Source organism: Halichoerus grypus, chromosome 4 (assembly GCF_964656455.1).
Source record: "Halichoerus grypus chromosome 4, mHalGry1.hap1.1, whole genome shotgun sequence".
Classification (NCBI taxonomy): domain Eukaryota; kingdom Metazoa; phylum Chordata; class Mammalia; order Carnivora; family Phocidae; genus Halichoerus; species Halichoerus grypus.
In genome coordinates, this window is record NC_135715.1 from 121,691,105 (window position 1) to 121,763,193 (window position 72,089).

Genomic DNA, 72,089 nt, shown 5'->3' on the forward strand with positions numbered 1-72,089 from the left:
TAAGAACATGAATCACTATATATTGTACACGGTTATATACAGTATAACAAAGAATATAATTAGTTATTAGGAAAAGGAAGCGTAAAGCCAAAGAAAGCTAAAGGATGGAGAGCTCACATCAAGGAGGACAAATCAAGGGGAAAATTGTGGGTGTATGTATGGGTGTGTGTGCATGTGTGTATTTGCACATCTGTGGGGTGATGGGAAGGGTGGCAACTGAATCAATTTGTAAACAATTCACTGAATTTGAGAAAATTAGAAATGAAGAGAGGGGGACCTATAGACTATGGGAACAGCATCAACAAGATAACAATATCAAGAAAGCTTGGGGTAAAAGGAGGGTGCAAAATACCAGATTTAACCTAAGATAATTTGACATCCATTTGATCAATCTACAAAGTTTGTTAAAGCAGGTGATCATAAAAACCTGAAGATTTCACCTAAAATATACAGGTGTAGATTCATTCACCAACATTTTGGCCTAAAACCAAGTCCTCTCCTTTGAGTATGGACTCGCTAATTGGAATGCCAACAGTATCATTTCGTATAAAGCATTATCCAGAATATCCAGCCCTAATTTCTTTAAAGTGAGAGGAGAATTAAAAGACCCTCATGCAGCAATCTAAGTGCAGAATTTTGGGTTTTTACTGTTTTCTTCCATTTCATCAACAATTTTGGGGAACACAACGAAACCTTGGACAGCGTACACCACCTTAACAAGAGAATGCAGAAGTCACATGAACACACCGAGTGTGAATTAACATGGGCATGGAGAGCTTGTGTTGGTCTGATGAGGCACTTATGCAGAGGTCTGTTTAAAAAGCCTCTACTTCACTCCCGAGGCATGAGATGCATGTATGGAAGCAGGGGAAAATAAAATTGTGACTATGTTGAAGGGGGCATTTAGAGCTCTGCTAAGGTTTTGTGGTTAATCTGATGGACAGTGGAATATTTTACTTGGGAAATGACATGCTCTGCAGTTCACTTTAGCCTTGGAAAGATTAATCTAGCAATTGAGTAGGGCGAGCAGGAGTAGGCAGAGAGTGGAGGAAGAGTGTGGATTGTGTAAGAAGTTTCTTCAACAATCTAGATTTAGGTCAGAAATTGCAAACTGGTTTCCAGGAGGCTGAATATGGCTGACAAATGTATCTTCTTTGGCTTGCACTGCACTGTGTTTTCTAAAATTCAAAATTTAGTGGTCAGTGTTTAGAAACCGGGAGAACATGTATGGCTCAATTAAATACAGAAAACCTGGAAAACAGTTCACTGAAGCTGAGTACCAGCTGGCCATCTAGCCAGAAGCTCTGCGGTCCTCATCTCTTTCTGTTGTCCTGACACTGAGGCTGATTTGTCTTTTCCTTGCCCACATCACTCACTCATGTATTGTATTCTCCCTAATCTTTGTAGTTATAGAAAAGTTTGTCTATTTGATACAGTTGAAAAGATCTCTACGGGAGACAGGGAGTGATGGGGTCAGATGGTTAGATTAAAAGCAAGGAATTTGGGGTGCCTGGGTGGCTCAGTCGGTTAAGCATCTGCCTTTGGCTCAGGTCATGATCCCAGGGTCCTGGGATGGAGCCCTGCATCGGGCTCCCTTCTCCGCGGGAAGCCTGCTTCTCCCTCTCCCACTCCCCCTGTTTGTGTTCCCTCTCTCTCTGTGTCTCTCTCTGTCAAATAAATAAATAAAATCTTAAAAAAAAAAAAATAGAAGCAAGGAGTTCTGGCCTGGGAAAATGGCTGAGGAACCCAAGTGATATTTCACAGGGAACCCCAGGGAAAAGAGCAGAGAGAGGGAAAAGCAGAGGATAAAACTCAAGGAATGACTCCATTTAGGTCTCTGAAAGAGGAATTAGAAAAGGAATAATCAAGAAGGCAGGAGTAGAGTATTTCATAATGGAGAGAGTCTGATTGCGGACAGCAAATGTTACAAAGAGTTTGAGAAAGACCTAGATTAATAAAAAGCCTTAACATTGTTCTTTAGAAGGTGATCAATGACAAGAATGAATGATGGCATTAAGCTAAACAGAAACTAGATCACAGAGGATGAGCCTCTGTAATTGCGTTGGAAAGCTGTGAAGACAGTGAATGGGTGCTACACTTTTCCGAGAAGATGAGTTATGTTAAGAGAAAGAAGATACAGTAACAGATTCAAGGGGAAATCAGCCAAGAGGAGATTCATATATACAGATATATACATATACATGCATTTACGTTTCTGTGTATATACATACAGCTCTAGATATACACACGTATTTAAAACATATAAAATTATGACAGAATTCCCTAAATCTAGGAGTGGAGACAAGTTATCTTAGAGTATGGTTTTGTTATTAAGGGAAGCCACTGTAGTGGCTCTTTAGTTACTAATGTAACCTACTGTCCTAGATGTAAAGAAATGATAGAAACTTTTATCAGCTAACAACAGCTGTCCCTGGTATGCAAAGTTGGATGCTGTTGCAGGTGAGTCAAGAAACCAGGAAAGAAATGCTGATCCCTCTCTTTAGACTCTAAAATTAGTGATTTAAGACCTCTGATGCATTGAGATTGTCCTCAATGAGATCCACTCACAGGAAAAGTATGCAAAGGAGATTTCACACAAGGGAAGGAGTAGTCTCAACAGACGGTCTTTGCTCAATACCAGAACCCTGCTAGACATGCAAAGAGGGTTGCTCCGGTGTGAAAATTAGACCATAAGTCCTTCCAATTTAGCCAACCCAATATGAAAGGGGTCTTGAAGACAAAAGACTAAGCATGCAAATTAAAGCTTAAAAGAACTGTCATCTTGGGAGTTCACATTCTCCTGGCTGAATTAAACACCAGATGACCTAGACTGGCCTCTTTCCAAAAAAATCCCAAGATATTGAAGCCTTGGGACCAGGAACAATATCAGTGCCTTGAACTCTGGAAGGCAGGATGTCAGTAATGACATTTTGTGACACCAACAGAAGCAACAGTAATTGAACCTGCCTACTAACTTTTCACATTCTCCATTTCTCTTTTCAGGAAGTTTGGAAGCACAACCAACTAAGACCCCAACATTCTCATGGAATTTGGGAAGGAAGATGGAATAGGATCCATGAATGATAGTTTCCTCATGCTAAGTTGAGCAAATCAGAGGCTCACAAAATTAATTTCAATGTTGAAGACATATGACCTTCTTTTTATTCTATGCTGATAAAGCAGGCCCAACTGGTTAAATTCAAAGAAAAATGGCAAACATTTATAGGCCTGATGGAAGGAATCTGTGGATAAGTAAAAAAGATGTGAGATGTGGGGAAAACATGGATTCACATCAGTCAGTATCTTTTTTCAGAAACAGGGGCAGAGAGAAAAGGAGACAGAAATCATTGGGGATAAAAGAATTGAGGGCATTCCTTTCAGATGCCTTCCATTTCAGTGAAGTAGGAGTCAGAATCACTCCTTGTTGAAAATTGAGGGAGAAATTGAGGTTAGAAAGAGTAAAGATTTCACACAACCATGATGGGAAATCTAATAGGAAACTACTAGGGAGTAGCTTTCTTCTAAAGACACTTAATTTTTGACATTTTTCATAATTTTTCCTATACTTTTTTTTTCCTTTTTCACTCAGAGTCCAACCCTTTACCAATAACAGAGCTGGCAGAGAATAATGAGTTTCTAGAGCAGTGTTTCTCAAAGCATGGTTCCTTGGCCATCTGTGTAAGAATCTGTTGGGGAGCTTGTTTAACAAGAAGATTCCTGGACGCCACCCAGGCCTATTTGATGGAATTTCTGGGATCGGATGCCTGGGAATCTGCATTTTACAAGTTTCCCAGGTGGTTCTTTTGCAATAAGCCAGCACTTGTCTGAAGACTGTTGTTTTAGAACCACTGTCTTAGCTCATGTCTAGTCCAACAAGTCTTATGCATGACTACTCACCCACATCCTGTTTTTAATCAGTGGCTCTGTCTATAGTTTTAAAACTAAAATAAAAGAGTCACACACTGTGGTGAGGAAATGACAACTGCGTCTTCAAGCTAGTTAGGAGCAGACTCCTACCCATTATCCTCTTCTGTGTTTTACTTATTTATTTAATAAAAACACTTTAAAAATTTGCCTAGACATCATTTATTGATGGTCAAGAATGATAGTTACCATAATTAAGCATAATTATGTAATTTTATAGTATTAAACTGCATTGTCTAGTCAATTAGTTTATCTTTCTCCACTCTTTAGTTGAGGTAGTGATGAGGTTGAAAGATACTGTTACTCAATTCTGGACATTTGAGGAAAAAGCAATTAGAAAATTTCTACTCTCCAGTGTAAATACTGTTCCTCTCATTTCCTTGCTGGCACTCTGGGTTCATTAGCATTTGGAGATTCAGGTTATAAACAGCTGTGGCAAGAATGGAAGACACTGCCCTCAAACATCCATGGAGAAGGCAAGTGGGTACCAGGCGGTATTTTGTACAGTCATCATTTTGAGCATGGACATCAGTGATGAATTTGTAATCTGCCCAGAATGCTCTCAGGTTATAATCACTAAATTGACACTATTGTAAAGTAAAGGGAAAGCTTACTTCAAATCCAGATTATTTGCTTGGATGAATAATTTTGTAATTTCCCTTATCATACATCTGACTTGATGTCATAGCTTAAGTGAAGTTCTTTGCACTCCTTCCCTGAAGGTTTTATGTACAAAAATGATCACATTTCTAACTTCAAACTGAATTAGGTGGCCCTTGAATAAGCTCTTAAAATATATTAGGTATCTTCTTTATTTTAGAATTTATCATACTCTAATATGTGTCTTCTGACACAACTCTAAGTATTGAAGTGAGGGACTTTTATTTGTTTTGAGTTTCTAACACAGTTCCCACTAATTAAAATTGGGCAATTGTTCATTGACTTCTTGAGTGATTGAAGAAACAAATGAAAATTGAACATAAGCACTTTTGTTAATCAAAATTCTTGTCCCTTTAATAAATAGCTTCTTCAGCTAGTGGCTATAGAATTGTAAGAAGGAAAATTGCACATGTCACCAAAGGTAAATTAAGTTGTGTACCTACAAAAGGCTAGCAGCAGACAGTCTGACAAAAGATATCACAAAGTGGCATTCTTTATCATGGAGGATTCAGTTAGTGGTGGGTGTCCTCACTGGTGTGTATTTAGAAACTTGATTCTGCCGGCATCATTATTGTTCCTTGTAATCTATCTTTTCTCTTTAGTTGCTTTTAAGATTTTCTCATTGACTTAAGTGCTCAATGGTTCCACCATAATGTGTGACTGTGGGTTAATTTTATTTACCCTGTTCATCATAATGTAGTCTTTCTCACTCTCATAATTCAAAGTTTGTTTTTTTTTTATGGATTCTGTTAAATTCTCATTCATCAGCATTTCAAATATAGCATCTGTCTCATTTTCTGTTTCACTCGATGTGTAATGGATGTTTTCATTATCTCCCCCCATCTGTAACCTGTTTTTAAGGTTTGCTCTTTTTTTCCTTCTCTCTCTACATCAAGGTAATTTTCTAGATCTTTTAGTTCACAGATTCTCTGTATCTATGTTGGATGTGCTGCCCCTCCCATCTAGAGGACTTAATTTCAATGACAATGTTTTCAGAATAAAAATGTGTTTGTATTTATTTAAATCTTCCCAGTTAATCTTGATATTTTAAAAATTCCACTATTGTTTCTATTCCTTCTTTTTATTCTCTTTAATCAATGTCCATGTACTTTTTTTTAAAGATTTATTTATTTATTTTAGAGAGAGAAAGAGCAGGGGCATGCGGGTGAGCAGGGGGAGGGGCAGAGAGATCTTGAGCAGACTCCCCACTCAGCATCAAGCCTGAGGCAGGGCTCATTCCCACAACCCTGAGATCAAAACCTGAGCTGAAACCAAAGAGTCAGAAGCTCAACTACCTGAGCCACCCAGGTGCCACCCCCCCATGTACTTATTTTTAATAAACTTCATTTTTTGAACAACTTTTGATTTATAGAGAAACTCTGGAGATACTTCAGAGTTCCCATACACCCGCATCCAGTTTCCCCCATTACTGTCATCACCATACATTTGCTACAATTAATGAATCAATATGGATAAATTCTTACTAACTACTCTATTCAGAATTTCTTTTTACTTAGTGTCCTTTTCTTGTTCCAGGGTGCCATCCAAGATACCACATTACATTTAGTCATCATGTCCACTTTGGCTTCTCTTGGCTATGACAGCGTCTCAGACTTTAGTTGTTTTTAAGGACCTTGACCATATTGAGAAGTACCAGTTGGTATTTTGTAAAATGTCTCTTAACTAGGATTTGTCTGTTTTTCTCATAATAAGCTATGGGTTTGAGGAGGAAGACCACAAATATGTAGCCCTTCTCGCTACATCATATAAGCATACATAAAATCAACATGACCTGACACTATTGATATTGATCTTGATCACCTGACTGAATAGTGCTTGTCAGGTATCTCTGCTATAGTTACTTTTTTTCTCCCCTTTCTATGCAGTACTCTTTGCAAGGAAGTAACCATGTTTAAGGAGTGAGATATTATGCTCCATCTCCTTGAGAGTGGAATATCTTACATAAGTTACTTGGAATTCTTCTGCACAGATTTGTCTCCTCACTCCATTTATTATTTATTTTATAATAAATATTATAGAATAAACAAATATAATAAATATTCATCTTTTTATATCAGTGTGAACCATCCATGGTTATTTATTTTATATCTTTGGCTACAGTCTAATACTCTTTTACTTAATTTTTTGCTCAAACTTCCATATTTGGCCATTGATTGGAGTCTCATTCAATTGACTTCTGTCTCCCTTTGATATATCCCCCTTATTGTGAGGTTTTGTTTTATATTTTAAATACTTCTTTAAATTCTGGCACTGCAAAATAACCCAGGTTCTTATACATTTCCTGCCATAGTCCTGGAATCAATCATTTACCCAAGGAATCTTGGTTTCTTTTACTGGAAATGGTATTAGAAACCAAGATTTTGGTATTAAGTTTGCTCATTCCTTCTATGTCTTTTCTGCTGTCAACAAATTAATATGTGTATGTATATTAAGCCTTGTATATATCTATAAATATTTTTCTATGTAACCATCTGTATCTATATTAAGCTAGTATTGAGTGCGTATTGATGTCTCTATCTCTAACCCATTTCCACATGGATCATCCTAGCCTGTTCCCTTAATTACCTGTAAACTACCACTCCAACAGAAAAAAACCTTGTCTCCCATCATTAGTCAATCATTTATTAATAGTTCAATTCCAATATATATGTACAATATATATGTAATAGTTCAATTCCAATATATATGTACAATATATATGTATCAGAATGATTAACAGCTACCCCTGTGGGAAGCAATTTTCTCAAATGGACGACAATGTTTATGTATGGTTTCTTTTGCCTTTAAGTTACAGACTCTAATCATTTCCAAAGTCCTTCTATTTTTCTTAAGTAGGCTGTTTCATATATTAGTAATACATTGAGAATGTCTTGTCCCATTCTGCATTCAATCCTGGCTTAAACAATAGTTTTCTAACAGTTCCGGATGATGATTCCAGATCCAGTCCAAGATTAAGGTTCCACAGGGTTTGGTTTCTGGAGAGAGTTCTCTTCCTGGCTTGCAGATGGGTGTTTTGTCCTTGAATGGCCATTCCGTCCCCACCCCCACCCCAGCTCTGCTGCTGAGCAGTCGGCCTCCAAAACTGTGAGAAAATAAATTTCTATTGTTTAAGCCACTCAGTCTGCAGTATTTTCTATCAGTAGACCAAGTAAACTTAGACAACTCTATAAAACTCACCAGGGCGCCATCTCTTCAACTTTCTCCAAACACACATCATTCCATCCTACCCCCAGACCCCCAGAAACCACTGGTTTATTTACTATTGCTATAGTATTGCCTCTTTCAGAATGTCATGTAAATGGAATCATATAATAATAACCCTTTCCAAATAGCTTCTTTAATTTAGCAACATGCCTTTAAGATTCATCATGTCTTTTCCTGTCTTGATAGCTCATTTTTTTGGACCTGGATCATATTCCATTATAAGGATATACCACAGTTTATCCATTAACCTATTGAAGGACATGTCAGTTGCTTCCAGTTTTTGGTGATTATGAATAAAGCTGCTACAAACATCTGTGTGGGGATTTTTGTGTGAACATATGTTTTCAGTCAGTTGGGTTAATACCTAGGAGCACAATTGCTGAACCGTATGGTAAAGCTATCTTTAACTTTGTAAAAAAAAAGATGCCAAACTCTCTTCCAAAGTGGCTGTACTATTTTGCATTTCCACCAGCAATGCAAGAGCATTTCTGTTGCTCCACATCCTTGCTATGAATTGTCATTGTCAGTGTTTGGGATTTCAGTCATCCTAACAGCCATATAGTGGTATCTCATTGTTGTTTTAATTTGCAAATCCCAAATGACAAATGATACTGCATTCTTTCAATGCACTTATTTGCCATCTATGTATTATCTTTGGAGATGTGTCTGTTCAGATGTTTTGAACATGTTTTACTTACATTGCTTGTGTTCTTATTTTTGAATTTTAAAAGTTCTTTTTATATTTTGCACACAAGCCCTTTTTCAAATATGCTTTTTGCAAATATTTTCTCTCAATCTATGCCTTTTTATTTTCTTTACAGTATCTTTCCCAAAGCAGATTTTTTTAAAATTTTAATAAAGTACAATATATCAACCTTTTCTTTCATAAATCATCCTTTTATTATACCTAAAAATTCATCACCAAACCCAATATTCAATAACCAAACTGATTTTGATTCCTCTTATGTTATCTTCCAGAAGTTTTATACTTTTATGTTTTATAGATAGGTCTATAATTTGTGAAATGTGTAAGGTCTTGCATATGGATGTCCAATTGTTCAAGAACCATTTGTTGAAAACTCTGTCCTTTCTCCATTTAACTTCCTTTACTCCTTTGTCAAAGGTCAGTGGCTATATTTGTATGGGTTGATTTCTGGGCACTCTATTCTGTTCTGTTGATCTATATGCTGTATTTTGCCAATACCATGCTGTCTTGATTATTGTAGATTTATAGAAAGTCTAGAAATTGAATATTGTGATTCCTCCAACTTTCTCTTCCTCTTTTTCCTCCTCCTCCTCAACCTCCTTCTTTTTCCTCACTTTAGCTATTCTAGGTCTTTTGCTTTTCCATATAAACTTTAGAATCAGTTTGTCAAGGTCTATGAAATAGTTTACTGGAATCTTGATTGGGATTCGCTAAATCTATAGATTAAGTTAAGAAGTCACACCTTAACACTCTTAAGTCCTCCAATCCATGAACACAGAATATCTCTTGATTTATTTAGATTTTCTTGGACAAAGTTTTGGGGTTTTTCACATATAGATACTGTACATATTTTGTCAGGTTTATATTTAAGCATTTCATTTTGGGGGTACTATTATAAAGTTACTGTTTGTTTAATTTCAAATCCCAGTTGTTCATTGCTTGTATAGTAATTTATATTGTGACCTTGTTGTACTCACTTATTACTTTCAGGATTTTTTTTGTTGTTGATTCTTCATGATTTTCCAGATGGACAATAGTGTCATCAGCAAACAAAAACAGTTTCATTTCTTCCTTCTCACTTTGTATAACTTTTGTTTCCTTTCCCTATCTTAGTACACTGGCTAAAACTTTCAGCACAATGGTAAATAAAAGTAGTGAGAGGATATCCTGGGTTTGTACTTGATCCTGGGGGGAAAGGAGCCTGTTTCTCACCATTATGATATTTGCATATGTTCTTTATTGGGTTGCACATGTTCTTTGCATATGTTCTTTATTTATCCTCTATCCTAAGAAATGTGTATCTATATTCTTTCAAACTGCTTTATTTTCTCTGGTTCTGATAATTCTGATATTTGTGCTACCTCCTGATTTTTCCTCATGGTTGATCATTTCCTTTTGTGCATTGTAGTTTTGATTATGAGAATTTTATTTTGTTTTTCTGTGGAATTCCTGTCCTGTGCTCATAAAGATGTACCCATATAGAAGTGATAAATTTCATCATGCCAATCACTAATTCACTTAAATACACTCAAATTCCCTGAGAAGAATTTTAAGGCAAGTAACTAGCTCACACTTTAATATTCTTTTAAAATTTCCTATCATTTCATGCACTTGAGGGACAAAGTCAGGAGACCTGGATTCAGTTTCCTACTCAGCATTTTGGCTAGTTACACAATCTTGGCCAGGTTCTTTAATTTCAGAGATCTTACTACTTCTCTATTTAAAATTATAACATCCACCATTTATATTTGTTCAAAGCAGTTTAGAAAAGACTCAATATATTATCAAGTTTGTGAACTCCTTGAATGATGTTGTGAACAGATCCTAAGGTACCTCCTTGATCCCTGCCTCTTCATGTTCATGAACTTGCATAATCCCTGCTCCTTGAGTGTGGATGGATCTTATGATTTGTGTCTAACAAATGGAATATGGCATAGTTGGTAGGCTCTTACTTGTGTCATTATGTTCTGCTATGTGGCAAAGTTGAGAAGATGTCACTCCTGTGGTTACATTGCATTATTTAAGACTGTCTTGCTTGCAGTCTCTCTCTTTCCATTACTGGCTTTTACTAAGCAAGCTGCCACGAATCCTATGGCACAAGGAAATGACTCTGATCACAACCTGAGGGAGCTTGGTAGCGTATCGTTCCCCAGGCAAGCCTCCAGGGGAGAGTTCAATGCTGGGTGATGCCTTGACTGCAGCCTCATGAGTCCCTGAGCAGACCCAGCTAAGATTTGCCCAGACACCTCACCCATAGAAACTTTGAGGTAATAAATGTGTTTTAAACCTCTAAGTATATAGTAATTTGTTAAGCATCAGAAAACTAATGCAAGTGCAAAGCCTCAATTAAATAGGCCATGCCCTTTTGACTAACATAATAAAATTAAATTAAATTTTAAAAATAAAAAAAAATAAAAACCTCAAAGAGTAGGTATCAAGATATCGCCTCAGATTTTTTTAAAAATCTGCCTTGAAAACTATCATTTCATTTAAGGTAAGTAGGTAAAGAGATAGAGACTGAGAGATAGAGAGATGGGGCAGAGGGAGAGAAAGGGAGAGAAGAGAGATCTGACACTGAAAAATAGCATTCTTTATTTCAGAAAGGTATCAACTTTTTTTATTGCCCATATTTCTGTAAAGAAATGGATATAAAGTACCAATAATCTTGTGATCTGAAGGGTTCAATATAGTTGTTATGTATTATTTACTATACTTAGATTATATACATCCATAAATACTTATACTATATGATCAGTACACACGAACTGTACCCAAGTTTGATTTTTTCAGTTCAAACTAGGATTTTTAATACTGTTTGTACATGCAACTAAGATATAAAAGTACTGCAAAGTAGAAAGTGACGAATAAAAGATCATTTCAAGAAGTAGAGCACCAACCTGTTGGACATGGTGGGTGGTGTTCCTTCAGCCACAGGACAGAGTAATTCTCAATATGCTTGATTCGAATTTGGTTTATCGATGCCATGTACAAAAGTGCATTTTCATAGCCAATTGTCAATTAATGAAATCCACCAATATCACATATTTGACAATTTGGGAGTAAGCAAAAAACAAAACACTTCACTTTTCAATTCATCTCCCAGTAAGTTACATCAAAGTGAGTCATTGTGCCCCAGAAGATTAGAGAAATGAAATCTTCTCAACTCCCACTGAGGTCAGATAGTCTGAAAAGCTGTGCTGTGAGAAATTTACCCACATTTCCACTAAACAATAACTAGTTTTCTTACAACTTGTGAACACACAAAACATGACATACCCTTCCTTCCTGTACTTTGGTTAAAAACTGCTTTTCTTTTTTTCCAGAACATCTCGAACTCTTGACTCTAATGCTTCTTACCTCAGACTACAGTGAAACTTGCTCTGTCCCTTCCCTGCACCTTTTTGGGTTTGATATTTACTGTAAGGAGGAAGAATTACACTATATTTAACACTTCAAGCCATGAGAAAAGCAAATGACCTATAATCTGCTTTCCCAGATGACTTGTGGAAGTTTTCAAAACCCTGATCATGTTGTAGAAGAATTTAAAGTCATCTTTCCTCAAATAAATGTGATTATTTCTTTCCCCTGGATTTGGCAAGATGGGATTAACAAGATATGTTGCGTTCACGGAAGCAGATTTTTAACATGATAATTCTAGTCTAAGATGGGAAATAAGCAGTGTTAGTCCAATCACAACTTGGACTTGCAAGGCTTTGTTGAAAATAAATGTATTGTTAATCATGTAGTTATTAATGTGCCTATATTTGAAAACTTGCTTGTGGGGGGCAAGAGAAAGAGTCATTCTAAATGTCTGTTTGTTCTCTTATTAACCAAAGACAATTTTTATCCATGCAGTATCTACAATTGTGTGTTTTAAGTATTCCATGAAGGGTGGGGGGTGGGGGATGGGAGGAAGTCCTGTAGGGATGACCACACAGAACCCACGAAAGAGTAAACAATATCTAGAGAGACTGAGACTAGGCCAGAGTTGGAAAGAACTGGTTTCCAATTTCAGCCATGCCACTGGCCGTGGGAACGTCTCCAAACTCCTGCTCCTTACGTATGGCTAACACCCACCTAACAGGGTTGTTTCAGGATCAACGGGAAGCATCTTTAACCTGCTAGGTATTCAGTAAATGGTAGACAGCATTGTTATTGTTCCTTCAAAACACCTCACCCTGCTTTTCATATGAATGATTCCAAAGCTGAGCACACTGGATAATTTGGAGTTGAAATAATTAATAGAAAGCAGGTAGCAATTAGCAATCTTTTTATATTTTATTTTAATATTCATTTCTTACCCTACAAGCTTCCTTACTCTCCCCTTTTTTTTTTCTCAAAATGACTCATTCTTTACTCAATTTATTTAAATGTGGTTACACTCAAAGTCACCTATCAAATGTCTGTATTTCTCCCAAACACACACACACACACACACACACACACAGCTTTAAATCAGTAAGGACTATTTACTACATTGTCTGCATTATCTACTCTAGAATATAGGTCATAAGCAGCTATGTCACCAGAACAGAGAAATCATGGGCTTGAATGGGTACTGAATAAAAATGTGATTGAAAGGCTAGAAGTAATGTGGTACCAACATAACCAACAGGCAAAAGAGTGCTGAGGCAATAACTGTTGGGAATATATAACATAAAGTGAGGAGTAATGTGAAAAAATCTACAGGAGGAAAATCCTTTCCCTGGCTCTAATTTTTCAAATTTCAGACATCTGCTCCAAAAAAAAATTTACAAAGCTGTATGCAGGATCTTGAGAATTCTAGACTTGCCATCAATGTTTAGGCAGAACAAAAATTGAATTGAGTAAGAATGACATTCTCACCCACTTTGTTTAGGCTGTCTATTAAAAAGCCCTTATCATAATCTTGCTCAGCACCCATCTTAGACAACATGTTCCCATGGATCCCAAACCCTCATATTGAATCTTATACTTCCTGCTTTATTGTATCTCATACTTCCTGCTTTATTGTTGCTGTGGATGTGAAAAATAACTGATGATCCTCTTTGTTTGTAATCCTTCACAGATGTAAACAGAAACATTCAAAATGACCTATTATTAAGCCTCCCTGGAGGCTACCGATCTTAAGCAAAGTTTTATGACCTACCAATGAACCTACGGAAGGTATCCCAAATAATTATATTCCATCACTCTTTTATTTACACTTGACTGAAAAGTTCTCAATTTTCACGCAATCTAGAAAATAAATATTACCCTTGTCTTCACAGGCAGCATTAGGATAAGCAGGAATGTGCTTAATTTGTCATCTTATCCAACTTATTACCTAGTTCCCCTACTTTCTGTTTATCACCTGCACTTTTCTGGTTACAAAAAATGACTTAAGAAGAAAACCTTATGATACAAAAATTTAAATAAAGGTCACTATCGTCATGGTATGGGGTTTCAGTTTTGCAATCCATGTGCAATTTCCCACCAGGCTGGGTGGAGTTAGTCTAAACAGGTCTAGAGATATTTACGAAATAAGAAAGGTCAGGACAACCCATCAAAAGCGACTCTCTTCCTCTTCCACTGCACGGTGAAGGCCAGGGATGAATTTTAAGAGCTGTTTCCGGACACTTCCCCTTCTGCTTTTCCGGGGCAGGGTCCCAAACATGTTTGAGAAGTTGCCCTCCCACAAGGGGGACATGGACCCGCTGCTGGCCGTACTAACACTCCGGTTCCTCCTCGAAGAAGACCTCTTCAGGAAATCGTCCCCATCCTTGGGGACAAAGCACTCATCATCTGTGCTCGTCTGTCGACTGAAGCCTCCCCTGCTGGAGTCCTCAGACACACATGTGTGGTAGCCGTCCTCGCTGTCCATCGTCATGGAGCTCAGACAGCTGCTCTCACTGGATAGGCGATTCCGGTCCAGGAGGGCTGGGCCTGGCCCCGGCAGAGTTCCAAACAAAACCGACTCATCTATGTCCATGTTTTCCAAACTTGGGCAGTTACCTATGTCACCTGGAAGGCAGAAAACAAAGTCCACTATGGAATGGATATGAGCATCACTCCCTACAAGCAGACACACCAAAATTTCTCTTTAAACAGTGCAGGAAAGAAAGAGTAAAGGTGAAGAATATTTTTCACTGAGCTTCGCCCGTATGAATAAGTGACTCTTTATGAGGTCATTTGATAAAACCTTAGAGTGGTGTTTCCCAAACCATTGTTCATGGGCTGGCTTCCATGTAAAACTGTTCCACGGTCACAAATAGTCATGTTAAATCAAATAAATGTAAATAGATTCTTCACATAAGAACAGTCAACTCCTCTGAGAGTATGCCGGTGTGACTTGTCAATCTCCAAATGTATCATTTCTTAAACGGAAGTGACCCTGCAACCTTTTATTAACGTGCTCACAGAAATTGCATTCTAAACTATATACTTGGGAAAAAAAATAAAGAATATACTTGAGAAAATGCCGTCTTACTCCATTAAGTTCCTCTGATTTTCAGTTACTGTATTTTTTAAATAATTATAAAATTATTATAACATCACTCGAACTGTATGGGAAACACAGTTATATAACTTGCACCCGTAGACTGATTATAGAGAATTCAAAGGTGTTTAAAACAGAGAGGATATCTTCCAGCCTCAATATTCCATGCTTCTTCCTAGAATACTTTAATACTTAAATGTTCTGGAACGGTACCATACCCAGAAAACAGCCCTGTCCTCAAATAAATAACAATTCATTTGTGGAAGTTGAGTTTTATCTGCTTAGCTGAATTTTTTCATCAACCTTTCATAACCTATATCTGGGCTCTCCAAACTCAAATTTTAATCGCACACCAACATCCTGTCCCTACCCCACGTGCTTGTGTACTATCTGAGCTGGCTGGTATGCTACTAAAAGGAAGGGGATTATTTGTTATACCAATCTAAGAACGACAGTTTAGAAGGTGACTCTGCTTCAGGAAAAGTAATAGAACATTGCACACTCAGAAATGGTTTTACTTTGTGCTGATTATTTCTCTACTGTTGCTCTCCTTTGTCCTTGAATAGCAATACAAAAAGAGACAGATTTTTCACTTAATCTGCAAGGTTAAATTCGGCCAGCTCTGCACTGACTAGTCAGAATGCTTTCCTTTTTACTAATAAAACCTACTTATTTCATCTGGCAACGAGTTGATGAATTCCTTTGATTGCAAAGCAATTAAGAATCTCATGCCCTGTATATTTATTCTGCGTCTAGGAAAAGTAAACTACAGAACTCCTTCAATCTCTCAAAAAAATGGGTACAACAATGGCTTTAATGAAGAGTCATTCCCCTTAATCTTGAACTAAAGACCTTGTCTATACAAGCTATTCCTATAGAACCCCAGGACTGCCTATACATATTAGGCCAAACCCCATCTCCACTCCAGAATGTTCCAGAAATGGGGGAAAAGTTTTCCCAAACACCCCCAAGTCTACAGAAATCCAGGAGTGGCTGGATTTTATACCTTTGTCTGGCTAGGAAACTTCAGACCCCTCAAAAATCTACTAAGAATTTTTTAGCATATTAATTTAAAAATATACAAAAGAGAAGTAACTTATATAGAAGTTTCATTTAAAAAAAACAGAATTTCAACACAAACCTCTAAGCCATACATTAGTGCTTAATTATGAATTAAATGTATCTTTTTTTCCTGTAAATAAATTATTACTTGAAACAAACATTCTAGGTTATAAATAGAGACTTTAGCTCAGTGTTAAGAAGGTATAACCTACATTTCACACCCACATAGCTAGTGGTTTCAGTGAATTATTTGCACAAACAAGTTCATTCCTCAGGCTACACCAGTCACGTAGCAAATGTCAGATCAACAAATTTTTATTTTATTTTTTTAAGCAGGCTCCGTACCCAGCATGGAGCTTGACATGGGGCTCGAACTCATGACCTGAGACCTGAGATCAAGACCTGAGCCAAGATCAAGAGTTGGATACTCAACTGACTGATCGACCCAGGTGCCCCCAAATCAACAAATTTTAAACTCAACCATTCCCTTCAGAATTCACACAACAGCAAGAGCCATGCATTTACTGTTAGAACGATCATTGGTATTTCTGTCTTAGGTTTGCAGGCCATGAAGAGGCATTTCTCTGCATTCACGTAACTTGTATAATATGAACAAATGATAGGATCTCTACCCAAGAAACATGCTTCCATTCCAGCCTCAATAATTTCTGAGAACTACACAACCCTTGAGCCACAAACGTTCTCAGAAATTGAATTCATCTACTGTAGTGGTAGGAAAATCAAGCTATCTATCATTCTTACTGCTCTCCTAAAATCTCCAGGTGCCTCTTGTAAGTGTGTGCACACATACGAGTGTGTGCACACATGGGAGTGTGTGCATGTTTTCATGTGTATATGTGGTATATATATGAAGGAGGGGATATGACTGACCTACTCACCCTCTGAAAACAAAGGTCACTCCAAAGGTCATGCCAAAAACACACACTAGTATTCTTGATCCATGCTAGACAATTTTTTCTATAATGATGATAATCTTACAACAACTTAGAGGCAGAAATACCAAAAAGATGAATGTTACTGCGGTTTCTGAACAGGAAATCACATTTACCATGAAGCAGACGCTGTTCCTGTAACTGCAGCGATCTGAACTCCACCCATTTTTTCTTCAAGGTTTGCTGATAAAAAAGAAAAAAAAAGTGTTAATAATTGGGAATCCCCAGTGAAGATAGCAATTTACTTCGAGGTGATGAGATTTGTCATTAATTTTTTTTTCCTTTCTTTCTAGCAGTAACAACCCCTCCCATTCATTGGAAAGATTATTTTTTACACAAAAGGGAGATACTGGGAATATGACTTTCTCAAGAAATAATCTAGTAGCGCCAACAAGTTGAAACAATGACTTCGTTTCAATAGAAACAACAGACAATAGAAACCATGACATTTATTTATTTATTTATTTATTTATTTATTTATTTATTTATTAAAATAGTAGAGAACCCAATTGTTTGGGTTTGTGTCCATTTACTAGCTGTTGAGGGAAGGATTTACACTCCAGGCTTCTCCCCCCCACCCCACCCATGTGTAAGATGAAGGCAATAACAGAATCGAAACCCTGGGATTTTCCTCAGAATTAGGAGAGTTAGTAGATGTAAAATGTTCAGAACAGTGACTAGAGCTTAGTAAATGTTCAGCAAATAGCATCATTCTGTAAGCCTGGGGCATTAAAGCTGTGTTTATTGCTGTACACCTATGTATTTTTCACAGCAAAAAGGGGAAGCCAGACTGTCTGAAAGACTTCCTTGGAGGGCTAAACTTAGAACACTGCTAAGCACCCTGACTTCTTAACTGCTTCCTTCCTCTGCTGCCCAGCACACGCAAGCAGTGGCCCAGGGTGGCAACGAAGTGGTTGCTGTCACGGTCAAGACTGCTCATGAGGCCTGACCCAACCCTTCAAAGGGGCTGAGGTGATGAGAAACAAAGCAACCAGGCTGAGGCCATCTGTCAAGGACAGGTAGAGGCTCACTCTCCCTCCCGCCCTCTGGCCTTTGCCCTGCCCCTTTCCCTGCCCACTCAGATCCCCATGGCGGCCCAGCAGGCAGGCACGGCTCAGCTTTGCCTATGGACACTTAATCCCAAGGAAAGGCAGCCTAGTTGGAAACAAGCACTCCTTTGCAAGAAGCAGTCTGGGAAAGGTAGATGCAGGCTAAAAAGGAAAAGGGGGGAAAAATACATTTGGAAGGAGAAGGCTTAAGGAAAAGAAAATCATAAAATTACAAGAATGTCATCAACTGCTTAAGGGAAGAATGGTTGGTTCCTCATTTCGGGGGCTGAACAATCACTGGGCGGGATTTTCCAAGCGTTGATCACAGTAACATTTAGCATCAACCCTTACGGTTACCTATATAATATGCAAGCACTAAATCAAAGCCATAAAATGCCTGGCTCAGTTAATTTCTCGTTCTTTCTGCACTATAGGATAGTCAGTATGGCTGCAAGATTGCTTGGCTATCTGGGCCACAGCTCCTTTCATCTGTGTCAACTGTGGTCCTATGAAGGTCAGAGTTAAGGACCCACAGAGAACAGAACTAACAAGGATCTAACCCCTTCCTTCTCTCTGAAAGGGGTCTATCTCCTGCAAGAGAATAGAATCCAGGAGAGGAGCATAAGCATAGGTTGACAGTCAAAACTAAATACAGAGAGAAGAAGAGATTGTATTTTTGCGCTCGCTATACAGAAATACAAAGTCATGCTGTGCCAGATAGCTAATTTTTGTGAAAATAAAGGCTTTAAAATATCTAATCTGTTGACTTGGCCCAGTCATTTAAGTACGTCATCACTTAAACCAAGAAAACACCAGTGTAAAGAGCAGATGTGTCAAAGTGACTAAGAGTTTTTAGTCTCTATCTCAGCTTCCCCATTTTCCTCACAATCTGTTTCTGCCTGTTATTAACAATACAGTTGTATATTTAGACAAACGAGATGTCTCCTCATTAGAAGAAAATTAAAACATGTGGGAGATCTAACCATACCGGGCCCTATCACCTAATTGTACCTAGCTCAGAGCCTGGTACATAGCAGCTGCTCAGTAAATATTGGTTGAATGAATATATCAAAGAATGGCTTCCTGAAATAAAACTCAACTACACAGATGGATATTTTGAGTTGGATATATTTCCAATGTTTTCAATATACATGAGACACATAGCTACACATTTCCATCTTTAATACTTTTACAGTGCTTTCATGGATAACATGCTGTTTAATTTTCCTAACATTCCTACAAAGTTCCAGATTAGAAAATAAAGGTGAAATGTAGCAAAATACTTCCCAAGGACTACCAACCCAGTAAAAAGCAGAGCTAGATTGAAAAGTAGCTCCTCCAGCTAGCACAGTGGATGTGCTGTTTTCATGTTAAACATCTGAATCATAGGTTATGAGAAAGGAAATCCTTGAAAACATGGCTCAGAAAAGACCACCATTTCTAAAGAAGAGCTTGTGGCCTCATGGAATCTTTGAAATATGAATGCATAATTACATAGGACACACAAACTAAATGTCATTGTGTGAAGGGGGAGCCAACTTGACCCTGGTTATAGGTCAGATCCAGACATTTCTGGTTCAAGAGGTGAACTGGAAATCACATAATTTCAAGATTAGAAAAGGAAAAGAAATGCAAGAAGATAAGCAAGAATGAACCCAAAGATCTGCTGGACCTGGAGAAGCAGAAACAGGTAGCTAGGAATTTGGATCCTGTGGCAATATATAGTTTAAATGCACTTATTTATCTGAGACGGAGGTCAGAGACAAGTTTCTTGCTTGAACCTTGGCTAAGCTCTACTACCATGAAAAGCAGGGTGAGAAAAGCTGCTGCTGATGGCTATGGCTCATGTGGAGCTCATGCCTGGAGAGGCAGGAGTACATAAATGCAGCCTATGACCTGAGCCAAACAGCACACGAATCCTCGAGGAAGGACCTGGCTCTGGTTTGGGAGCCTTCAAAATGCAGGGTGGAGGCAACCCAAGTACAATACTGAGTGGAAGGGAAAGACCACCATGCATGGGAAGTGAGCAATATAAACTCAAAAAAGGTATGAAAGACAACAAAATTGATGGTCAGTACATGGATTCTCTCAAAAAAAAAAAAAAAGAAAGAAAGAAAACAGAACAGTGTCCAAAGAAGACTTTAAAACAAAAATATTTATAATCTTCAGAGGAAGAAATGAGATCAATGTCGATCAGAACAAGAAATCTGAAACAAAGAAATAAAACAAGAACAGATAGACATGAAAAAGAATGATCTGAATTAACTCTTAAAACTCAATGGAGGGGCGCCTGGGTGGCTCAGTTGGTTAAGCGACTGCCTTCAGCTCAGGTCATGATCCTGGAGACCCTGGATCGAGTCCCGCATCGGGCTCCCTGCTCGGCAGGGAGCCTGCTTCTCCCTCTGACCCTCCCCCCTCTCATGTGCTCTCTCTCTCTCATTCTCTCTGTCTCAAATAAATAAATAAAATCTTTAAAAAAAAAAAAAAAACTCAATGGAAACAACTCATTCTATACAGAATAAAGACGTTACTGAAGAACTCAACAGGAACATAACAAAAAAGATAAAGTGATACAAAATATGAAAGAGTCGTTAGGAAGTAAGGAAAATAAATCAAAAGACTCTAAAAATATGTCTAACAGGAATTCCAGAAGATAATTCAAGGAATGGTGAAGGTATATTCCAAGAGCTCAAGCTGTTAGTTTTCCAAAACTGAAGAAATTCACAAGTCCTTGGATTGAAAAGGTACTGCAGTTTCTAAGCAGTATAAATTTAGAAGTGAATCTAGACCTAATCACATTTCAGTGTATCTTTAGATCAGTAAGACAAAGGAACATCTTAAAAGTAACCAGAAACAGAAAAAATATTGCCACAAATCGAAATACTCGTTTTTGAAAAGACTCAAAAATAGAAAATCCTCTAGATAGAATTACCAAGAAAAAGAGAGAGAGAGAGAGAAGGCATAAAAAGTAATACAAATAAAAATGGGGACATAATCTTTGTGAAGAAAAGAAAAATATGGGAACAGAATTTTCATTATCAACACATACAATAAATTTGAAAATCTTAAAAATTTATTAACAAAAACATTAATTCAATAAAACTGACTCAAGCAAAACAAACAAAACAGAAAGCCTGAGATATCTTATAATTAATAAAGAAACTGAAACAGAGTTTAGAAGTATTCCCACCAAAAAAGAACCCTAAGCCCAGATGATTCAGATAGTTACAAGAATTCTACCAGAGAAGAAAGAGGGGAAGATTCTCCCCAGCTCATGCTAAGAGTCCAGTAAACATGATACCAAAACTAAAGAAAGATAGTTTGAGAAAAGAAAATTGCAGGCCATTCTACCTATAAAATGAAGTTACTTTCAAATATCCTAAAGAAAATTTTAGCAAATCAAATCTATATTTATATAAAAATGATTATAAATTATGACCAGGTTGGATTATTCTAGAAATGCAAGGGTGGTTCTACATTACAAAATCTTTAAATGTCATTCACCGTATTGACAGATATTTTTAAAATAAATAAGCGAGAATAACGCATACAGAAAAATGTGTTTGATAAAATTTAATACACAAGCACTATAAAAACTACTAGAAAATTTAGTATGGAAGGGAGCATCCCAAATCTGAAAAGTATATTCATAGAGAGAGTTCATTCCTGATGGGAAAAAGTGGAAATTCCCTTTAAAATCAAGAACAAAACAAGGATACTTATTATTATAGTTTCTATTCATCACTGTATAGTAAGCCCTACCCAGTGTAGTGAAGAAAGAGAACTTTATGTCATCCTTAACAGTTATTACCTTCACAGAAAACCCCAAATAATCTACAGATAATTTGTTAGAAATTATATAGTTTAGAAATAGTTTGAATTATATAGTTTGAATGACAGCATAAAATTGGTTTTACAAATCTATACATCAACCTCAATCAAAACACTTATTGTTTTCATAAAGAAACTATAATATGAACAAAAATCATAAGTAGAAAGGAATACATCTAGTGAAAAATGTATAGGATCTACCTGCATAAAAGTATAACACTTTATTGAAAGACATAAAAAACAATTAAAAATGGTCAAGATTATGAAAACTTTTCCTCTAAGATCAGGAAGAAGACAAGGATGTCCACTTTCACTTTTATTCAGCATAGTACTAGACGTCCTAGCCACAGCAGTCAACCAAGAAAAAGAAATAAAAGGAATCCAAATAGATTAAGGAAAAAGTAAAACTGTCAATTTTTGTAGATGATGTGATACTATGCATAGAAAACCCTAAAGATTCCACCAAAAAACTATTAGAACTAATAAATAAACTTAGTAAATTTGCAGGATACAAAATTAAGATACAGAAATCTATTGCATTTCTATACACTAATAATGAAGTAGCAGAAAGAGAAATTAAGAAGACAATCACATTTATAATTGCATCAAAAAATATAAAATATCTAGGAATAACTTTACCCAAGGAGGTGAAAGACCTATACTCTGAGAAATAGAAGACACTGATGAAAGAAACTGAAGACAACACAAACAAATGGAAAGATATACCCATGTCCATGGCTTGGAAGGATTAATATCATTAAAAAGTCCATACTACCCAAAGCAATCTACAGAGTCAATGTAATCTCTATCAAAATCCAAATAGTACTTTTTACAGAACTAGAACAAATAATCTTAAAATTTGTATGAAACCACAAAAGACCCCAAATGGCCAAAACAATCTTGAGAAAGAACAACAAAACTGGAGGTATCACAATCTCAGATTTCAAGATATACTCAAAGCCAAAGTAATCAAAACAGTATGGTACTGGCACAAAAATAGATACATAGATCAATGAATAGGATAGAGAGCTCAGAAACAAACCCACACTTATATGGATCATCAATCTATGACAAAGGAGTTAATAACATACAATGAGGGAAAAACAGTCTTTTCATTAATTGGGAATACTGGACAGCTACGTGCAAAAGTATGAAACTGGACTACTTTCTTACACCATACACAAAAATAAATTCAAAATGGATTAAAGACCTAAGTGTGAGACATGAAACCATAAAACTCCTAAAAGAAAACATAGGCAGCAATCTCTTAGACACTGGACATATTTTTGGATATGTCTCCTCAGGCAAGGGAAACAAAAGCAAAAATAAACTATGGGACTACAACAAAATTAAAAGCTTTTGCACATCCCTGAAGCAAAAAGGAACCTACTGAACGGGAGAAGATACCCAATAAAGGGTTAATATCCAAAATATATAAAGAACTTACACCACACAACATCAAAAAACCCCACATAATCTCATTAAAAATGGGCAGAGGACCTAAATAGGCGTTTTTCCAAAGAAGACATACAGACGGCCAACAGACACATGAAAAGACGTTCAATATCACTAATCATCAGGGAAATGTAAATCACAACCACAATGAGATATCACCTTATACCTGTCAGAATGGCTAATATCAAAAACAAGAAATAACAAGTGTTGGCAAGAATGTAGAGAAAAAGAAGCCTCATGCACTGTTGGTGGGAATGCAAATTGATGCAGCCCTGTGGAAAACAGGATGGAGTTTCCTCAACAAATTAAAAGTAGAAACACCATATGATCTAGTAATTCCACTACTGAGTATTTATCCAAAGAAAACAGAAACACTAACTTAAAAAGATATATGCACTCCTAGTTTATTGTAGCATTTAAAAAAATAGCCAAGATATATAAGCAACCTAAGTGTCCATCAATAGAGGAAGGGATAAAGATGTGGTATACATACACAATGGAATATTATTCAACCATAAAAAGGAATAAAATCTTGCCATTTGTGACCACAGGAATGGGCCCTAGAGGGTATTATGCGAAATGAAATAAGTCAGAGAGAAAGACAAATACCATATGATTTCACTTATATGTGGAATGCAGAAACACCCACAATCAAACAAACAAAAAAGCAGAAACAGATTCATAAATAGAAAGAACTGGTGGTTGCAGGAGGGGAAGGGAGTGGCGGAATGGGCAAAAAAAAAAAAGATGGTGAGATCATCTATCACTAAGAAAACTCAAAACTATGGAGATGTTAAGTCTTTTCAAATTGAGCTATCTACATAAAATTTAATACCAATCAAAAGTCCAAAGTTTATTTATAGAACTTGATAATCTGATTCTAAAATTTATATAGATGATCAGAAGAACCAAGAATAACCTGGAAGGTTTGTTCAACCAGATATCAATATTTATTACAAAGGTATAATAACTGAGTTTGAGAGAAACAATGGATCAGAACACGGAGCCTATAACAAAATCCATGCATATATGAAACTTGCTTAAAAATAAAGGCTTCACTGCAGGTCATTTCAGGGGGGAAAAGAAGGACTAAAAGAAATGGTACTGGGAGAACTGGGTATTCATATGGAAATTGAAGAAAATTAGAATCCTATCTCATACCACATATACAAATTAATTCTGGGTGAATTCAGACTTAAGTGTAAAAAGGAAAAACTTTAAAACTTTTGGAAGAAAATATAGAAAATGCAGATTACCTACAAAGGATAAACAATAAGAGCTCTTACATAAGCAAAAATACCAAAGACACAATACATTTAAAATACTAAGGAGACAAAACATCAACAGAATAATTTAATCACCTAACAAAACTCTCCTTCAACATTAGCAGTGAAAGATTTGTTTGGACAAAGAAAGCCCTACTTATCCTTGCTAAAGGAAGTACTACAGCAAAAAAAGAAAGTAAACCCAGAGGGAAGGAAGAGAAAACAGCAAGCACGTCAATTCAACACATTAGCCTATGTGTTACCTCAGAACAATTTTTATTCCAAAAATTGATAGAATTCTCCAAAGTAAAGCAATAATAAGAAAGATGGTTTCTTGAGATGAACATTTAAATATGTTAAGGTCCTCATGGTGTTCTAGGAGAGGATGGGTATATTGAAAAATGTATACTTCATTTGAAAAAAGTGGTAGGTGTGAATATTAAAACTTCAAGAGAAAACACTGAAGGAGCAGAAATTGCGTAGAAACATGAAACGTGCTTTTTGCTGGAGAAGGCTTTATTCCATGAAATATAGACCTATTTGTTCAGTTATGTTTTAATTAACACCACCAGTTTATTTCGAACATTTTTTTTCCTTTTTCTACAAAAAGGTAAAAAAGCCATGTTTACTTTAAAAAATGATCCTCACTAATACTCTCTTTTTTATAAAAACAAATTAAGTTTTGACAGTTTTAAAACCTAACTGTACTATGAATCACTGTTTATTCCATACAAAAACTTAATGATAAAATGTTAGAGGCATTCCCTTTAAAAGATTATCACTATTTATAAGAGTCCTAGCCAATGTTGTAAAAGAAGAAAAATAAATTATGTAGTTGACCCTTGAATAATACAGGGGTTGGGGTGCTGACCCCTGCACAGTCAAAAATCCACATATAACTTTGCCTCCCTAAAAACTCAACTACTAATATAGCCTAGGGTTGACTGGAAGCCTTACCGATAACATAAATAGTTGACTAACACAGATTTTGTATATTATATACTGTTTTCCTACAATAAAGTAAGCTAGAGAAAGGAAAATGTTTTTAAGCAAATCACAAGGAAGAGAAAATACATTTACAATATTGTATCTTATTTATAAAAAAAAAACAAAAAACCCTGCATGTAAGTGGATCCATGCAGTTCAAACCTGCATTGTTCAAGGTTATTCAACTGTAGTTGAATAACCGGGGTAAAGGGGCAAAACTTTCAGTATCTGCAGATGATAATATGCCTATATAAAAAATCTACAAACGTTGGAATAAAGAGAGTTCAGCAAGACTATCGGAGTTGAAAATTTACACAAAAATCAATAGCAACAAATTAAAAGATCTTTTAAAATTAAAAAATCATGTTTATTATAACAAGAAAACTTAGAAGGCACCTAAGAATAAATATAATAAAAGCTATATAAAAGTGTATGAAGAAATGATAAAATGTTTTTGAAGTACATAAAAGACCTGAATTAAAAGGTCAAGATCCTGTGTTTGAAGTAGGAAAGGTGAAAACCATAAAGATGTCAATTGATATTTATTCTATAAATGTCAATTCCTATCATAATCTGAACAGAGGAATTTTTCAAGGAATTTTACAAATTAATTCAAAATATCATAATGACAAGTAAAATGACAAGAGTATAAAACCAGTGTGGACACAGAAGGAAACAGGGTTCATTGATGAATTAGATATGGGGGGGGAGAATACAAGATAAAGGATAAACATAGTAACTCCTCTACGGTCATGGGCTCAGTAATTAAGAAGTACATACTTCATAAAGAAAATTCATAAAAGCCAGCTATTGCCAAACACAGTGCAAGTGAGCAACCTGCCTGTAAGCCATGTGGTCTCTGCTCAGACCCGCCACCTCACTGCCACGCAGGGGAGATCTCTGGGAGAAAGAGGTCAGTGCAGTCTGCAGGACCATGACTCAAATGCACACGGATGAGGGTCTGCACTTCATGGCCTGGCAGAGCCTCACCAGTCTAGCAAACTGAGATTTTCAAGACCCTCAAAGAGCCATCCCAGGGAATTTTCTCTGAACTCTGCATTGTGTACTATCTCCTGGAAACTTTTATTTTTTTTTCCCACTTAAAAGCTGATTGTGTGTTTGCCAATGAAAGTAGATTCAAGGACGGCCACAGGAGCAGAGGGAGATGATTTTTGTAGGAAGAATGAAGCAGAACAGAAGGACACAGAAGAGGACAATGGAAAAGCAAAGCTTCCAGGCCCTCCTGCACACATGCAGCACTTGGAAAAATGAGGAAAAGACCAGCAACTCCTCCTTTGTTTCCCCCATCCCCCGAACAAAATGTAAATCAAGAGAGATCACAGGTGCATTAGTGAAAAGTTCTTCAAGTGATGTGCCTTCCTGTTGCCTTCCTGAGCCTCATAGAAACACAGAAGGAGGAAGGAAGAAAGTGATTTGCACTGGTTTGTGGAGTTTAATATTCCTGTAAAGGTAATTGTGTGGCTCTTGATAATTCAGCAGTTTAGACTCATCACGACATTTCATCTTCAAGGGCTATTTCAATCCCTCAAATAGATTTTTATTCTACCACTCACACATTCAAGGATGAAAAATGTGCCTCACTGTATTAAATTAAATTACCTTTAAAACTTGCAGCTTTGCTTCAAGCTCTGCTCTTTTGAGAATCATTGTTCCATTAAGAGTCTCTATCCTGTTTTAAGAAAAAAAGGGGGGGGAGAACAGCATGAGTGATCCTTTCAAACAAGTACCATCCTTATGGAGTACTACACTTTCAGCACAGACTATACTTAAAAAAGCAATATAAATGTTATGATTCTCATGGCACTTCAAGTATCTGGACCTAGGCTGAATCTTCTGACACTATTCAGGGAAAGGAAGTGGGAAAAAAAACAAAAACAAGAACAAAAATCCCCTCGAGAGGGTGGTTGAAAGAAAAGATATTGGTTCACTTGTAAGCTGTAGCTTATTTTATAGACACCACTATATGACAATGACTATCGTTCTCTACTGGAACTCATTCTTATGGGCTCTGGCTGAATCACCTATTTTATTTGGTCAATGCTTATTGGGCATTTACCACGTGCCAGACTTTAGACACTATGCTAAGCATGAGGGGTCCAGCAATAAAACATGTAATAGGGATCTTCAAACAGTGGAATAGACATGCCATTTCTTGGAAAAGGGAAAAGTCCTTTCTTCCCCAGGATTCTAGGAAACTGTACCTCTGTAAATTGCCTTAATTTTTCAGCTAGAAAAAACAGAGCCAGAACCACTATGAGATAATAGCCTTCATATGACTCTCACATCTCAGAACCTTTTAAGTTTATAAACTTCAGTCCTAGAATTATCAGTTTAATGGTGTTCCATTTCTCCCTATACCAAATGCCTTTCTAAAAATAAAAAGACTTGTTCTATCTTGACTCATTTGATTTGTTTTGTGGGCTCATGTTGACACCTGTATTTTGACTACTAAGTCAGCAATCTGAATAAGGTAACAAATTTCATGTGTGAGTCACACACTAAGTATTTAAAATATTGGTTCAAATTCCTTCTGATAAGTAAGCTGTAACTATTGTATTAAGATGCAGAAATTTTTCAAGTCATAGTAAAACAATAGCATTAAATATGAAGACCTATTTTTCTCTATTTCTAATAGCATCATTCCCAAGATAATGAGATGATAATGCAAGCCAGGATGTTGTCTGCTTTCTCATTAGGGTGGCCTCGTCTCTGGGCATTAGTGAGGATCCTATGAATCTGTTTCAACAGGACTCTTAATGCCCATCTGACCTGCCCAAGCGATAGGTGTCCATGTGCAAAGCCACAGGCATACGTTGGTTGTTCTCTTCAGTGTTTAGACAGATGTCTCTCATTTTCCTGATTTCTGGATCTCCATTTGTCTCCACCCATTACTTCTTAATTATATTCCTGCGTTCTGCCCACTTCACCCATTTGGAACGTGGCTTTCTGATTCTCACTGCCACCTTTCCCCCTTGGATTCTATATGGCTCCAATCTCATAGATTCAAGTTTCTCTGGAGTAAAGAGCACCCCGATCCTCTACCCTGAACTCACAAGATCCACAGAGTTGGACTAAGTCCTCTACCATCAGGAGTTGTCTTTTAAAACTACTCTCGCACACACCCAGAACATCTTTGAAGTTTTAGACTAGAATCACTGAAGAGCATCCCATGGATTTTCTACTGGCAACTTGCAATGAGCAGCTGTGGGGTAGCTGAAGAGAATGGATCCTGGCATCCAGAGCAGATGGTCAAATCCTAGCCCAGTCACTTACTAGATCATTGATCTTCACTCCACCTAATGTAAGCTTCAGTCACTTTATCTATAAATAGAAATAAAACTAACCTCACAAGGTAGCTGTGAAGAATGAAGGAGGTAATGTAAGACCCAACTTGGTCAGAATAAATCCTAAGCTACTTAGCCTGATAAGACCCATGCTCTGCCCCCTGGCAAACTCCCTGCCTTTACTTCTTATACTCTCCCTAATCTACCAACTACCCATCACACTGGTTGTCTCTCTATCTCTTGGACATGCCAAGTCCATTTTGAGAATTCAGACACCGCTCTCTTTGCATGAAATGCTTTCACCAGGAGTTCACATGACCATCCCTTCTCTTTCTTTAAGTCTCAGCTCAGATTTCCCCTCCACAGAGATCTCTTTCAACACCTAAGGTACAGAGCAGTCCTCTTACTCAGTATTCTATCCCATTCCTTATTTTATTTTCTTAACAGCAGTTATCAATAATTGAAATATCAAAATTACTTCTTTTGGAGGGTCTCCTTGTCCATCTCCTCCCACAATCAATAAAGCACTATAAGAGTCTTTGTCTATGTCTCTCCTAAGCCTATTGAAAAGCTGGAAACATATTTGCTCAATAAATATCATTTAAATGATTGAGCAAATTCCATCTTTCAACTAATTACTGAAGTCTTACTAGGTTCTAAGAATGGTATGGTGGAAAGGTCAGTCAAATCTCTGGTTGAGGAGGCCACTCTCCCATTAGTAAGTCTGGAATATTAGTAAGTGTGAGTGTGTGTGTTGCAGGGCAGAGAGGATTGAGCAGACTTTTTTCTTCCTTCCAAATAAGACACTAGAAAAGAAAAACAATTGGCTTGTGGTATAAGAGAAAAACTTCAGCCCTTCTGACCTTTCATTTGTTCTAACCACAAGATTATATCAACCATGGAAATGGGACCAGTTCCTCTCTGACCAAAGAGAATATGTGCCAGTTTCATTGAATTTGACATAAAAAAAATAAATTTTCTAAATGCTATCCCTCCCACACAGACATTTGAGTTATTGATGTCCTCTGACTTCAGATGTTGACAGCATGTTCAAATTTGAGGAAACCTTGAGAAACAAAAGGAACTGATAAACAATGTCTGTACCCAATACCAAAGCTATGGTGCACTGCCTTCCTTCTTGTGATCCTGAACAAAAAGCCTATTCATTCACTCAACAGGCATTATGAAAGACGGTAACGTTTTTGAAGCCCCTACGGGAAGCAGATGGATAGTTACGTTAACAGGTTTCCTGAAGATCTGATCAGGTCAACAACTTGTTTGTGGGTAAAGCCTTCCGTGTTCACGCCATTGATATTTGCAAGGACATCACCTGGGAGATGCCAAGAAAAGTGAGTTGTTAAGATAGTTGCTTAAATAATCCCTCCTGACATGCAAATAATAAAAAAAAAAAAAAAAAAAGCAAGCCCCAAACCTTAGCAACATGAAGGAGCTAAGAAAATTCACAGCAGCAATCATATCTCAACCTTTGACATCATAAAGTTTTCTTTTCTTGCTATTTAAATAATTCCTAACACAAGCAAAGTTACAAATTACCAGTTTGCAGGCCAGCACAGTGTGCTGGGCTGTCCTCCTGGATTTTGCAAATCAGAGTGCACATCTCTGAGGAGCACAGGTTCTGGTTCTGCAGCCTGTAAGTCTGTGAAAATTAAAGTGATACATAATTACTATTCAAAAACCTCAAAATCCATGTGTCAAAGAATAAAATGGTGTTGATTACCTTAAGCAGTATAGTAGGTAAGTACAAAGAACAATTTGGAAAGGCTTTCTTGAATATGAACTGAATCAAAGATACCAATCGGGAAATTCTATGATGCAATCTGTAGCCAACCCCAACCATTAAAAAAGAGGGGGGCAGGAGGGTGCACCGGAGTGGTTCAGTCGGTTAAGCATCTGCCTTCGGCTTTGGTCCTGATCCCAGAGTCCTGGGATCCAACCCCGTGGGTTCCCTGCTCAGCAGGGAGCCTGCTTCTCCCTCTCCCTCTGCCTGCAGCTCCCTCCGCCCCCACTCGTGCTCTCTCCCTCTCTCTCTCTCTCAAATAAGTAAGTAAAATCTTTAAAAAAAAAAAAAAAATCCCAGCTTGAGGGAGAAAGTAGGAATAAGACTGGTTTAAGATTTTGTATGTTCAAGCCTAAGAGACCACCTGATGCTCTCATTATTACATATCTATTAAGAAAAATCAGGTCTCTTATTTCCCAATGGGATAAAACAATAGAAGCCAAAAGCAAAGAGAAAAATCTCTGTGTAGTTCTCCCAAGCTAAAGCACTCATTACAGCAGCATATGGAACAGTACACATCCAGGAAGGGAGATATGCCAACAATAATTATTTTAAATCAGAGCTCTGCAAATAATGACAATCTGCCCTGCATTTTTTCAAAAGTACTATAATCGACACGATCACCTTCTTGTCTAAGTGCTCTCTGCTGTGCCTGCCCTGAATACGCATCGGTTCATTAGTCACCCAACCAAATTAGAAAAACTTATGCTTCATCTCTCGCCTCAGTTTGGCAAAAGCAGCTTGGTTTTGTTTTTGTTTTTATTTTTGTGTCAAATTGTACCAAGAATACTGCATAAATATTGCTAGAGAGAGTGGCCCAATGACCTATAACAAACAGATTTGTATTTTTCACACATCTAAGTTATGAAGCCTAGTTCCATTTAGAATCAAAATCAGCACCTGAGTTAAGTAATCTGATTCCTAAAATTAAACCACATTACAGCACGGCTTCCTTGTGGAGAAGTTAATGTCTGATGTTCATTCTTTCTTACTTTACGGACACACAGCCTCCAGAACCCAGAAGTCAGTCACATGCAAGCAACTCCTAGAAACTTGACTTTGTTAATATCTAAGGAATTTCTATTCTCTCTGCGAGGCATTTAGAGGCATTTGGAATCCCTGTATGGTAAATGTAGAAGGGACCTCTTAAAGATCATTTAACATCCTTCCCATCTATGGCAGAGATCTCTTTAACAGCTTTTCTGCCGGGAAGTCTTCTTGCTAGAGCCTGGACCCTTCCAGGAATGGAAAGGTGATCCGGTTCATGAGGTACATGGGCCAAAGCTCTAACAGTCATTCCTCTGGGAAACCACTGTTACAACAATTTTTATTATCGGTGAGCATCTACTCTCCAGGTACAGTGACCAAAGTGAGTACAGTGAGGGGGAAACGCGTTGATTTACACAGCCGGGATATATGTTTGCAACCAGTGTAAAACATGTGGGTTGGGGATAAAGAAGAAAAGGCAGAGGCCCCAACGTTATGAATGGAAATAGTCAAATATTTCTCTCTCTCACCCCGTCTTCCAGGTCCCATTTTTAGAAGCCAATGACAAAATAATCCCCTGCATTTCTTAGAGATACAAAAGTCACACTATGCTCTCTCAGGCCCAGTGACTTTAATGCTAACGCCTTCCATTGGCTGATCTACTGGTACCAGGCACGTTACTAAGTACTTTATAAGATGTGTTATTTCATTTGAAACTCCTAAAAACCCCACAAGGCAGCACTGAGAGAGCATGACTTTAGTATGTATGAATCTAACGTTTGTCTTGCTCCCATACAGCATGATTCTCACTAGCAGTATAAAATTAGCACCCATGGAAATCCAAAAAGGAGGTGGACTTGTTTCTTTTCCAACATGCCCTTCACTCGGGAGACCAGGCCCCAAATACACATTAACAATGGGCACACAGTAGGGGGACCTGAGGCTCTATCTGGTCTTCAAAAAGTTCCCAGGGCATTTCCCCTATTTGGTGACTACTGCTAAAGGATAGATTAGGGGGTGGAGGTGGCAATGGAAAGCATACACTAAATGGGAATCGGCAGAAGAATGGGTTCCTACTTCCCTGGAACAGGCTGCAGTTCAGAAGGGAAATCCTTGGCTCGTGTTGATCTACAAAGGTTCAAGGTGCTGTAGCCTGCTGTCCAGTACTGATAGTTTTGACTCTTGCTTCACATAGAGTTGGCATTCACGGTATGGGGGAGAAACACGGGGGAAATAGTGACCTATATCATAGAAGAGCGAGAAAAAAGATCCCCATTTGTTGCACTAAATAGGGTAAGTGAGTAGTCATTGATCCTGTTTCCAGTAGCAACTGCTACACCTCCTGTGGGTAATTCTCATTCAAAAAGAAGCAGTCACAAAAAGCACCATCTCTCCACAACAGAAAGGGAGTGTTTCGTGTGAATGGGGAAGAAGTGAGAGTACTATGCTTCTAAAGCCTGATAGAAAAATTATAGATTTCACCAAATTTAAAAGTAGAATAATTCAGAAAGTAGAAAGTATCTTTCTTCCTCCTATAGCCTTCTCCCTAGTCATGATAGCTAGAGTTCCATTTTGTTTTGTTTCTTTATTAAGAAAGCATGTTTTACTTGGCAGTTTCCTGTTCCTAATCTTCAAATACACATGACTTTCCAATATGGGGGTTGATATTCGGTCACCAAAGTTTTCTAAAAGCAGCACCAAAGCTAAGACCTAAAAGCTGATGTGCAGTGCAAAAGTATGATTATGCAAAAGACATAAAAAAGAAATGCAAAAGTGTGATGGAAGAAAAAAAAACAATAATACTTAAGCTATTACTGTTGGACTTAATTGGATTAGACTTCATTTGACCTAACTCACCATCTTTACAAATATGGCCACGAAAGAGCAGACAGCAAATGAGAAATGAAATTCTTAGGTTATTAGAAATAGAAACCTATGGGAGGGGGGGAATCGGAGGGGGAGAAGAACCATGAGAGACGATGGACTCTAAAAAACAAACTGAGGATTCTAGAGGGGAGGAGGGTGGGAGGTTGGGTTAGCCTGGTGATGGGTATTAAAGAGGGCATGTTCTGCATGGAGCACTGGGTGTCATACACAAACAATGAATCATGGAACACTACATCAAAAACTAATGATGTAATGTATGGTGATTTTTAAAAAAGAGAGAAATAGAAACCTATAAAGACTCTTAGAAATTTCCTAGAGCATGAGATAATATGCAAGTAGCTCCAACTTTTCTAAAATGTTTCAAATAATAATTATAAGATGTTGTCATTAAGAAAAAGGTCCAGGGGCACCTGGGGCCCTCAGTCCATTAAGCCTCTGACTCTTGGTTTCAGCTCAGGTCATGATCTTAGGGTTGTGAGATCGAGCTCCACGTGGGGCTCCATGCTCAGGATGGTCTGCTTGGGATTCTCTCTCCCTCTCCCTCTGCCCTTCCCCCTGCTCATGCACACACACGCTCTCTGTCTGTCTCTCAAAATAAATAAATCTTAAAAAAAAGATAAAAGTCCTAATTTCTTCTTTATATCTGAGATGAAATCTTTAGTATTTTAAAATGTAACAGGGGTTATATATGAATACATGCAGTCCCATACACACAAATCTACATGTTTTCAAGTATTTCTTGAATACCAAAGTATAGATTTAAAATCTGATCTACAGTATAAAAATGATTATGCAAAACACATCTGAAATGCAAATATATAAAAATGCACATCTGTAAAGAGTATTTCACTTTCTTATTTGAGACCTGGCCGATATCAAGTATTTCAGGTCAGTCTCAGACTTACAGGAAAACTAAAGCAACTAAGAGCAAGTTGCTGAGCATGTCTCAGGGGTTTTATTTTAACTGCTTCAATGTTTTCTTTCCTTGATGGTACCTAGCCTACTGAAACACTACCCCAAACAAACCACTGCACATTGAATAAAAGTCACAGTGTTCATCACTCTCTAATCCTGACTTCACTCTTGCCTTGCAAATATCACACTACCAGCACCACTTTCTTCATTAAAAGTCTGGAAAATTGAAAACTGCCCACCTGAATTTCAAATCCAAACATTCCATTATCTTGCTTTTCCACGGTAATGAGCTTTCTGTAATAAAACATTAAAAATATGCATGAAGATCAAAGCATCACATTTGGCACATTCTTATCATGAAATAACTATCACAATTACAGATGACTGACATTCAGGTAAACTGTAGTATGTAAGACTGTGTGTTTGTGTGTGTGTGTGTGTGTGTGTGTGTGTGCACGTGTGTGTGTGTGTGTGTGTGTTAGTGCATGCTGCTAGGAGACCAAAAAAATTCATGAATCTCTTTACCTTTGAGACCAGGAAAAGTCACCTAAAGAACTTGATCTTGTCAAAGCAAGCTGAAAAATATAACAAGCACACAGTTATCAAAAGGTCCTAAGACACATCTATAAAATGTTCTAAATCACAAAGGACTTTGTTCTTTATCACCTTCTTTGGCCCAGCTCTGGGAAATTGTTACGTAAAGGTGGTAATTTCCATTCTCTATTGGTAGCAAAGGAGAGCCCAGAAAGGGAACATTCAAGCACTAAAAGGCTAAAAAGAGGCTCAGATAATAATACACCGTGGCAAAAGAGTTCGTGTAATGTGGCAAAACTCCAAAGCTTCCAAAAAGAATGTCATATCTAATCTGTATTGAAAAGAGCCCCTGAAAGATTAACCAGAGCAATTTATAATCACACGGAAATCCAAAGAAAACAACACCCATAGAATGGCATATAAAATACTTGATAGTTTTTTGAGATACTGATGAAAGGACTGTATTTACTATAATAGTTCAATGTGTTGCTGTTTTTAGGAGGATATAATAATCTCTAAAGAACCAACACATACACAGAAATACAACTGAGGTGAAACCAGGGACTCAAAACCTCAATTCTGTTTTATGATTTATCTTTGCAATAGTTTTGGAAAAGTGCAATGAGATTTCCAGCCAAGAAAGGAAAGGAACCTCAAAATGGTATGAACCGTATGAATACTATCACCTTCACTCTCCTGCATGTTTTGGAAAAAGATCATATAGACATAAACTCCCAGGATATATTCTACCCCTGTAAGTAGGAAAAATAAGCAAAAGGAAGCATCTTGTTTTTCAGGTGATTGCTGTGAGTGTGTGTGTTTTTATTTTATTCCTTTAGGAATTAACACAAGTTAATTAACCCTTTCTCAAGTCTTGGTCCAGGGACCCAAAATGTCAGCTTACAGTACTAGCTAAACCATGGTGTTTCACTGTCACTCTGATATGCTTGTCATCGATCAGTGAGTACATTAAAAAATGTCAGGAGATGAACACATAGTCCAAACACATACAAATATATACTCTCAATACATAGTCCAAACAAATACAAATAAGACAAATAGAGGATGAAAAACAGGATAAAAACGCATAAAAGAAATTAATGCACACACAAAAAAATCCTTATTAAGGCATTTGTTTGGAGAGAAGCCTATATCACTGTTAATGAATTTGAGTTACCAAGTAGCAAATGCCAGCATTCTCACAAACTTTCTGGAATGGCTCAGAGTTCAGAATTCGCCTATTGATCAATAAAGCTACTGTAAAGAGGAGCTGATCTTCTCTCATTGATTTGATGTAAATTAATTACATTTTGTAATTCCTTGTCTTTTCAGTTCTGGACCTCAGACCATTTATATCATCCTGAAGACTGCACCAGGAAGGCTCAGCCCCAAAAAGAGTCTCTAGTTTTGTTAAAAAGTATTATTTATTTTCAATTTGTAAGGACTAACTGTAGAAGGCCTCCAACAATTTGTATGGTTTGTTTCAGCCTGATTTGTCTTACCTACCACAGACATGGGCGGGGACCACTCAGCTATGCAATGGGGCCACCTTCGTATGGAGGAGAGTGATAAACTTGACATTCCCAAGCATTCTCATCTCTCCAGTATACTGTACTCACATTGTCTTAATCTGTTTTCATTATTTGTATCTGCCTGGCTTTTACTCTTATTTCCAATTTTAAGGTACTTAGGTAGGTCATATCTACTTACGTTATCTGTTATCGTAACTAGGGTTTCTATTTAAAAAATACTACCCTTGACTATCAATATTCATCGTATCATTCAGATATTCATATATGAGGAGACATGTATGTGTGTTTATATACAGGGTATGCTGGATCAAATACCTCAGTTCTGAGCATCATTATCCGTATCCTTTGGGCCTCTTGGGGAATGTACTTGTTATTCCCCTGTGCCTGGTGCAAGGCCTGGAATAGAGTGGAAACTTAAAAATAGCTAAATAGACAAACAGAAGTAAACTACTAGACACCAATATAAGTAACTAAGTAGTGGTGAAAGATCAAATGCAGGAGGAATGTGTTAAAATACTTTTCAACTTTGTTCTTCAGCAAATTTTAAATATTCACAGGAAAATCTCAAGGGTAATCATTAAAAATACAGAATTAAATTTAAAAAATCCAAAACATGTGGCAACATTAAAAATGAAAATCAAGTCAAAAAATAAGATCAAAAAAAAAAAATCTCAATCCAAAAACAACAAGAACCATAGAGAAAGGACTAATAGAAAGCAAAGGAAGTTAGTAATGCTTTAATACATAACCACCAAATGAATAAATGGTAGCAAGAATTAATGAGTTATTAAAATTTCCAACCTTTCCTCAGCAATTTTAAATGCCCTTTTGCCAGGGAAATAATCATAATATTGATGGGAACCTCAAGATTCCATCTGGCCCACCTGCAATCTGCCTTCTAAATAACAATAATAAAAAAAAAAATTATATTTAAATTCAAATCTAAAATCTTTTAAGTCCACAAGACAAATCCAAGACCTCCACACAGAAGGAAACTGCCCCACCTTTCTCCTGCTAACCTTTCTATCTAGCTAATTGACTAGTTGAAAATATTTGCCTAGCACAACGTGAGATGCATGGCAGAGACTCAATTCCTGTGGACTGACTGATTTGGGTTATCAGTGACACACAAAAAAATCAGACTAAGTCAAAGTATAAATTAGTTTCTACTCTGGATGAGCGATGAACCTCTCTTCGGCACCTAATATTTAAATAAAAAAGAATTTAAATAAATTAGGTACCATCAAATTCTCTGACACGTGCCACATCTTGACACAAAGCCTACTCGTCTTTGATCTGGGCTGTCAGACTCAGGCGAAGTGGAAAGGAAGGTTCTCAGGGTTCCACCTTGCTCACACACCAAATTATCTGCCGAAGTGGGAGGAAGTATGCCTAAGGCCTTATGGAAGGTCTCACGCTTTGGAAAACGTATTGCCCACAGCCCTTCTCCTAGAGTGAGCTGTCCTGTTCTCAGATCCAACCAGTGGGGGCCGCGCTCCCGAATGCCCTCCCAGCCAGAGCGTCTTCTCAGGGTGGCAGTGCAAGACGCACGAATAAGGAGCTGGTATGTGACGAACGGTATATGCTGGCAACAGCTGTCTTTTATTACACATTATCTAATATGAGAAATCTAGGTTTGGCGATTTGGCAGGCCTGCAAACTACACATTCAATTACCACTGATGATTAAGACAAAGCTCCTTAACCCCTTGCTGCCACTAATAGAAAGATGCCTGGGGGTGAGCTTACGATTCCTCTTCTTTTTGTTTTTAGTCAGATGACTTAAAAGATCAGGCATTAATATTCAAAATGTAATTTTTGCTGCTATGCAGTGATTCACAGTGCCCCTCTTCAGTAGGACACGAAGACCAAATATTTCAGCTGTCAGTTTGCAAAAGATATGGGTCATCTGTAGCTCAGAGAGCTAGCAGGCCAGGAGGAGCTCCAAGTTCAGTATTGTAGCCACTTCAGCTGTTAAGTAACAGATTGTTACTTCCTGGTCCCCACTCAGTGAACTCACTTCCTGAAAGTATCGGGGGTGGGGAGGGGATACTTACTAACAGGGAAGGTGTTTCTTTTGTTTTTATTGTGTCAAGCCTCCACAAATTATGTGCCCTGCTCACTTTTGAGTCCCTGCCTCCCTCCCCCTGATTCTTCCATGAATATGGCTTTTTTTGTTCCTGTTTCCCTTTTAAGCCAGGAGCCTTGGGATAGCAGGGCTCTGCAGACTATTCTAAGATACTTGCTTAATGGAGCTGACTTCAGTTTCCTAACTTGTAAGTGCCCTTAAGGAACCCAAATAAAAGTCCCAGCTTCCCAAGAAAGTCTCATTGTGGACTCATGAGCTCCTTTTCCAAGAAAAACTGTGGGCTATTGATTCCAAGCATGTCACAATACGGATTAGAGGACACTTTTCAAATTCTTTAGTAGTGAAATTAATAGTTTTCTACCTCAAGTATTCATTAGATGATCCAAATACCTTGTAGTTAGGAACACTTGGGAGCTTTGGTAACAGATGGGTGTGCGGCCAGAAATCAGGTGAAAGCCCCCGAAGGGCAGAATCCACCCCAGAAATACACGCTTTGCAAAATTCTGTATCTGAGCTTTTAAGTGAAATCGCCCTTTCAGAAGGTGCCTATTGAGCAATAATTCGATAACGGGAAGACTGTCAGGCAAAGGCAGCCTGTGCTACCACTGAGGCACAGTCCAGCTTCCTGCCTGGTCCGCAGGTCCCTGGCTCTCGTCGCAGCTTTTGGTGAACTCCGCCTTCCAAACGCAGCTTACTACCCTCGGGGCTCATCAGGCACAAGCACTACTCCTTTGCCATCACGACATTTATAAAGCCTCTCCTTATTTCCTCTGGTCTCCTTTCCACCGTGTTTTCCATTGCAGGGATTTTTTCTCCCCTAAAATTATGTGCAGAGGTAGAAGCTGTACTGCGGTGTCTGTCACCTCCTGCAAATACAGGTATAGAGGGAATATGCACACACACAAGTCTATTTTTAAGCAATTCTGAGTGTAAACACCCAAATGCTTCTGACAATTAATCTGAAACTACAGGCTCACCAGATAGAGCTTTGCAGAAACCAAAGCCAGCAATAACAAGAAGTACGAATTGTTGACGTCAGCCCTGAAAGTGTTGAAAATAACAGTGGGCAGAGAGACACCTGCTCGTGGGATTGCCTCACAGGGATCTTGTTGCCTGCAATTTGGTCGGTGCAAAATGGGTGATTATTCTCTAAAAACCACTTAAAAGAAATGAACATCCATTTGGAAAATTCTGAAATGTTGGGATAAACTTACATCAAGTCTCATTGATGAGAATTGTACAGAACCCTAAGTATCATGTAGAAGAGGTTTTGTTTTTGTGTTTTTTTTTTTCCTTACAGTAATTCTCACAACAGGAAGAAAAAGCTCTTCGAATAGGAGTTTACTATGGGAAAGAACATGAGAAAAGGGAGAAGAGAGGACCTAAAAAGAGGAGAACATCAGATAAATTCATTGGTGTGGGAATGTGTGCACGTGCATGTTCACGAGTATATGTTATCTACATATGCACAATGAGTGTGTTCCATCTCCCTCCATCTCTCTCACAGTCTCCTTCCAATAACCTCCTACTGACTGCCTTCTCTTAGTCCACGCTGTCTTAACCCATGCTTAAAACCAGATGTGACTCTTCCATCTTCACTGCCTTTCACAGCCAAGTCTCTGGGTCTCCTCTCCATTCCGTCCATTTCCTCTTTCTCCAACTACTGCAAAAGTTGCTCCCTCGCCACTCATCCCTACCCACTTACCGACACACCACGTTTCTAGAGTGAGGTTCCCAAAACCCTCTCCTGCTCAAACACACCCTGTGGCTTCCTGTGCTGGTCAAATGACTGCATCCTCGGGAGAAGTGCTCAAGTGTTTCATAAAGCAGCCCAGCTCCAAGGTCTCCCCTCCCCTCCCACAGACACTTACTGGGTCCTCTGGACACAATAATGTGCTGTTATCTCAATGTGCCCCAAAGGTCCCCAAATCTGTGCCTCAGCATTAATTATTGCCTTGCTCTAGAATACCCCTCAATCACTGGAATATCTGTCCTTCAAGGTTATATTAAAAGGCGTGTCCCTGGATTAGAGCATTTATGTTGTATAATGCCTATTCATTTGTTCTGCCTACTGAATTGTTAACCCTACAAGGCCAGGAAACGTGTTCTTCTCATCTCTATACCTCCTACACTGCTCTATATCTGAAACCTGAATAAAGATCTTGGTGCTTCCCACAGCTGCTTTATTTTCAGGCAAGTAGTAAATTGATAGAAGTGTTCATCATTTGATTAAGCTTAATGTCATAAAAGCATTTGGGATTAAAAAGATCAAAAATCCGAACCATGGCAAATTATGCCCTTATCTTCATTGTGAAAAATAATGAGGAATCAGCTACATACATCACTGAGAAAAGATCACGACTCTCCCTCTATGCTTTAACTCTCTAATCCTGAAATTAGAAGGTTTAAGAGGAGCCCGTGATGTGCAGTAGGATTTAAGGGCAAAACTTCATGCTTTAAAGCAATTCTAATTCTAAATTCAGATATGTACTTGGAGCATGATAGCAAGTTATATAACCAAAACCTGAAGAGGTTAAAAAATTGTTTTAAACATTGGAAATCATAGAATGAAAGAAACTAACTCAACTGGACATGGATTTTTCTAAATAAGTTTTCATCTCTAGGGAAATACCTTGCAGTACAAATAAAAACGATAGCATAATTTTTGAGCACATACTACATGTCAGTCACTGTGTTAAGCACTGCCCACTTCCTCACTTAAGCCACAGAAGAGCTCCTTAGGGTGGGTCAGTTGTTATCTCCATTATAGAAAAAAGAAAACTAAATCTTAGAGGGGCAAATGAATTGTCCAAGGTCCCACAGCTAAGAAGTGACTGCGCTGGTATTCCATCGGCCATTCACTTATCTAATAAAAGCCTTAATTCCTAATAGCGTTAGGAATGTGCCTGTACCCCAGCCCTGAAAATAATTTAGTCAACAAAATTTGTCCTGAAGAAAAAGTGCTCTCCTTGGATTGGAAATGACTATCAAGGAGTGAAGCCAGGAGAAAGGAATCAATGAGACACGTGGGGGTGGGGGGGGGAATCAATAATTCTCAAACTGGCCATGTCTATATGAACTAAGTTCGATGCACTTAATGATTTTCCTTTTACTTCAACACCTCTTCAAATGAGAAAAACAATCTTCTTTTAAGTTTTGCCTTGAAAATTTTTTTTATATTATGGTCTTAAATCTTTTGGACTAGTCCACAAGCTCTCTGGGCTCCCTGTCTCCTTCCTCACCCATACTCTTAGTGACTAATTCCAAAGCCTCTAAAATACAATTTCGGTGTGAAGTCAGACAAACACATCAACTCTGCTCTCAAGAGAACATGAACACTCTGAAAGTACAAAACAGTAATCATACCTGCTTTCTTCCCCGAGGCAAAGTAGCCACAGTGTCTGCCAGCATTTGAATCCTTCTATTATCATCCATTCGGAAGCTGCCCGTGAGCGGGGAGTAAGAGTTATATGCTGGACCAGCACAGTAGTCCACCAAATTGCCATTGCAGCTCTGTTGCATGAGTCTTTGTAAAGACATTGTGAATAAAGATTACTCCAGCTCGCACATGGTTGAGTGGCCTTGCAGGATGGGGGAAGCTAAAAACTCTCTGACGAGTAATCAAAAGTAGCAAAGCAGAAAAAGCCCATGTGACTTCTGTGGTTTTAGGTACTTGTTACACAAACCCTATCTTGCAGTTCACTCCCATTTCTCAACGTTTTTTTCTTTAAGCCCCTGGAAGAAACTAGTTTTACCATTTAAAAAAAAAAAAAAAACAACTTATTTTTTTTCTCTTTCAAACAGCCAGAACTCTCATGCTTTTATGTTCTACAGCAAGTTTTGTTCAAAACACCATCTGCCTTTTTTTTTTAAAGGAAGAAAGAAAAATTTCCCCAAGTTCTGCCATGTGTTACCCACCCATTCTCCTACTCACTATGGCAGTGCAATGTCAAAGTCAGGATATGCAGACATTGAGTTCTTGTGGATATAAGCAAGAATTACAGGGTCCAGTCATAATGTCTCACAAGGTCCTTTTAATGTACTTTCCCTGAAGTATACCCTAGCTCATTAATGTTCATCAAAAAGACATTGTATCTGCCACTTGGTCTGTAACTATTCAGCATTCTTCTGCTTGCCCTTCTACTACTCTGTCCTGACTAAAATGATCCATCATCTTTACAAGGAACAACGGGAAGAGAAGACCAGCACACTCAGAGCTCAAAGTTGGCCCTATCTTAGACTGCACTTTATTGCAGCATCAGCGTGTGGTCCTGGGGGAGGAATGGAAAGGACAGGAAGGTATCAGGCAAACCAAGGTGGCATAAGAATGTTACCTGTTGGTCCCTGCATGCTCAGATGGGCCAAGGGCACCATCATGAAGTATACAAGATCACATACACTTTTTTTAGCGGGGGATTGGCACATGTAGTTTCGAGAGAACTGGTTTCAGAGGAGGAGCAGGGGATGTAAGTAGAGGAAAGATTCAAAACAAAAATCAAAAAGAGAAGTTTTACATACGACAAAAAGTCAACTGTGACTTTCAAAATAATTTTGAAGGTCAAGAGTAGAATATAAAGGAGTAGAAAGTTGTGAACTAAAATGGAAGTCAGGGTGAATTCAGCTCAAGCAGAACCTGACAAATATAAATGGTAAAATCTTTTGAGTTAACAGTGCTTCAAGAGATAGAACTACTTCAGGAATTTTTAAAACCTGATCACAGCATAATTCACTACAATTGGAATTGGATTATGACATGAACAAAACGATGTCTCTAAAAACATAAAAATAGGGGAGTCTGCCTTCAGCTCAACTCATGATCCCAGAGTGCTGGGATTGAGCCCCGCATCAGGCTCCTTGCCCAGCAGGAAGCCTGCCTCTCCCTCTCCCCCTGTTTGTGTTCCCTCTCTCGCTGTGTCTCTCTCTGTCAAATAAATAAATAAAATCTTTAAAAAAAAATAAAAAAATAAAAATAAAAACATAAAAATATCTAAATCAGGGATTATAAATGCATTTGCTTTCAGGGGCCAGGTGGATAAAATAATATAACATAAATGTGTAAAACAAAAGAGAGTGGTAGAGACTTTGGCAACTAAATAATATGTCAATTATGAAAATATTTATGTAGTGTGTGTGTGTGTGTGTGTGTGTGTGTGAGACATTTTAAAACATCTCTAGGCTGTGAGGTACATGATTTAAATCAACACTATTAATTGAGGACAGCAGTCCACCTGTCCCCTAGGAATTTTATGAGTTAGGTAATTATTTTTATATTTCAAAATGCCAAGTGGAAATTACACATTTGCCTGATATAAGGCCATATAGGCCAGCTGACAACCAAGTGTTACAGACAAATGCTAAAGTTGTATCAGTTTTGTATGTTATACTGATATTAAACTAATATAAATTACAGAAGTCTGTTATTAAATTAAGAAATCGGAAAATAAATTTTTTTACTTAATTTATGAAATGTGTTTAAGGAGTAGAATCTTTCAAATCATGAGATCCCTGGCTGTACCACCAGAGACAAAGGCAGATCTGACATTCAGCCAGTTCATAACAGTATGGTCACATCTGTTAATTATATATTTAGGACCTGGTCTATTTTGATTGGCCAGTTCCCTGTTCTGATTGTTAAAGTCTTATGTCATACTGGTTATTAAATATTTTGAATAACATCCCTGATCAAACATCCATGATAAAATGTGGGAAAACACTAATCTTTTCATACAAATATGACTTCAAGCCTCAAACCCTTCATTCACAAAGGTGTTCTACTATTTACAACTTCCTTTTTTTTATAGAATTTACCTCAGGACAATTACACTATTCTGAACTCTCTTCCTCTTCATCCTCCCCTTTATTTTATTAAGGAGATTCTAAAAGTGAATCAGATCAAGCTATCTACCTACTCAAAAGATTTCAGAAATGCCTCATTGTTCATAAAATAAAATAAAATAAAACTTCTAAAAATTGCAGTTCTTAGCTAACTTTATTCTCTGAAATGTCATATCATCTTTTTTTCTCAGATATTTCTTTTGACATTTAACATATTATACTTAAATTATACCTAGAAAGCAAGGGCCATTTTGTATCTTTAAATTTACATTCATGTTCTATGTGTAGAAAGTGTTCGAGAAATGTTTGGGGTTTTGTGTTGTTGTTGTTGTTGTTTTTAAAGATTTTATTTATTTATTTGAGAGAGAAAGTGAGAGAGAGAAAGAGAGCGAGCAGGGACAGAGGAAGAGGGAAAAGCAGACTCCCCTGCTGAGAAGGGAGCCCGATGCAGGGCTAGAAATATTTGTTAATAAAAAGAAAAGGGCAGGGAAGTAGATATTTAACAAAATGAATTAAACAATATTCTTCTAAAGCATCAAAGCGTATTTCTAAACTAGTAGAAAATGTTTGTATTACGCACCCATATGCCAAAGTACAACAGTCTTCTGTAAGGAGTAATCTGAGAGATGAGGAAAGAATCTCTTTTAAAATATGTCTGTTATGTATTCAGAAAGCTAACATCCCATTATTGGGGGGGGGGTTATTCTTATATGAGGCATTTTGTTCATAAATATGCAAATACTCTTGAAATGAATCAACCTTTAGTACAAATTAGATGAATCCTGAGGAGCTGGAACGTGGGGATGATGTGCTGGAGCAGGTGAGAAGGGTATGACGAAAGTACAGAACACAGAAAGGCCGAAGGGTCTAGAAGACAAGCTTGGCCAACTCTGGGACCTCCATGAGACTCATAGACAGCTATAGGAAGCTACAGGGGCTTCAGTGCCTAACTCCTCAAATCCTGGCTCTCCTGTTCAACAGTACTGTGACCTTGTAAAGGTCACTTAATCTTTCTGCTTTGGCCTGAGTTGTGTCCCTCTACACGCGTATGTTGAAGCTCCAAACCCCAAGGTGACTGTATTTGGACACAGGACCTGCAATTAAGGAAGTAATTAAAATTAAATAAAGTCATAGGGTGGACTCATGATCCCATAGGATTAATGTCTTTCTAGAAGAGACATCAGAGAGCTAGTGCTTGCTAGCTTGCTCTCTGTTTCTCTGCCGTGTGAGGACATAGAGAGGGGGTAGCTGTCTGCAAGCCAGAAAGAGAGCTCTCACAAGGAACCCAATTACTGGCACCTTGATCTTTGACTTCCCAGCTGTAATAAACTATAGTAACTCTAATAAATTTCTGTTGTTTAAGCCACCCAGTCTGTGGTATCAGTCCAAGCTGACTAATATGCTCTCTAAACCTCAGTTTTTACATATCTAAAATAAAAATTTTAGGGAGAAACAGATCAAATAGTCCAAGCATAGCACTTGCTACAAAGTAAAGTATTACTATTGAGTTTTAAGTAATAAGAATTCAAAGGAAAAACTTCAAAGGACATTACTTGAATTCTCTATGAACTGCCTTATTTACTACCAAACGCTCATATATGTAGCCAGAATGGCCTCATCCATCCAAGAGCAGTCTAGAGGCTAGACTACATGTGAAGATCCTCACTGTCGTATACCAGGCAGGTTATGCCTCTGAAGCATTGGCAGAGCCAATGTCTGAAATTTCTGGATTACCATTAGCCCAACTATTCTATTCATTAGTGTGGATATGGGAGAGGAGTAAGTGGTTGTTAAAAAAAAAAAAAGAATTCCTCTGTGTCCTTTAGACTTTAAGACAGCTGTTGAGTTTTTGCTTTATTTTGGCCCTTTGCCTTTATTTGCACAGGAAACCTTTATTTGCTTCCTGGAACCATAGGGTTTTGTTTTGTTTGGGTTTTTCATTTTGCTTATTTGTTTTATTTCAGCATTTTGTCTTTATTTGTACAGGGAGCCCATATTTGGTTACATGGACTGACATAAAAGACAGGATAAAGTCATCCAGACAATATTTGATTCTTTTATGTTTGAATTTATATAAAGTAGATTTAGTTTGGTAAGGTTACTCTCATATCTGAGAGCCAACCAACAGTGACAACTGTTTTGTCCTATTTCTCACCTTATTTGAGTGACTGAACTGGGTGGATGGGTGTCTCTATCTTCCCCAAACACTCAGTGTGGGTCACTGGGATTCTGAGAGCATTCCCAAAAGAGGAGGAGCCTTTTTCAGAAAAGGGTAAATTACAATCAGGCCTGGTTCTGAAAAATAGCAAACTCAGAAAAGGGAAATAAGAGAAAAAGAGGTCATGAAGTCCCTATATTGAAAATCTTAATGTGGGTACAAACCAAATATTAGCTTAGAGTTGTGACGTATGTATTTAAAACCACACATAACACATGCACACAACATTAAATCTAATATAAATAATAGCTAACAATAGAGCATATCCATTATGTTTTACTAGAAGTTCAAGGAAACAATTTGCTGACCTATTAAAGCTTAATCCAATCAAATCGTGAAGCTATGGGTAGATTATAGTATCAGCCAAGAGATTTAGCCACTGAATTCCTCTGGGGCCTTAACCAGGTTATCTAGATCAGTGTTTCATGAATCCACTCAGTAAGATAATTTCCAGCCTTCTTTTAAATGTAAAAGTACATGATCTTGATACATTCATTTTGTGTATTTATCACAGAAAAATCATTAACTGCATTTTTTTTCATTTTTTTTTTTTAGCCCTCTTCAGGTTTAGGGAGAGTCCTCTGAGCATGGTGAAACATGCCAAAGATGTATCTCTGGGAGGGTCCATGTTAAAGATATAAAGTTATATGTGGGTCACTTAGAGATGATAGGTGTGTGTAGGGTTTTTACGGGATCTTTGTGGACGTGTCAATGTTATCTATACAAAATGCTCTGTAGATACAGAAGAGTTAAGTCTTTAGGAGACAGTCTCTATGATAATTTTAAGGCTGTACTCCTCCAAATGTAAGCAGATCCTTTGCGTTACCTGGAGAAGAAAGCAAAGGTGACAGCTTCTGAGATTTCCAGCCCTGACTTTAACCACAGTAGTTCTGCTGTTATTTGCTTTAGACTGTGTTCCTCCTTATACCACATGGTTTCCTTGGGTTAAAAGATAAAAATTGAGGGGCGCCTGGGTGGCTCAGTTGGTTGGGCGACTGCCTTCGGCTCAGGTCATGATCCTGGAGTCTCTGGATCAAGTCCCTGCTCGGCAGGGAGTCTGCTTCTCCCTCTGACCCTCCCCCCTCTCATGTGCTCTCTCTCATTCTCTCTCTCTCAAATAAATAAATAAAATCTTTAAAAAAAAAAAAAAGATAAAAATTGAGTGAAAACAGGCTTATAGAAGAGAGAAAAGAATCAACACATACTGTGCAAAGAACAGTAACCTTTGAAGTACACTCAGTAAGAAAGTGTCAGTCCACAAATGAGTTTCCCAAAATCCAAGACATGGCTCCCTTTTGGAGGGAAAAGCCCTAATTGTGAGACAGGGTCCCTGGGAACGAGCTCCAGATGAAAAATATTGGGCACCTAGGCGCTTTCTGTTGTCTGCTGTTGTTTAACTGTTTCTGTTACAGAACAGGACCAGGACGTGACAGGGAGGCAGCCTCATATGCAAGCCAGACTTAAAAACAGAGGACCCTGGCTCCAAAAAGCACCAATGAGCTTCCTGCGTCTCCTGCCAATATTGACCAATCAGGACAAGGCTCTTCCAACCAATCAGAACTAGGTCCTTTCAACCAATCAGGACGAGGCTCTTCCAGCTGGTTAGGAAGAAGGCATTTTCTCCACCTAAGCCCAGCCAGCTTTGGGTTTGGGGATCCCTGCCTAGCAACTGCAGGTAGGTGCTGTTGCTGCTGTAACAATAGTAAAAACTCTCTTTAAGCATAAACACAATGAAGGGGGGTAATCGGAGGGGGAGATGAACCATGAGAGACTATGGACTCTGAGAAACAAACTGAGGGTTCTAGAGGGGAGGAGGGTGGGGGGATGGGTTAGCCTGGTGATGGGTATTAAAGAGGGCACTTTCTGCATGGAGCACTGGGTGTTATACGCAAACCATGAATCATGGATCACTACATCAAAAACTAATGATGTTCTGTATGGTGACTAACATAACGTAATAAAATTTAAAAAAAGCATAAACACAAAGTAACCAGCATAATCAGTAGTCAAAAGATTCCTACTTTTTTTGGTTGAAAACAGTTTTTAAACAATTTTTCTTCATGAATTAAGACAAAGGTGGAGAAGGTTTAACCAAACTGAGGTACGTTTGCATCCCCCAAAAAATCATTCTACGAAATGAAGATGCCTTTCTGAGAAATATTAAGTCTCTAAGAGAAATAGAGTGGCCACCTATTATAAGAGTGTTTTCTTTGCTTGAGGGCTATTATCTTACCCAAAACAAAAACAAGCAAAAACAGGTTGCTATTTTTCTTTTAAAGTTACTTGGTAACTCATAAAGTAGGCATACAGCCAACCAAGTTTAAAGATGAAGATATAGATATCTTCATACATACATATGTATGTATATATCACGAAATACATATAATTGCTCTAATAACCATGAAATAAATGAATAATATCAGCTACACCTAGCAAAAAATTACATCAATAAAGTGGGTGGTTTCCATTTGAATATAGGAGTAATTCATTGAAATGAGTTTATTCAAATCCATTTCAGTCAAAGAGCAGGACCTTAAGCATTTGGGCAAGAAGATAAAATATTTATAAATAGATAATATATACATATGTGTATATACATATACATATATATGTATGTATGTGTGTGTGTGTGTGTGTGTGAGGGAGAGGAAGAGAGAGAGATGAAGTAGAAATCATAAATAGACCAAAAATCATAGAGAAATTGGAAGAGTAGTCACAGGTCTATCCTTTAAAAAATATTGAGATCCAGGTGATTATCAGTGCGATGCAAAATTTTCAAGATAAGGATAATTTATTTTATTTTATTTTATTATGTTAGTCACCATACATTGCATCATTAGTTTTTGATGTAGTGTTCCATGATTCATTGTTTGCATATAACACCCGGTGCTAAATTCAATACATGCCCTCCTTAATACCCATCACTGTGCTAACCCATCCCCCCACCCCCTCCCCTCTAAAACCCTCAGTTTGTTTCTCAGAGTCCATAGTCTCTCATGGTTCGTCTCCCCCTCCGATTCCCCCCCCCTTCATTCTTCCCTTCCTACTATCTTCTTCTTCTTTTTTTTTTTTTAACATATAATGTATTATTTGTTTCAGAGGTACAGGTCTGTGATTCATCAGTCTTACACAATTCACAGCGCTCACCATAGCATATACCCTCCCCAGTGTCCATCACCCAGCCTCCCCATCCCTCCCACCCCCCACCCTCCAGTAACCCTCAGTTTGTTCCCTGAGATTAAGAATTCCTCATATCAGTGAGATCATATGATACTTGTCTTTCTCTGATTGACTTATTTCGCTTAGCATAATACCCTCTAGTTCCATCCACGTCGTTGCAAATGGCAAGATTTCATTTCTTTTTAGGGCTGCATAATATTCCATTGTGTATATGTACCACCTCTTCTTTATCCATTCATCTGTTGATGGACATTTTGGCTCATTCCATAGTTTGGCTATTGTGCACATTGCTGCTATAAACATTGTGGTGCACATACCCCTTCCGATCACTACATTTGTATCTTTGGGGTAAATTCCCAGTAGTGCAATTGCTGGGTCATAAGGTAGCTCTATTTTCAACTTTTTGAGGAACCTCCATACTGTTTTCCAGAGTGGCTGCACCAGCTTGCATTCCCACCCACAGTGGAGGAGGGTTCCCCTTTCTCTGCATCCTCGCCAATACCTGTCATTTCCTGACTTGTTAATTTTAGCCATTCTGATTGGTGTGAGGTGGTATCTCATTGAGGTTTTGATTTGGATTTCCCTGATGCCGAGTGATGTTGAGCACTTTTTCATGTGTCTGTTGGCCATTTGGATGTCTTCTTTGCAAAAATGTCTGTTCATGTCTTCTGCCCATTTCTTGACTGGATTAGTTGTTCTTTGGGTGTTGAGTTTGATAAGTTCTTTATAGATTTTTGGATACTAGCCCTTTATCTGATATGTCATTTGCAAATATCTTCTCCCATTTTGTCAGTTGTTTTTGGTTTTGTTGACTATTTCCTTTGCCCTGCAAAAGCTTTTTATCTTGATGAAGTCCCAATAGTTCATTTTTGCCCTTGCTTCCCTTGTCTTTGGCAAGGTTTCTAGGAAGAAGTTCCTGTGGCTGAGGTCAAAGAGGTTGCTGCCTGTTTTCTCCTCTAGGATTTTGATGGATTCCTGGCTCACATTTAGGTCTTTCATCCATTTTAAGTCTATTTTTGTGTGTGGTGTAAGGAAATGGTCCAGTTTCATTCTTCTGCATGTAGCTGTCCAATTTTCCCAATGCCATTTGTTGAAGAGACTGTCTTTTTTCCACTGGACATTCTTTCCTGATTTGTCAAAGATTAGTTGACCACAGAGTTGAGGGTCCATTTCTGGCCTCTCTATTCTGTTCCATTGATCTATGTGTCTGTTTTTGTGCCAGTACCATATTGTCTTGATGATGACAGCTTTGTAATAGAGCTTAAAATCTGGAATTGTGATGCCACCAGCTTTGCTTTTCTTTTTCAACATCCCTCTGGCTATTCAGGGTTTTTTCTGGTTCCATACAAATTTTAGGATTATTTGTTCCATTTCTTTGAAAAAAGTGGATGGTATTTTGATAGGGATTGCTTTAAATGTGTAGATTGCTCTAGGTAGGATTGACATCTTCACAATATTTGTTCTTCCAATCTATAAACATGGAAAGTTTTTCCATTTCTTTGTGTTTTCCTCAATTTCTTTTATGAGTATTCTGTAGTTTTCTGAGTACAGATTCTTTGCCTCTTTGGTTAGATTTATTCCTAGGTATCTTATGGTTTTGGGTGCAATTGTAAATGGGATTGACTCCTTAATTTCTCTTTCTTCTATCTTGTTGTTGGTGTATAAAAATGCAACTGATTTCTGTGTATTGATTTTATATCCTGCCACTTTACTGAATTCCTGTATGAGTTCTAGCAGTTTTGGGGTGGAGTCTTTTGGGTTTTCCACATAAAGTATCATATCATCTGCAAAGAGTGAGAGTTTGACTTCTTCTTTGCTGATTTAGATGCCTTTTATTTCTTTTTGTTGTCTGATTGCTGTGGCTAGGATTTCTAGTATATGTTGAATAGCAGTGGTGATAGTGGACATCCCTGCCATGTTCCTGACCTTAGGGGAAAAGCTCTCAGTTTTTCCCCATTGAGAATGATATTCGCTGTGCATTTTTCATAGATGGCTTTTATGATATTGAGATATGTACCCTCTATCTCTACACTGTAAAGAGTTTTAATCAAGAACTGATGCTGTACTTTGTCAGATGCTTTTTCTGCATCTATTGAGAGGATCATATGGTTCTTGTCCTTTCTTTTATTAATTTATTGTATCACATTGATTGATTTGTGGATGTTGAACCGACTTTGCCACCCAGTGATAAATCCCACTTGGTCGTGGTGAATAATCCTTTTAATGTACTGTTGGGTCCTATTGGCTAGTATTTTGGTGAGAATTTTTGCATCCATGTTCATCAGGGATATTGGTCTGTAAGTCTCCTTTTTGATGGGGTCTTTGTCTGGTTTTGGGATGAAGGTAATGCTGGCCTCATAAAATGAGTTTGGAAGTTTTCCTTCCATTTCTATTTCTTGGAACAGTTTCAGAAGAAGAGGTATTAATTTAATGTTTGGTAGAATTTAAAGGTTTATGTTTGGTAGAATTCCCCTGGGAAGCCATCTGGCCCTGGGCTCTTGTTTGTTGGGAGATTTTTGATTACTGCTTAAATTTCCTTACTGGTTATGTGTCTGTTCAGGATTTTTATTTCTTTCTGGTTCAGTTTTGGTTGTTTATAGATCTCTAGAAATGCATCCATTTCTTCCAGATTATCCAATTTGCTGGCATAGAGTTGCTCATAATATGTTGGTTGTGATCCCTCCTCTTTCATTCATGATTTTATTTATTGAGTCCTTTCTCTTTTCTTTTGGATAAGTCTGGCCAGGGGTTTATCAATCTTATTAATTCTTTCAAAGAAACAGCTCCTAGTTTTGTTGATCTGTTCTACTGTTCTTTTGGTTTCTATTTCATTGATTTCTGCTCTGATCTTTATTATTTCTCTTCTCCTGCTGGGTCTAGGCTTTATTTACTGTTCTTTCTCCAGCTCCTTTAGGTGTAGGGTTGGGTTGTGTATCTGAGAACTTTCTTGTTTCTTGAGAAAGGCTTGTATTGCTATATACTTTCTTCTTAGGACTGCCTTTGCTGTATCCCAAAGATTTTGAACAGTTGTGTTTTCATTTTCATTTGTTTCCATGAATTTTTTTAATTCTTCTTTAATTTCCTGGTTGACCCATTCATTCTTTAGTAGGATGCTCTTCAGCCTCCATTTATTTGAGTTCTTTCTGACTTTCTTCCTGTGATTGAGTTCTAGTTTCAAAGCATTGTGGTCCAAAAGATGCAGGGAATGATCCCAATCTTTTGGTACCAGTTGAGACCTGATTTGTGACCTAGGATGTGATTTATTCTGGAGAATGTTCCATGGGCACTAGAGAAAAATGTGTATTCTTTTGCTTTGGGATGGAATGTTCTGAATATAACTGTGAAGTCCATACGGTCCAGTCTGTCACTTAAAGCCTTTATTTCCTTGTTGATCTTTTGCTTAGATGATCTGTCCATATCAGTGGGGGGGGGGGGGGGGTTAAAGTCCCCTAATATTATAGTATTGTTGTTGATGTGTTTCTTTGATTTTGTTATTAATTGGCTTATATAATTGGCTGCTCCCATGTTAGGGGCATAGATATTTAAAATTGTTAGATCTTCTTGTTGGATAGACCCTTTAAATATGATATAGTGTCCTTCCTCAACTCTTATTGTAGTCTTTGGTTTAAAATCTAATTTGTCTGATATAAGGATTGCCACCCCAGCTTTCTTTTGGTGTCCGTTAGCATGGTAAATTGTTTTCTACCCTCTCACTTTCAATCTGGAGGTGTCTTTGGGCCTAAAATGAGTCTCTTGCAGGCAGCATATCGATGAATCTTGGTTTTTTTAATCCAATCTGATACCCTGTGTCATTTGATTGGAGCATTTAGCCCATTTACATTCAGGGTAACTATTGAAAGATAGGAATTTAGTGCCATTGTATTGCCTGTAGGGTGACTGTTACTGTATATTGTCCCTATTCCTTTCTGGTCTATGCTACTTTTAGGCTCTCTCTTTGCTTAGAGGACCCCTTTCAATATTTCTTGAAGGGCTGGTTTGGTGTTTGCAAATTCTTTTAGTTTTTGTTTGTCCTGGAAGCTTTTTATCTCTCCTTCTATTTTCAATGACAGCCTAGCTGGATATAGTAGTCTTGGCTGCATATTTTTCTCATTTAGTGCTCTGAATATATCATGCCAGTCCTTTCTGGCCTGCCAGGTCTCTGTGAATAGGTCCTCTGCCAATTTAATGTTTCTGCCATTGTAGGTTACCAACCTCTTATCAAGATAGGGATAAGCTTTATATTAATTGTCACAGAGCATAAAAGAAGATGCTATAGAATGCATCTAAACTAGATATAGTTTAAACTAGATATAGAGGGTGAAAAGTAAGGAAGAATGGAAGGAGGAAAGGACAGACAAGAGGGAGAGAAGGGGAAAAAACAGAAGGGATGAAGGGGAGGGAGGAAATTAAGTCAAACTCACTTATTAATTCTGACACTAACATCCTAATTAAAATATCACATTGAGTCCACTAGTGAATGAAAAATAATGCCTCTCAACCAAGTAGGCTGTATCCCAGGAAAACGAGGATTGTTCAACCTTAGGACATAAAATTTTAACAGAAATCACTAAGTTTCTGGATGAAAGAAGATTTCAATGTAATAGATGCCAAAGCTATCAAGATTAATCTTTGCTTTGAAAAATCCCAAGTAGGGATTTGAAAAATCCAAGTAGGAATAGGAGGAAAACTTTTTTTTAACATAATGAAGAGTATCTGCCAGAAACAGCCACCAAATATCATCCTCAATGTTGACCTGTATTTCCACTGGAGTGAGAAAGAAGACAGTGATGACAATAGCCTTCATGCCTGTCCCTGTTGTACCCTGCTTCACAGATAGGAGGTAGAAAATGTGTAAAAAGACAAAACTGTAAGCTTTATTGATGATATGGTTGCATAACTAGAATATCCAAGACAATCCACAATCCACTGAAGAACAGACTTAAGAAGTGATTTTCTTAAGTGTAGGTTTCAAAGGACAACATATAAAGAGAAATGAATTTATCATACTGCAGCAATGGATGAAAAGAACTGTATTAATGGGGGAAAGAAACATAATCAAAATAGCCAAAAGCCATAAAATAGGAATGAACCTAACATGTTTAAGATTTGATGAAGAACATTATAAACTCCAAACTAAGGAAAAGAAATACCATATTCCTATATGAGAAGACTCCTTCTTGTAAAGCTATTATCCCCAAATTTCCTAAGGTATCCAATGTACTGCAAATCAAAATCTCCACAGGTTTGGTTAGCTTCTTTATCACATTTGACATACATTCTTACACTCGTCTGAACAAGAAAGTGCACAAGACTAGCCAAGAAGAATTTGAAAATAATAGTGGTGGGTGAGTATGGGCATTGAGAAAACTGCCCCACTTGGGTATCAAAAGATATTATAAGAGTTAAAACTGTCGAATAGAAAAGGTCAATAAAAAGAATATTAACAAATAGAATATTGTCAAATGAACAGAGATTCCCAAAACTTATCCATGTATATTCAGAAATGTATCATATCATCCAGGTAATTTATTTCATTAGGAAAAAATAGACCTTTCAATAAATGGGGATGGTACCCACCTGGAAAAAATTAAGTCATAGTCTTTTATTACAATACAATAATAAATTCCAGATGGCTTGAACAGTTAAGTGTAAAAGTAATTCTACATAGATGAAATAATAGCAGAAAATATAGAATATTTTAGTAAGATTAGGTTGGGAATGGTTTTTCTAACAATACAAAAGTCCAGACAGCATTAGCAACATAAAGATTAAAAATTTGTGTTCAATGAAAGCTATAATGTACATAAGTTAAAGCTAAGTGGCAGATAACAAGAAATTTCTTGTGATGTACAATTGATTAAGGCCATAATATATAAAGAGTGCTTACAGTTACACTTCACAAAAAAGTACTTTTAAATGAGCAAAGGCTGTGAACAGATAATTTGTAAAAGAAATACAAAGCATCGACACATTTATTAAAGGATATTCAAACATATTAGCAAGCAGGAAAGTAAAACTTGAAATAAGAGATACAAATTTTTGCCCACCAGATGAACAAAAAATAAAAATGGGTCACAGGTAAAGTTACAATTTAGTGGGCTTTTCACACTTTGTAGGAATATAAATCAATAAAGCTTTATTAGTAATTTGACAGTTTTGAAATTAAAATATACATACTAGGAATTCTACTTCTAAGAATTTACCCTACAGAAGTACTCTTACACGTGCAGAAAACAGTGCAAGAATGGTTCTTGTGGCATTGTTTGTAATTGTGAAAAACTGGAGTTTTAAATGTATTATCAATTGAGAAGTGTCTAAGTAACTGATGGTAATTCAATGGAATATTCTGCACCCGTTAGAAAATATGAAAGAGACATCCATATGCATAAAGATCTTTAAGGCAAATAAAGCAAGAGAAAGAACAATGTGCATAATAGAATCCCATGCTTTTTCCTTAAAGAAAGATCATGTATGTATATGTACTCTAACATGTATAAACCTAAAAAACTGCACAGATATATATCAACCTGTTAGTAGTAGTTACCTCTGGAGAAGGAGTAGTGGAGACAGGTGGGGAGGACTGACAAAATTTAGTCTACGTATGGTATGAACCTTTTATAATAAGTATGCATTCATATATTAATCAGTCAGCTTTAAGAATACCAATAATTCACAGAGAATTTTAAGAAGCCAATCACATTTTGTTGATAATAATATCTTTGAATTTTCTAGGTCCTCGTACTTGTTTATGCTTGTCAATGAGAATTATTGGATGTTTGCTGTTTGTTCATAGGCTAACATTTAAAAGAAGCTAACATTTTGCTTAATGGGATTTTTTTACCCAGTTAGGAAATTCTTTCATATTTCTTTATCATTTTGTTTCAACCAAGTAGACTTCCCCCTCAGAAAGGACTGCCAAAGTCCCCACAACAGTGTGGCAAAGGAGAGGAACACAATCACAGGCCACTGATTGTTATGCAGGGAAAGGGCGTTGGTTTGTCCTATGGAAACCCATGCTGAAGCGGCAGTTCTCAGCTGCCTAGTCCAGTTCTCATTAGTCATTTATGATCCCTCCCCTCCCCCCCCCACACAAGCAGAGTTCCATTTCAAAATCCAAATCTTTCATCAAAATTCAAGGTAAACAAGTGACAGTGTTCCTTCCTCTTTCCTTAGCTAACAGCCTGCGTCACCCTCGGCGCTCAGCTTCTTCACTTGCCCAGGGCCTGCGGGCAGTGCCACCCCCGCAGAGTTGGGAGGGGTGGGGGGTTTAGAAAGGAGCTTCTTAGGAAACCAGAAACCTGTTTGGGACTGGAATTTTGTGTACTACTTAGAACAATAAAATACCTACCTGACAGGTAGGTAATTTCCTCCTGGCCTTTGAATAAAATCCAAACTCCTTAGCCTGTCCTTTGAGGTCGTGTACGTTCTAGTAGGTCCTATGACCTCATATCATACCACATCCTGGTTACAGGGGCCTTTCCTCTGACCCTCTAACAGAAAGCAGTTTCTCCTCAGGGCTTTTTGCACTCACTCTTCCCTCTGCCTGAGACAGTGCTCTCCCCACCAAATTTCAAGTGTCTTGTCCTTCTCTCTCTCTCTTTCTCTCTCCAAATGTCAGCTCAAATATCACCTACTGGAGAGGCCCCAACTATTCCCAACTGAATGGATAAAGGAGTTAAATAAGTCACATCCAAATGGAATAACTCTGGGGAGAGTGTTCACCTTGGAGTTCCCTAAGTAGACACCTCTCCAATCTACTGAACACCCAGAGCCATCTGGATTCACCCTGCCATCTGTAAGGGACTTGCCTTTGACAAGAGGAAGAGAGTCAGCAGAGAAAAGCTAGAAGGAAGCAACTTAATGGAATGTTCCTCACCTTCTCCATTTTTGTCTTTAGAGTCTTGAGAGGTGGGGTGTACGTGTGTGTATGTGGAGCAGAAGAAGGAACCACAGAAGAGAGATAAGGTAGCCTCTTGGAATATCAGAACCCTCTATCTTACTTCTATCCCTGTCTACTTACAATAAGAGGAAAAGACATGAAATCGTAATTTCTCTGAGATTCAAATGTAATATAGGGAAGAATAATATATTAGTCATTTCTTTCTATGTGCCTATAACCTAGCACAGAGCCTAACAATGGGCACTGATACATTTTTCCTAGCTTTATTTAATTAAAACAATAAAGTCAAATAGATACTACAAGGTAGTGAGCATAGGAGACAAACCAATAACAATGCATCCCTCTTTGGTAAATCCATAGTATTTGTTAGAATCTTCAATATAGAATCAACTAAATACAGAAGTGAAAAATACATACCCTTGAAGTCATAGGAAGAACCTCAGAGCCATCTCATCTAACTCCCTCAGTTTTCAGGTAAGAAAACAAAAACAATCAACCAACAAAACAAACAAAACCCCATTAAGGCCTAGAACATATGTGTAAGCCTCACTGAAGAGACAGAGTAATTTCCAAAGAAGAACTATGACTAGACTACTTGCTCTCCTTCAATTCTTCAAGCATTTACTGAGTATATAATCATAGTAACAGCTGAGTGATGTCCTAAAGTAGTCACTCTCATAAAACCGTAAGAATAGTATTATATTTGTCATCCTCTTTCAGATGAAGATACTGAAGCTAACATACTTGTGTAATGTTACACAGCTAATACCTAGGACAGCCAGGATTAAAATCCACATCATGCATTTCCAATGACAACAGTGTTAACCACTGTGCAGTATTGCTTCTGCAAAATTGCTCTAATACTGTGAGAACATAAAGATGAGCTAGATATGACCTCTGCCCTCGTGGAGATCAGAATCCAGGTAGCTAAGAGAAAAAAGTCTCAGTATGATAGAAATTAAGACAATAATTCTAAAAAATACTATGGATTTACCAAAGAGGGGCCAAGTATTTCCTCTACTATAGCTCAGCTCATTCCCCCAAGAAATTTACAATCAGATAAAGTGATAAGACTTGTATATATTAACCATAATAAAAGGAAGAGTGCTGATTGTTGGTTATGGGTTGAATTGTGTCTCCCAAAAAGATATGTTTAAGTCCTAATCATTGGTACCTGTGACCTTATTTAAAAATAGGGTCTTTGCACCTCACTGATATGAGGAATTCTTAATCTCAGGAAACAAACTGAGGGTTGCTGGAGTGGGGGATGGGGCGGGAGGGATGGGGTGACTGGGTGATAGACACTGGGGAGGGTATGTGTTCTGGTAAGCTCTGTGAATTATGCAAGACTGTTGAATCTCAGATCTGTACCTATGAAACAAATAATGCAATATATGTTAAGAAAAAAAAAAAGAAGAAGATAGCAGGAGGGGAAGAATGAAGGGGGGGACATCGGAGGAGTAGACGAACCATGAGAGACGATGGACTCTGAAAAACTAACTGAGGGTTCTAGAGGGGAGAGGGGGAGGATGGGTTAGCCTGGTGATGGGTATTAAAGAGGGCACGTTCTGCATGGAGCACTGGGTGTTATGCACAAACAATGAATCATGGAACACTACATCTAAACCTAATGATGTAATGTATGGGGATTAACATAACAATAAAAAAATTTAAAAAAAAATATGGTCTTTGCAGATATAATCAAGATAAGATAAGGATTTAGGGTGATCCCTAATCCCGTGTTATGACTGGTGTCCTTATAGGAAGAAAACATCATGTTGAAGGGAGACACACAGGAATCAAACAATGTGACAGAGGCAGATTTCAGACGGTAAGCTTTGTAGTTGCAAATCAATGAATATAGGGATGAATGGCCACAGCAGAAGCTGGGAAGAGGCAAGGAAGGATTCTACCCAGAGTCTCAGAGGGTGCATGGCTCTGATGACACCTTGACTTCAGACTTCTAGTTTCTAGAAATACGAAAGAAAAAAATTCTGAGCTAAGCCACTAAGTTTGTGGTAATTTGTCATGGCAGCCCTAGGAAATTCCTACACATCCATTCTTCCTTATATTTAGAGATCGTATAACAATATCAAAGGTGAAATTGCTGTCAATCTCAAGAAAAGGTGATCATTCAGCACCTCTTTGGTCTGGATATTGACTCAGAACACAGTGAAAGGTCTTTGAAGTCACAAGTATTGAAATTTTATACACAAATTCATGACAAAGAATTATGCAGAACTTGGAAACAATGATACTTACTCTTTAGCCAAGCACTGAACATTCTTTTTTACTAATGACCTGGGTGGGGCCAGCAGGAAGGTTGTGGAAATGAATGATTTAACCTAAGATAGGTGGACAGCTGGCCTAGTTCCCAAAACAAAAGCCTTGGGAAATTGCCATGAAGTCTGGACACTAAGTCTCCTGAGGCATCCAGCTAGGGCTTTTCCCTCCTCACCAGTGGAAAAATACAGAAGCTACTGCTTCTCTGGACGAGCACGTGATCATGTGGTCATGCTAGTGGCAGCCAAAAAGGGGCCCACTTCTCTTGTTGGGCAAGGATACAATCTACTTAAAACAGTACTGATTTCCAGTGTTGAGCAAGCCCATCAATTACTATATGTATGCCCATTTGCATCTCTGATTGTAAAGAGGAATCGTTAAGATAAAAGTAAGCAAGGACTGAGTAAGGACAATAGCAATGATCTAGGCTCCCGAAGACCTTGTTTCCTTCCCCAGCTCTACCACTTACCAGCTTTAGGGCTTTGGCAAAGCCAGTGCCAATTTGGGGTATGTTTCTCCATGGACCCAATGCAGGAAGAAAGGCCATATCATTATGAGGATTGAAATAAATGACATAGGAAATGGAAAAGATCTATGAGATTATAGTCTTGTAAAAATTTAAGCGTCTTAAAGTTCCCTGGAGGGTGCTGGCTTTTGACACACAACCTACACTTCTGGTACCATATTTCTAAAAACCATTTTGGTCCAATCCCATTACACACACCATTGCAGTGGAGACGTTGTATGAATGCCGTCACATCAGCCACAGAGTAGACTTCAGAGTCCTTCACGTAGTTTGTAGCACCTTCCTTGGCCTGTGTCCAGCACCCTTTCCCAGCTGTGTATCTCTGTGTGTGACCCTACAGGTATACTGCTATGAAAGGAGGAAGGCCAGCCTGTTCAGCTTGAGCTCTTGGCCCCTAGGCAAGTTACTGAACTGATCTGTGCTTTATTGTCCTCACCCATAAAACGGGACCAAGTATACCACGTATCACCAAGTAAAACATAAGGGTACCCAGCACATAGTATTGCCCAATAAATGCTTCTTGCAATCGTTATTATTGTTACTCATATTTGCCCTCCAGCCACCCTGTGCTGCTGTGTTCCTTTTATACAAATAGTTTTTTTCCACCTTCTTACCTTTGTTCACAACGCATTGTTCACCTGAATTTATCTATTCTAGCTCTATCTGGAGGATAGACTCCTACCCATTTTCCCAGGTCTGACTTAAATGCCATATCCTTCATGAAGCCTTGCCTGATAGCCCCAAGCATATATGAGCATCACCTCCCTAGGGCATCCAAAACACAACTTGGGGATCTCTCTTATGATGAATCACATTTTCTCTTCTCCCTTAATAAGTTGTGAGCTCACCTCCCCACCCGCAACCCCAAGACAGAGTTCTTTCCTCATTCATCTTTGTAACCTCCTAGCACTTGGAAGAGTGACTTTCTCATAAGAGCTTCTCAGTAAGCATTTGATGAATACATTCATAACCTGCCCAAAGCTCTGGCAGTTGATTTATTCTCCTGGTGATTCTTTACTTTGGGCAATGTAGGTATTTGATGAATAATATTTATTGTGTTTTTATTATTCAAATGTAATTTAGGTTTTCTGAATTGTTTGGCTTAATTGTAATGAGTATGAAATAATTCAGTAGTTTGAAGGGGAAACTTAAAACAGCAATAATATACATATTATACCTTATTTCTATGATGATAAGGTGCCATCAACCACAATATGTACCATTGATTTACTATACTTCTCAAGGAAAACTTCCACCTTAAATGTACCCATAGATGGTAAGAAGCATCCTAGTATCAGAATTGTAAACTATGAAAAAGATATGCGTTAGAACTGAAGAAGTGCAGCTAGGGCTCTTTTCTCCCAACATAGCCCCCTCAGTGCTCCATGCTGGACACATGTTAAACTAGACTCACCTAGCCTAGAGGCTGCAGAACACAGCCTCTCATTTCATTTGTCTCGGACTTCTCTTTTTCTACTTGCTTGAACCTTATATTTTGTCATTTCTGCCTCTAGAATGTCTAACATCTGACTCCCTATCTGCCTCTTCCAAGCCAGGCCCTGGGTTCAACCCTCAACACAACAAAAGGCAGGCAACTGGTCTCCCTATACACAGTCTTCCCAACCTAACCATTCCTATCCAATTGTGTCATAGCACAGGCCTACTGAGTTTGAGTTTAGACTTCTTAGTCTTGCATTAAAAATCACTCACAATCTAATTCTTACCTAATTTTCCAGTCTTAACTTTTAATCTAAATAAATTTAGAGGCCCCAAGACATAAAAGCCTTCCTCCTGAGAATACACCTAGCACTGTCATACCTCTGCATCTTTGTTTAAAGTGTCCTCTCTTCCTAAAACCCAATCCCCATTTCTATTCATTGAAATTTCCCCCACTGCCACGTCCTCTGTGACATATTCCCTGATAAGGGCAGCCAGCATACCTCACTGCTACTACTGAACTCCTCGAAAATTTAGTGTCTGCCCCATTCGCACAGCCCTTGACACATCACCATATATTCTAGGTGTTTATTTGAGTAGTCATCCTCCTATTAGGATGAGAACCCCGTTTTATATATGTCACCTTCATAGGCTTAAACAACATGTTAGTTTAGTAAAAATTGAACGAATACATGTCAAATGAGATAATAAGATTTTTAGAACAGATAATTCAGTTGATTGGATGTCACATGGAGGTTTCTGAGGTGACATGGAGGGAGTCAGCAGATAAAAATGACTCAAAATAAGAATTTTATTTCAAGCTATCTCATATATGTTCATTTGGTGGGGCGCTCAGAAGTGTGGTAGAACAGTTGACATGCTTAAGGATGCACTACATGGTAAAATAGCCATAGTTCCTGACCAATTTCTTTTGTTCAGACTAAGTAGAAAAAATGTAAAGTAGAAGAGATAAAATATTAAAAATTCTTGGATCATGGAGGGGGAACACTAAAGTGTATGTAATCACCAAAATACCTGCTTTAGTTTAGCCATGTCAGAAAAAAGATGTCACTATTTTACAGAAAAGAGAAAAGGAAGAAAAAATATGCCATTTAATGGGAAAAGCAAAGGAAGCATTTTTCTGTCTTCCCTGCTAGTGGTTCAACTTCAGCCGACAAGCTCTATAACATGGAGAATTTCAGCACCATCCTCCTCTGTAACACTGGAGAAGAATAAAAATGAAGTTTGTATTCGAGATGCATCTGGAGAGAGACAGTAATTACTGGCCAGGACTGATTAAAATTCTCACTAGGACCTCAGAGAAGCACTGATCATGGCTCAGCAAAGAAAGGAAAGAAAGCATCGCTACTGCTTCCCAGAGCACGTGTGGAGTGAGGAACAAAGACAGCAAAATATATCACTGGCTTCTAGCCACAAGCTAAGAAAGTGAATGAAGGAAAAGCCAGATTGTATCGATCTGTCGCTCCTATCTCTGATACGATATTCAACTCCATAATCAGTGTGTAGGACAGCACTTTCCCTGCCTGTAAGTAGATTGTTAATATTCCCTAGGTCTTTCTCATGCTGCTGCATTTCATCTTCCTAAATAACAGCAATCACAGGGGTAAACTTGGTTTGCGTTACGTATTTGTCTCATTCATACACCTGGCAAAAAAATTCTGTACATATTCCACAGTGATACGTAGCCAAAAATGGAATGTTTTCCTTCCCTCTTCACTCTAGAAAACAGACTCAAGGTTTTACTCCCAGAACCAGGGATTACAAGGTGGGTTTTTTTGGCCAGGCTGTTCACTGCCACCTTCCCCGGGCCTAGAGAGTTGGTTTACTAGTTGACTTCTCTAATAGATTTTTTAGAATAAATGCTTTTGAAATATTCTTTCCAAAATGAAGGGATCACATGAGCAATGGTATTCACTCCAATTAACTTTGATTTGTTTTCCAGTAATTGCTAACTGATGACTTTATTAAACATATGTCTCTGAATTTTTCTAAGGGTAAAAATTCCCTTCAGGAGTAAATGATTCACTTGGGGTGCCTGGGTGGCTCAGTTGTTAAGCATCTGCCTTCGGCTCAGGTCATGATCCCAGGGTCCTGGGATCAAGCCCCACAGCTCCCTGCTCAGCAGGAAGCCTGCTTCTCCCTCTCCCACTCCCCCTGCTTGTGTTCCTGTTCTCGCTATCTCTCTCTCTGTCAAATAAATAAATAAAATCTTAAAAAAAAAAAAAGAGTAAATGGTTCACAAGTGCACACCATTATAGATTTGTCACTCTCTACTGTATCCCTTGTTTGCTGTTTGCTCTCCTTTGCTTAATGGTTTAGCTTTCGGAACATGGTTCACTCTCCCAAGGAACAAATGGAAAATCAAACTGCCTAAATCAGTGAACTCCCCAGGAAAAACAATGTACTTGAAAATTCTGGGAGTGTTTGGGGACATACTGGGAGGTAATATGGCTTTAGTCCTTTTCAAGTGAACCACCTGGCTTAGTGTGAATTTCCCTTTTCCACCACTTTTGAAATGTGATTTCCCTGTGGGCAAGAATCATGTTGTGGAAACTATGGACTAAATGGGATTTTGAAGATCATCTAGTCCTTGCTTACCAAACTCTGAGGTCCTCTTTGTCAGTCCCCAAATAAGCAGAAGTTAATTATTTACTTAATTCCATGGGCGCCTGACAGATTTAGGTACAGAGAGGAATGTAATTCTGTGTTATTTTGCTTTTAAGTACTGGTAGTCTGCTAGTTTTATTTAATTTTGTAATTGTCTGTCTTTTCCTTTTGCCTCCACTTTTTTGCAAAAACTCTAACAAGGTTTACAAAGAAACACAAAATTGGCATGCAAACAAGGTTTGAGAAAAAAGTAGGGCAGGCTGAGAGGAAACCAGTGGACTCCCCAGAAGAAATTGTACTTGGCATTAATTTTTCTATTTACATTCTTTTTTTATCTTTTTTTTTTTACAGCTGGTATTTGAAAACTGCTAAGAATAAGCAAGACACAATGGGCTTTGCAAAGGGAAGGAAAAGAAGATAAGCATTGCACCCAAATGCTGACATCATAGATTGAATAAAACTTTCCCCAATTTTATGACTATTTCATCCCTAGCTTTAAAAATGTTGTACATTTTTTGTTACCAAGGCTAACTTCATACACTCTGCGCATTTCTCGTGTACTACTACTACTTTAAACTTCTTCTCTTCTTTCCCCATAAGTCTAGCATTCTAAACCTTCCACCATTTTTATGGTCTTTCAACTAATCTCTAAGACTCTGACATGGCATAAGATAGCAGGTAACTTTTCAATAAACTATAAAACAACCAGCTCATTTGCTCATAATGGTATCTAATGTTCCAGCTCTCTAACCTTACTATTTTTCTGTTCCTCTTAATAAAAATAGTTCTTCACTGCTATTTTCTGACTTTAAACTCTCATATGTATTTCTGTTTTTGCTCTTTTCCTACTCCTTCTCATGTGCTACCGATCAGACTGCTACGATTTCTGAAGCCTGACACAAGAGTCGTTCAGTACTCAATCCTGCTGCCTACGGCCTGTCAGCCGTCCATCAATTCAAAAATGAATATGTAGGAATGTATTTCACAGTCTTGGCAGGACAAATTTTTTAAAGACTCTGACTGATTTACAACATTTAACCAAATTGTTAGAAATATACTCTGACAAAAAAATAACCCTCAATACTAAAACATAATTATAGGAAAGCAAAAAAAAAAAAAAAATTCACTCCTCTGGTACCTGGAAAAAGTCTGAGATAAGACAACACTAAATAAAATGTTGATTTTCTTTTTGCCTGTTCTTTTAAGTTAAATAAACTAAAATACTTTTTGTACTTGATTATTTGACGTGGGGTAGGAAAAGAGAGAGAATATAGATTCAACCACGGTAACTGGAATTTCATTAGAAAATAAGATGAACATATTAAAGCAATAAAAATCCATTGAACTAAATGTGCACACTGAATTAGCATGCCGTTTCTTCATGAGAAGGAAAAAGGCTATGCCTACGGAAGGCGTCTCGCGCTCTAATAAATATTCTCTCTCCAAAGCCTTTGTTGTCTCAGGTGGAAAACTAGGGAAATGCAAACTCAATTTAATATACTAGTAGTAAAGTGTAAAAAATACACATGGACACTGCCACAGTCTTTTTGTTCAACATGAGTCTACACAAGAATAAGAACTTGGGGTGGTCATTCCCAAAACGTTCCAAGTGTGCTGCTTAGAAAATTATGCCTTTTTACCTCTGGAAGAATAAAATGAAAAGAAAGAAAAAGAAAGCAGAACATAATGGGAAAGAGAAGGAAAATAGGAAACAAAGAAGAATAAGAAAGAAAGCAGCAGGAAGAGGAGAAGTCACAGACTCTTCCTGAGTTATGGGAAGACTCTCGCAGAGGGAGGAAGATGGTTCTGCCTGACACCCAAATCTTTTTTAACTTTAGAATTCTTCTCTTTCTACCCCGCCATCCTTTCCGATCACCTTTTTATCCACACTAAAGTTCACCTAAAGTCACAAAATTTAAAAAGTGTTATTAGAGCAAAAATGTCCTCAGGACATCCCTTTCCTCTGCTACATTTTACAGACAAGGAAATTTGTCTGTAAAACAGATGAGGAAAATAAAGGCATAAGATATGTATATATACCAAAATATTTAAGGACTTCCCATGTCAGCATATCCAGTATTAGATTTCCCCAAGAACACAGAAAATTATTCTAAATAAATTAGAAGAAACAAATTAATTCCAAAACAAAATTACTTCAGGGTAAGAGAGTGGTGGCACTGGGCTTTAAGATCAGTTTAACAGTAATTTACAGCTGAATATTTAGAAAAGATATATGGCCTGCCCTCAAGTGTTTAATCCCATGTATATGAAAACACTTAAATTGTAGGATTAAGGATGTCCTTTATTAAAACTTGTCACAGGAGTAATTCTTCTTGGGCCTTGAGTTCCTTATCCAGAAGAGCCAGAGTTGAACTGGTTGGTGAAAAGCAAACTTCCCCCACTTGGTTTATTTCATAAAGAAGATACTTAAATTTGGAGACTAATTTAGAGTAAAGAAAGCCCCAGGTTTAGCCTGTCCTAAGTTGTGGATATTTGGAAGAAGAAGCAGAGAAGTCAGGAAGAAGCGAAGACTTGAATGACACCGTATGGATAAAGCACAAGAGCTGACCTGATATTAGCCTTTCAATTGACTAAAAGAGGACAAGACTTGACATCCTCAGATGTCCAGACAAGAGCAATCTGGTTATTATTACTCTTCAAGTGACTACTTGAGGTGACATTTTCCAGAAAGGAAAGAGCACTCAACATTAGCATGTACCGTCAAGGAATTTGTGAAGTCTCTTTTTCTGAAGCTTTACAAAATTAGGCAAGACATCTAGGGAAGGCGGTTGGATGAAATACAGTGATTACACATAAGAACTGAGTATCATCAAGTACCTTTCTTGCCCTAACAAGTCAAGCAAAGGATCAAGAATGCAAAATAAAGAAAATATATTCTATTCTCTTTAAAAAAAAATTTTTTAAGCGGTAAAAAAGGAAATTGCCTTAGTCTGTCTCTTTGCAGAAGAGAGCACATTGTTTGCATCTATAAGGACTGGAGGATACTGTCAAAAATTATCAGTTTGTGGCATGACAGTTCCTGCTAGAGTAACCTCATTGTCTTTGACTCACTTTTAATCTGGGTGGGTGTGGTGAGAATGGCTGATGCTGCTTAACAGCATTTAGTGTTGGTGTTAAATATAGAAAATTCACAAAAAGATTCTTATCTACAGAGGAGTGGAAAACATTGTTACACATGATGAAAGAGTCAGAGAGAGAGAGGAAGGTGGGAAATGTCCCCCTTCCTGTCACATATTTCATCTGTGAACAAAGTTCCCACTGGCTTCAAAAAAAAGATCTGTGCCCAAGAGAAATAGTTAAATGTGTGGTGGGGACTGAAAAAGCAAGTCCATTATGAATAACATTACCCCCAAGAAAGTATACATTACCTGGAGGTAGTGATGGAAAAATGATGCACTATTCAAAACTGAAAAGAGGATAACTAAATATTATTACAAGGTGCAAAGAGAATCAGTTCTGAAAGTGATCCTTTTTTTAATGCAAGGGAAGAAAGATTCGGAACAACAAATCACAAAAACAGCTTTTCTTTAAAAATAGCAGTTTTATGCAATTTTACTATGCAATTTTCTGTGACCCTAATTCTCAGGCTAGCTCACACATCAGTTGGATCTTGATAGTGTAGTTGAAGATGGAAAGACACATTGGTGGTCTCATGTCTCATAAGCACACCACACAATAGAATCACCTCTAAAAAGAGATGAGGAAAATAAAGGCATAAGATATGCATATATACCAAGATATTTAAGGACTTCCCATATCAGCATGTCCGGTGAGCAACTATTGGTATTACTATATATTGGGAGTTTGTATCTACAAGAGTTGATTAATTCTAACACGCAAGTGCAGTCACTGTACATCCAGGGTTTGAGGAAACAGTCCTATTGTCCCTATTGTCCTTCAACAATTATATCCCTTAAGCGTTCTTTACTCAACCATATTTAAAATTTTTAACTTGGAACATATAATCATAGTAATAAGAAAACAAACCAATCGTACATTTTCATCACACTTGCTTTACACACTTTGTATAGAGAAAAACTTGAGTTGATAGTCTGGATTAAATTTAACTTTTATTCCCAGAGAGAATCTGTGAAAATTCAATTTAAAACAACAACCTTTAGGAAAGGCCTACTATATATCTGGCTCTAAGCTAAGGAAAAGTGATGCTGAAGTTTTTAAAGCATCATCTCTGCCCAGAATGAGCCTATAATCTAGTGAGAGATCAACATACTCACTTCCACAGAATAAAAGACAGAGAATGGTACAAAGAATTTCCAGAAGACAAAACCAAGGGATTAATTTCTCCTTGGGATGGGGCAGGAGTTGTCTTTGAAGAAGGAAGACAAGTTTAGACATATTAGTATAATTTCAACAGTTAGATATGGTGGTCATGGGAGAATCAACATTCTGCTTATGGATGAGAGTACAAAGAGAGTCATCAGGAGGAGAAAACACAGAGAATTGATCAGAGACTGGTAACAAGGCTGGTGTTTCAGAAGTGTGGGCTGCTGGGTAAGAGATAGCTACCAAACACCTTACCGAGACTGGATGGGTGAGGGCTCTATTAACTATGCTAAATACTTCGGACTTGACTCAATAATCAAAGGGGAACCACTAATTTTTTGAGCGGAGGCATACATCAACTAAATGGAAATTTTAGGAAAATTGACTTGATTATAAGATAATTAGAAGGGAGAAAGCTAAAGTCCAGTTTGACTAATGCCATAATCTTAGAAATAGGCAATAAAGTCTTGAACTAGAGCAGTGCCCATAGAGAAAAGGGGGAAAGAGTAGAAGCCAGAAGCACAGAAGAAGGATAGGAATAGGACTTACATAGTGACTCTTAGATGTAAGGCGCAATGGGAGTGAGAGTTGAATTCTGAGCCATACTGGGTGATAGGAAGGATGATGATACCATGGACAGTGATGGTAAGGAGCCTGATGATTTTGCTCCACTGTCTGACTCCAATTTCACTGCCACCGCTGCAGCCAAACTCCAGTAAACAGTAAATTTCAGCTCAAACTCTGAGGTCCAAAAATTAAATCACATTGGGAAATCTAATTCTCTCTTTATCCCACACTACAGAAGCCATTTCTGGAGGTCAACAAGTATTAAGATTCTGTAGTTTTCTAAAAACAATAGTTCTGAAAACTACCCTAAATATATGTCTTGAACTCCACTAGATAATTCTAGTTATTATCTAGTATAATAACTATACTAGATAATAGTATATCCCTTCAGACTACTGTCCAACCAGAGAATCTGACCTGAGCATCCAAAGACTGTCATTGAGTTTGTTTCAGTTGCTTCCTCTTTCTATGTGAGACAACTCCCAGTGGTTACCAAGAAGTCATACTCTACAAGTGAATCTTATCAGTAGTGGAAGAATGTGGACAGTGATTGGTAGGCAACTGAAGGTTGGCCTTTAATGACCTATTCAAAAGTAATGTTTTATTAAAGTAGTTTAAATGTTAAAAATAATAATAAACTAGAGGGGAAATGGAGTCAAACAATACAATGGGTACCCATATGGATGGGAACTCAGCGTAGGCAATATGACAGAAAGCTCCTACAGGTAGCCAGAAACATTTGGCCAAAGATATTGCCCTTGTCTCTCTGATAGATTTTTTCTAAATGCACTTAAATATGAGCACAAACTCTTTTAAAGTTATATCTCTGGGTCTAAGTTCTTGTAAGCACATCATCACAGAACCTTAATGATTCTATGCTCTCACTCTACCAAGTTCAAACTAGGAAGAAGAGCAGAACACTTGGAGCTTGAATGCCCCAATTAGAACCCCTATGAGAGAGACTACAAGTATGTGTATTGCAGGTGTACGTGTGAACGTGGCGGGAGGTGGGAGAAAGATTATTCCCCGGGGTCACGCTGGTCTCATTTGGGGTTTTTGGTTTGAGTGATGTGACACCAAGAGACGATAAACATGTCAATGTCTAGTGAGCAGAGGAGGTAGAGAGCTGAATGAGGAAGCCATGTGTGAGAGGATGAAGGGCGGGACAGAGGAGAAGACAGAGAAACAAAAAAGACAAAATAAGACATAATAGGAATGGGTTTTGAAACAAATTATGTGAATAGGGACATCCCTCTTGTGTCCACACCTCCTATGCATAGCTTACTCTGCTTTGCTTGGTCAAGAGATGTGTTCTCTGATGCCAGACCTCAGTGGGTGTTATAGACCTAGTGTTGGTACCAGAAGGCCAACAAAGATACCATCGTGTCCAGGCTTTTCTCTCATGGGCACCTATAATAACTCTTTTCACGGAGTCTAAGAGCCAGTAGGACATAGCCGGGACCTTGGGCCTCATCTTTTCTACCCAGACTTTCACTTTCATCCTCATTTAACCACTGCCAAACCATTGCTCAGGCTTTTGAGCAATTCAGGTGAGCTTCACTAGGAAGGGGCAGGGCTTTATGCACTGCTAGTGGTCCCTAGAGGATGCAGGTCCAGTGCACCTGCTCACATGAAACTCAGCACAACACTAGTCCCATTTTCTCCTGCACAGTCAAATGACACTTTTCACATGCCTTTTGGACAAAGAAGACAGCTCAAAGGCATCTGCCGGTTACCACAGGGGAGTCATTTTATAAACACCTTTTCAGCAACCCCTAACAATTGTCTCCAGTGAGATTTTGTACCTGAATCTTCCTTTTGAGGTAATGGGGAAGTATCTTTATGAGGACCAACCACCACCTCTCCACCCTTGTTAGCCCAGCTCAGGGCAGAAAACTTCTTCCTCTTCCTCTTCCTACCTGGGATTCAACAATTCAATTTCATGGACATTAATTGAGCATCTACTATATACAAAGCTATGAGACAAATCAGGACAGTAGAGGGATGAGCCTAGCATGGAAAGCTACTTGAGGCAAGTTGTATTTTTTAAAGATGGCCTCATCGATACAGTCTATCCCACACGCTTCCTTACAATGTGATTTTTGAGAGGCAGGCTATACATTCTATCTGGGTAAGGCTGTGGCTACTGCAGAAATGAGGCTCTGTGACATCCAAGGGTACATTATAAAAAAATATATAGTTTCTGCCCTGTTCTCTTGGGATGTATGCAACCCAGCCACCATATTCTGAGGATGCCAAGCAGCTCCACGGAAAGACCATGTGTGGGTGTCCTGGCCACCATCTCACTTGAGGTCCCAGCTGGGAGCCAGGACAAACACCCACAAATGAGCAAGTGAGCCTTCACATTCCAGCCTTAGCCTCTGAGCCATCCCCACCAATGCTGAGTGGAGCAAAGATGATGCCCCCTCCCAGCCTTGCTCAAATTGCAGATCCATGAGCAAAAAGAAAAAAAAAAATGTTGTCATTAGTTTTAACCTCTAAGTCTTGGGATCACTTGTTACTTCATAATAGATAACCGGAATAGCAGGCATAGCATGACCGCAGAGCGCTCACAGTCAATTTAGGGAAA

General features: G+C 38.0%; 1 protein-coding gene across 3 annotated transcripts; it reads right to left on the minus strand.

The window, feature by feature from the left end:
* Positions 1 to 11,188: 11,188 nt before the first annotated feature.
* Positions 11,189 to 42,239, minus strand: CYTIP (cytohesin 1 interacting protein). 3 transcript variants are annotated; one of them, XM_036092220.2, is made up of 9 exons: positions 41,987 to 42,239; positions 36,848 to 36,928; positions 34,992 to 35,041; positions 34,706 to 34,760; positions 30,434 to 30,536; positions 30,116 to 30,209; positions 27,195 to 27,264; positions 17,104 to 17,170; positions 11,189 to 14,497 (listed from the first exon to the last, which is right to left on the minus strand). In XM_036092220.2, exons 1-9 carry the CDS (start codon positions 42,158 to 42,160, stop codon positions 14,040 to 14,042), a joined length of 1,152 nt encoding a protein of 383 aa, XP_035948113.1. In that variant the 5' UTR covers positions 42,161 to 42,239; the 3' UTR covers positions 11,189 to 14,039. The 3 variants fall into 3 exon arrangements, with proteins under 3 accessions (XP_035948113.1, XP_035948114.1, XP_077926943.1); XM_036092221.2 differs by lacking the exon at positions 36,848 to 36,928 and having other exon boundaries at positions 41,987 to 42,237; XM_078070817.1 differs by lacking the exons at positions 34,706 to 34,760; positions 34,992 to 35,041; positions 36,848 to 36,928 and having other exon boundaries at positions 41,987 to 42,238.
* Positions 42,240 to 72,089: the final 29,850 nt, after the last annotated feature.

What these genes read in the sequence shown, in the direction of transcription:
- CYTIP (XM_036092220.2), bottom strand. Translation starts at nt 42,160, where the DNA reads ATGTCTTTACAAAGACTCATGCAACAGAGCTGCAATGGCAATTTGGTG. An exon ending in TAATGATGCTCAGAACTGAG is followed by an intron (nt 35,042 to 36,847) that starts GTATTTGATCCA and finishes TATATTTTTCAG; the next exon opens with CTTGCTTTGACAAGATCAAG. An exon ending in TCTTCAGGAAACCTGTTAAC is followed by an intron (nt 27,265 to 30,115) that starts GTAACTATCCAT and finishes TTCTTAAAACAG; the next exon opens with GATAGAGACTCTTAATGGAA.